This window comes from Lathyrus oleraceus, chromosome 6 (genome assembly GCF_024323335.1).
Source record: "Lathyrus oleraceus cultivar Zhongwan6 chromosome 6, CAAS_Psat_ZW6_1.0, whole genome shotgun sequence".
In the NCBI taxonomy this organism is placed as follows: domain Eukaryota; kingdom Viridiplantae; phylum Streptophyta; class Magnoliopsida; order Fabales; family Fabaceae; genus Lathyrus; species Lathyrus oleraceus.
In genome coordinates, this window is record NC_066584.1 from 18,297,670 (window position 1) to 18,369,758 (window position 72,089).

At 36.8% G+C, this 72,089-nt stretch overlaps 1 long non-coding RNA gene and 1 pseudogene across 1 annotated transcript; one reads left to right on the top strand and one right to left on the bottom strand.

The window, feature by feature from the left end:
• The first annotated feature begins 31,878 nt into the window (after nucleotides 1-31,878).
• LOC127099396 (uncharacterized) lies at nucleotides 31,879-31,978 on the top strand (annotated as a pseudogene).
• A 20,527-nt stretch (nucleotides 31,979-52,505) lies between these two features.
• On the bottom strand, nucleotides 52,506-53,039 carry LOC127093278 (uncharacterized). The gene is made up of 2 exons (XR_007792509.1): nucleotides 52,871-53,039; nucleotides 52,506-52,776 (listed from the first exon to the last, which is right to left on the bottom strand). It is a non-coding gene; the product is annotated as an uncharacterized LOC127093278 (long non-coding RNA).
• Nucleotides 53,040-72,089: the final 19,050 nt, after the last annotated feature.

Sequence of the window (72,089 nt, forward strand, 5' to 3'; positions counted from 1 at the left end):
GAATGGGAGAAAGAAACCATGACCAGACATCGACAGATGAATGGGAAGAACTCGACCAGACATCAACAGATGAATGGGAGAAAGAAACCACGACCAGACATCGATAGATGAATGGGAAGAACTCGACCAGACATCAACGGATGAAATGGAGAAAGAAGCCACGACCAGACGCCAACGGACGAATGGGAAGAACTCGACCAGACATCAATGGATGAAATGGAGAAAGAAACCACGACCAGACGCCAACAGATGAATGAGAAGAACTCGACCAGACATCAACGGATGAATGGGAGAAAGAAACCACAACCAGACATCGACAGATGAACGGGAAGAACTCGACCAGACATCAACGGATGAAAGGGAGAAAGAAGCCACGACCAGACGCCAACGGACGAATGGGAAAGACTCAACCAGACATCAACGGATGAATGGGAGAAAGAAACCACGACCAGACATCGACAGATGAATGGGAAGAACTCGACCAGACATCAACGGATGAAAGGAAGAAAGAAGCCACGACCAGACGTCGACAGATGAATGGGAAGAACTCGACCAGACATCATCGGATGAATGGGAGAAAGAAACCACGACCAGACATCGAAAAATGATGAATGGGAATAAAGAAACCACAACCAGACATCGACATATGATGAATGGGAAGAGAAACCACGACCAGACGCCAACGGACGAATGGGAAAGACTCAACCAGACATCAACGGATGAATGGGAGAAAGAAACCACGACCATACATCGAAAGATGATGAATGGGAAGAGAAACCACGACCAGACGCCAACGGACGAATGGGAAAGACTCAACCAGACATCAACGGATGAATGGGAGAAAGAAACCACGACCATACATCAAAAGATGATGAATGGGAAGGACTCAACCAGACATCAACGGATGAATGGGAGAAAGAAACCACGACCAGACGCCAACGGACGAATGGGAAAGACTCGATGTTGACGGACATCGAAAGATGATGGCTATAGACACCAAAAAGAAGGACCCACACAGGGATCAACATGACACCTACTGGTATCATAAGGATGACATCTACATACCAAGACAAGGCCAGACACTTGCCGGGGACTACTCTGGGGGAGTCAAGCTTTCCTTTTACTGACGGGTGAGGAAATAAACCTCACCAATCCTGAATACTGTCTGTCAAGAGCAACTGTAGCAAATGTGCCATACAGATGTTGAAAAATGATCCACCTCTGCTAGGGATATGATCCAATACGGTTTAACACATGTATGCATATGTTTGAGCTTCTATGGCATAATGCTCCATATTGAATAGAAATGCTACGCGATTTGAAGATGCAAATGCAAATGATTACTATATGCAAGATGCAAAGGCTATAAATCCCTGCTGGGGAAAACTGGTCACTCTGCTGAGCACACGATTCTGATTGGATCCTCAAACTCTGTGGGGAGACGCAACAACTCTGCTGCGGATACTTCGCTGATCTGACACTCTGGGGACGGCAGAGAAACCAACTCAACTGGGGAGTCACCTGTTGGGAAAACACCAACCTTCTAATCATGCTGGGGAATAGCACTGCTGTTAGGGAAACGAATAATCCTCACTGGAGACGACCTCCATTGAACCCAATCCACTCGGGGACTCCGCTAGGGAAAACAACCAATGCCAACCTCCGTTGGGGATAACTACCAACCCACGGGCATAATTAACTCTATTGGGGATAATTTTCACCGAACCTGATCCGCTTGGGGACTTCGCTGGGGAAAACCATCAACACAAACCTCCGCTGGGGATACCAACCCACGGGCTTGCTGAGGAAAAACATCCTCAACCCTGCCAGGAGAAACCATATCCAGGCCCGACTGTTGAGGAACAAATTTTCTCGACCCTGCTAGGGGAAAAGACCAACCCTGCTGGGGATCACAGCACACTCAAACCTCCCGGGGAAACAGCAACTCAAACCTGGTTGCTGAGGAACAATCTACCCACAGACACCTCTGCTGGGGATATGGCGACCTTCAGGCTCGCTGGGGAAAGAACAATCCTCAGACTTGGCTGGGGGTAAACACTCTCAACCTTACCGGGGAAGAGGCCACCTTCAGGCATGGATGTTGAGGAGACATCGATCTCGAATCCGTTGGGGAGATACAGCCTATTTAACACGGAACGCCCGTCGATTCGTCGAACACTGGTGTTCACCATCCAACCACGGTGTCACCTTTCCACTTTTGAGAGCTCCCAAACTCATCTGGTCTCTTCTGATTCATCATCTTGTATTCTCGGCTTCTCTAGGCTTCGAGACAATCGATCTCTTCAGATCCGGGCTAACTCTCTAATCTTCAGACTTTGAAGAGTCTTCTTGATTACCCTCTAGGATCGTCGACACTCTTTCGTCGTCTTTTCACCGTTCTTCTATCCATCGTCCCTGATTGGAATCTGCGGAGATCTCTTGTTAAAATGCTTCACATCACAACCTGCAAGTGAGTGAAAATAAACAACAGCATCTGCAAAAGAGATCGTTAGATAAAAGCGTGCCCCAGGCGTGCCATCATTTCAACACTTAGGTCACTCACGCTTCCGAATAAGATTTCACATTTTCAATCTTATAAACATGCATCGGAAGGGACCTCTATGTTTCAAAATGAAAAGATTCTTATCAAAATAAACAGATGTTTTTGCAATCAAAGCGGTAATGAAAAACAAAAACAAAATTATTTGACTGAACATGCATTTTATTTACTAACAAAGGTGGCTCGTAATTGAGCAACACAGGAAGCAATCCCTGAAAAGAGGCAATTGCACACAAAAGGAAAAATTTATCCTAATGGCAATGTGAAACCGTGATCTCATCGAGTTCCAACTCGGTTACATCCCATATGTCCTCAAGACTCTCCGTGCTTTCTGCCTTCTGACCAAGACGCTTCCGACCGATCTCTACCGGGGATTATCCACTTGTCGTATTCAAAGCACAAACGATCATGCTGGACGCAGTTGTTCGTTTCAATCCCTCTTTTTCCTGGACCGCCCTTTCGGGTTTTCAGTCCACCGGGATACCCTTTTTTGCCCAAGCCGCCCTTGTGGGGTTTTCGACTTGCCGGGTGTACAATTTTTTCTTTATCCCTAATTTTTGCCCGAACCTTTTTTCGTTTTTTTTTCTTGGTTCGCCGGGATGCCCTTTTTTGTCTGGACTATTTTATTCTTTTCGTCCAGCGGGTCTCTTATACGAAGTATTTTTTAACTGCGTCCGCATTCACAGGGGATGGACCTCACCATCCATGGTCGTCAACAACGAGGCTCTGTCAGAGAAAACCTTCTTGACCACGAATGGGCATTCATGACTGTGTGTCCGCTTGCCCCTACGATCTCTGAGGAGGGAGGATCCTTTTCAACACCATAACTCCCACGTGGTACACACGAGACCGCACCTCTCGGTCAAAAGTCCGCTTCACTCGCTGGGTACACCTGCCCCGGACAAATGGTTGCCAGCCTCTTTTTCTCACTTAGGATCAACTCTTCGTACCAAGTCCTTACCCACTCCGTCTCTTTCAATTTCACGTCCATCAGGTGATGGGATCTGGACCTCAATAGGTAATACCACTTCTATCCCATACACGAGCGAGAACGGCGTTGCCCTAGTAGATGTACGCACCGAAGATCGATACCCAGGATACAAGCTTCGTACTTGCCACATTATTGGTGCATTCAAGTGTTAGCCTAGCAATAAAAGGAATGTGAGATCTCTTTGGCGTAACCAAAGCATTACCAACTCCGCTTCCATTCACGTGGACGGCCCCCATCAGACATCAGAATCCGTTCGGATTCAGGGTCAGGCCCCTCCTCCGGGATCGGTTCCTCGCAATCTTTCGATTTGAGAACCTCGATGTCCTCATCAGGGAACTCAAACTTCATCGGTTGACCCTCTTCAACGGGTTGTCGGGCGATATAACCAGACAATACACTCTCCTCTATTGCCTTCTGAGAGGTATACTGTATATCAAAGTCATTTGCTCTCTCGCAACCCGTCCGGTTAATGCGGGCTTCTCATGCTGGCTTCTCGAATACATACTTGATCGGATCCATCTTGGAAATCCACAAAGTGGTATGAACCAGCATATACTGTCTCAGTCGGCGAGCAGCCTATGCCAAAGTACAGCAAGTTTTCTCGAGCAGTGAATATTTTGTTTCACAGTCGGTAAACTTTTTGCTAAGGTAAATTGCATGCTCTTTTCGACAAGACTCGTCATGCTGCCCTAGTACACACCCCATAGACCCCTCGAGGACTGTCAAGTACACAATTAATGGTCTCCCTCCACAGGGAGGCATCAGAATCAGAGGTTCCTGCAACTTATTCTTTTATCTTTCAAATGCCCCTTGGCAATCATTATTTCACCTGACCGTTTGATCTTTTCTCTCTCAACTTGAATGTGGGTTCATATGTGGCTGTTAGATGAGATATGAACTGTGGGATGCAGTTCAATCTACCTAAGAGACCACGAACCTTCTTTTCTGTTCTCGGTTCAGGCACTTCTTGTATTACCTTTTTTTTTTTAATTTTAGCAGGATCAATCTCGATTCCTCTTTTCCGCTCACAATAAGCCCCAGCAACTTACCGGACTGCACTCCTATAGTGCACTTATTCTAACTCAACCTCCGCTTGAATTGTCTCAACCAGTCGAACATTTTGCCCCGGTCTACCAGATGCCCCTCTCCTGTTTGGGACTTTGCTATCATGTCATCAACATAACATTCGATTCCACGATGAATCATATCATGAAACAAAGTCACCCTGGCTCTTTGATACGTGGCACCGCCGTTCTTGAGACCGAATGGCATCACCTCTAGCAACAAGTGCCCCACGGTGTGATGAACATTGTTTTCTCCATATCATCTGGCGACATTTGATTTGATTATAGCCAGAAAAGCCATCCACGAAAGAAAACACTAAGAATTGAGCCGTATCATCAACCAATACATCAATGTGAGGTAATGAGAAGTCATCTTTCGGACTAGCTCTGTTCAAATCTCGGTGGTCCACACACATTCTCACTTTCTCATCCTTTTTCAGTACCGGCTTCTGCTTCACTGGAGGACAGTCTTCTCTCAATGGTAGCTTGTGCACCACGATATTGGTATCCAACCCTGGCATATCTTAATAAGCCCAGGCGAAGATATCAACATACTCTTTCAACAGTGCTACCATTCTGCTTTTGACCTTTGCCTCTGAAGCGGCCCCAATTTTCACTTCCTTTCTGACCTCGTCGGTACCTAGATTAACAATCTCAACCCGCTCCTCGTGCGGTTGGATTACCTTCTCCTCTTGTTTCAACAACCTGGCTAATCTTCTAGCAGATCACAATCTTCTTCGCCTTCTTCGTCGGCATGATAGATCGGATTGTCGAAGTCATATAAAGGTGTAACAGAGTTGTTATCAATGAGATAAGGAGAATGATCGCTTTTGAGATCGGAACGAGACAAATCAAAAGGAAAGAAAAATGAAAACAAACATTGCCATTTTTATTATTTTTAAACTGCAAAAATAACTGAAAAATAGGGAACACCGCTTTTACTACAAAAACATCCATTTATTAATGATGCAAAATGTTGCAAAATGAAACACATGAGGTGGGCCTTACAATGGACCATTACGTTTCGGGCAAAACATATGGCTTTCATGCAAACAGAATTGACAAACAGAAATATTACTCTTCATGATGAGTGACAGTGATGATCTTTGAGGCCTTCCAGTTTCCTGGTACGCACGATTTTATCCACGAGTCAAGCTCGCAGTCACCGTCAATCTCTTCACCCACCGCACAGGCGTGACCTAGGTCTAGCATCCCAGCACTGATGAACGGGAACGGTTGACGACGTCCTCTGTTTTGTCCAGACGAATCTTGACCCGGCTGATAGCCAACCCCGAACATATCAGCTTTCACCACAATGTCTATGATCTTTCCCCAGCCTAGGGCTTCTCCGTTCTTCCCCACTTCCATGGCCTGTTTGTAAGAAGAAATGGACAGCTTTTTCTCTTTCTCGGCAACAATGGCATTCTCCCTCTTGACGGTTTCGACTGCCAGACATGGCGTTTTACATGGTTCACCGTTCATTTCCGCCTTCATCATTCTTTGGATCGTTTCCCTCATCATCGAACACCCATTTGTAGCGATAGCCGCACAACAATTATCACAACCAGGGAAAGCTCCACTCTTCATCAGATGCCTCTGGACCACAGACATTGGAGTTTTTAACTGATCCCTCTTCGTCACCTCCATTTTTCTCTTGTCCTCTGACATCACGTTCACTCCCATAGGACCGTGCATTGGCACGGTGTCAGCATCAACATTTGGCGTCGGTGCAAAATTGATGGCTTTAGAATCCACCAAATCTTGAACGACATGCTTAAAAGCTCTACAACCCTCAACATGATGTCCGGGTGCCCCAGAATGGAACTCGCACCTGGCGTTCGCATCGTAATTTGGAGGCCTCCGATGTAATTCTACAGGAACCAATATCCTCGGCTGAACTAACCCAAGATCCCTCAACCTCTTAAACAGAAGGGTATAAGTCACGGTTGGCTTATCAAACTGACGATCCGTCGTCCCCTTCTTCACTTGGCACCCAGCTTTCTGTGCTCTTTGTTGAGGTGGCTGCTGTTGCTGTCGTACAGATTAATTACCAGCAGGATTAGTCACTGCAGCAGCATACGGGTGGTAACGGTCTCTACCATGTTCCTTTCTGGTATGCACACCACTTGCTTCGACCTCCTTCTTGTGCTGACCATTTCCTGAGGGGCTTCTTTACTACGGATGACGGAGCCTTTCCCTGGATTTTCTCCATCCTCAGCCAATTTTCAATCCTCTCCACCCTCTCAGCAATTGCTTTCTACCCCAAGGCGAGCCCTTGCACAACATTGAACAACTCCCTCATCATCTCTTTCAATTCGAGAACGTCGGCGTTGGATGGGTCCATCAGTCTAAGTTTGTTGAGTCTAGCAGGATATCTGAGCGGAAGAGCTACGTGCACTTGGTTAGGCACTGACACCTACAAAACAGAAAACAGGTTAATATGACTCACGCATGCAATGTCTATCCGTACTAGGAACATTCGGTCCTTCGATTCTGGCTTCATCGAGACGGATAATAATTTTGACAATAACATTCTGACATCAGGATGTCTCTCAACCAGAATCTCAATCAAAAATGGATCCTAAGTACGGATAGACAGTGGTTGGATGCAGATGCATGCGAAATGGGAATGATGCAGATGCTTGAATGCAAGTCACTGTGCCATCTTCCAAGTCATCTGAACACCCATCAAGTCTCTGAACCGGTCACAGTCATCTGAGGGCCCATGTAACCATAAATCCGACTCATGAGGTTCCGAAATAAACGGAACTGGAGGTTATATCACCCTCACCACAGGAAATCCACTAAATGGATGACGACAAGATCCTCTGGACAAGTACCCTTGGATTCAACCCGGGGATCCGAAATAAACGGAACCCGCTAATAAGTACCACGGGCAGAATTCCGGCGTCTCAGAGATAAATATCCACAAATCTGACTGAACCAAAGTCGCCATCACAGAATCACTGACGGAACCTGTAATGTAAGAATCAACCCTCCCCTCATAGGTGAAGTCTAATAAGGTCATCCTAAGGCGGATAATGGTCTCGACAATCGGGCAAAGATACTCAACGGGTTTGCCCTTTCGGGTGTGCCGTTGCAGCTCTCTTAAGATCATCTAAACCAAAGATCCGAGAAAGAACGGTCACCGAAGTCAATAGCTCAAAAGAGATAATCCAACCTAAGCGGAATAACTCCACTCGGAAGGACTCTCTCAAATGAACCTCGTCCGACTGTGGTATGTCACATCTCCGCATCATGTCGTACAACATGTGAAGAGACATGAGACCATGCTAATCCTAGGTGTATACTCAGGCCTGGGTATTGGGCCCCACTCAGAACACCCACCCCAAATCAGAGGAACAACCTGTATAGGAATCCAGCACAATGATAATATGATGCATGCAAACATATATGCAAATATATACAGTCACAGCATAATAATCACAAAGGTAATAAATAAAGCAGTAAAAGCAACCAAAGTTATCCTAAAGAGCGCTAGGATTGACTCGCTTAGGGAAGATGGACCAGCAAGAGGTCAACTTCTTGATTATCCCCAGCAGAGTCGCCAGCTGTCGCATTACGCGAAAAACCGGCGGGAAAAGACACAGAGCCGCTCGAAGTAAACTTGAAGAAGGGAAAGGAATGGTCTCACAACCAGAGATTGCTAGGATCGGGAGTCGGTTATGCGAAGGGAAGGTATTAGCACCCCTACGCATCCGTCGTACTCGACGGGATCCATGCTAAAAAAGAATAGGATAAGGTTGCTGAATAACTGCTCAAAAACTGCACAAAACTGGAATGAAACACAGATGAAAGAAGACGGAGAAAGGTGACTCGGCAGGATGTCGCATCCTGGGCCTACGTAGTTTGTCAAACACAAACATCAGAGTCGACGTAGTTCGGGGATACGGGAAATGTGCTCTCTAGGATGTTGCATCCTATGCATACGTATCTTCTCTAACTAGAGTAAGAATCAGAGCACTCGTAGCTCGGCTAACGCACGCCAAACAAAGACACTGAAACGAGACGCTGAGACGTCAAAGCAAACACACAACAGTAAACGGAATGCCAATCGCTGGTCTTACATCCAACTCCACAAAAGAAACAGGAAACCAAATGCCAATCACTGGACTTACATCAGACTCTGAACAAACAAACACACACTGGAAACCGACTGCCAATCGCTGGACTTACGTCAGACTCCAAACAAACAAACACAGGAAACTGAATGCCAATCGCTGGACTTACATCAGACTCCAAACGCACACACAAAGCAGAAGGGTCTCGATTGCAACTAGGGCAAGAGAAAGGGAAGGTCTCAATCGCAACGAGGGCGAGAGAAAAGGATTAAAGTTAGTTGTTAGTCAAACTCGACAAGATATCGCATCTCGTGCCTACGTATCTCATCTGGACATGAGAATCAGAGTTGTCGTAGTTCGGCTAAACTATTTCTGTTTGTTTTGTGTTTTTTAGATGAACAACGTCACTACACAATCTACCGGATGCTCGACCTTGGGAGACTTACTCACATGTAGTAGAAGGAGTTAACGTGTCCTTAAGAGAAGGTAAAGTTGGTTTGTGTTTTAGGAAAGCTCACGCAAGAAAGGAAGTCCTAGACGAAGGAACCGTGCTACCTTAATTGACATGCAAATGAGAGACTATGCGAAGTCTAGCAATCCTATGGGGATACAACAAACGAGACTCAAGAGAGAACAAAAACTGGAAATGGAATGCCAATCGCTGGGCTTACATCCAACTCCAAAAACAGATGGGAAACAGAAAGCCAATCGCTGGTCTTACATCTAACTCCTCAAGCAAACAAACATGCTAAGCAAACAAGCAATCAAGAAACACACGCTATATGCAAACAAGCGGCTCACACAAGGCTAGGCTTTAGTCGAGGGGTCATATCAACCTCGACAAACAAGCCAACTGGAAGGGGTATCTGAAGGCTCTTAACCACTGACATTGACCGTCAGGGTGAGCAGATGAAAAGGTAATGAGGGTAAGACCTCATAGCTCTTAACCCGGCCTGGGTGAGCTTGAATCAATGAAAACGTGGGAGTCCAGAATGTGGGACTCTACTCCACTTGACTGACTCTATATACAAAGGATCTTGGGTGTTTATTCAAAATGCATCAGCACGTAGTGCGAGCAAGATGAAAGACTCAACTGAATAGCAGGGGATGGATTGCACATCCCTTCTATCTGCCAATTGCCTCTTCACTTAGGAGGACTTGAAGTACATGGCACAAAAGTAAACAATCAAAAACATTGCCTCTTAAGGAGGGCTTCACACAGGTGTCTGCCAAACATAAACGACAGGTCTTCCAGACTACATGGAGAATAGAATGGTTACCTAGGTGGTATGCCAACCACAAGCAAAGCAAAGCAACTCAAGCAATGAGTTAAAGCGGCTAAAGTACCTGTAAGAAAAGCTAACCAATCAGTACTATGTTCAGACAAACAATCAACAGTTAACAACAGTGGTTCCCAATATACACAACAAGCAAGCTTTATGTGCAAGCATTCAAATTGTTTCATCATCTCAAATGACCTACAAACAGCAAGGGTTAGTGGACAAAGTAAAGGCATCTCAAATCATGAGATCAACATCATCCCTTAGGACTATAAGCTTGAACCTGAAATGCAAAACTCAAAAGATGAGTACAAACCCCTAGGGCAAAGCCTAGGGTCAAAGGTGGAGAAAAAATTCAAAACAGAAGCTAATACTCAACATGAAGCAACTTTAAATAAGTAAGAACATGTCCTAAAAAGGACCAAGTCAAAAGCATTAAGCAAAGTCATCATTCAACCAAGAGAAGGCAAGGCAAGCAAAAGGTGCATACAATTGGTCAACAAGAATCAAAATTCCATATTAAAACAGAAATGACTCAAACAATCATGGAAATTTTTATGAGCATACAATATGTCAAACACAATCATCATGCCAAAAATTGGAAACAGAGGAGCTCATTTGATAAGGCAATGAAAATGAATAAGATCAACATCAAATTGTATGACATACATTGTCACACCATACAATCATGTGTCCCAAACAGAGGAGGAAAATGCGAAAAATGCCAAATCAAAGCTCAAACATCCTACAGCATGTTAGGAACTAGCATATAAAATTTCAAACCAATTGGATCATTATTGAGCATTTCACAACAATTTGAATGAGGCATGTCACAAAAGCATACATGTTCAATTAGTCTAACACAATTAAAATTCCAACCAGGCACAATTCCAAAAATCCACATCAAAAAATAGAAGACATTCATATGATCACGTAGAAAAAAATCTGGAATTAATTGGATCATCAAGCTATTTTCAAGGATTTTTTGAATGAGCATGCATAAAATGAAATGAAAACTGCAAAAAAAACATGAAAATAATGAAATGAATGAATAAAAATGTGGAAATGGCATCAGCAGGATTCGAAGTGAGGTCCAAAGCGCTTCCAAAACGACGTCGTTTTGGTTAATGCTGAAAAAATAACAAAAAAAAGAAAACTGGAATCGCTGGGGATCGAAGCAGGTGAGGCGCGCTACACCAAAACGACCGCGTTTTGGTCTTGGAAGCCCTAGGCGCACCAGACGGTGGCGAGCACTATTCATGCATGGCCAGGAACGGTGGTTTCCACCGTCTTCTTCATGAAGACGGTGGCGATGCAACAGTAGCTTCATACTTTTTTTTTCCAGAATTTTGCAATATATATATGGATCGACTCGTCTTTGCATGTAGAACACAAATCTAACATCATTTTGGTCTAAATCATCATGTATTTTAAGAATCGAAGCAAAACATTTTCACATTCAAAACTTTAAACACTCATATCTCACTCAATTTTCATCCATTTTTAATGAATTTTATATCAGAATTCTCATCATGAAACACTCTACAAGATTATGTACATAAAACAAAGAATTAAGAGAGTCGAATTTCTGAGCTCTTGAAGATCAATCAATGGCAGCAGTGGATTCAGGTGCCTAGCAGTGTCCAAATCTCCTCTATCAACCTGGATATGAAGTCTGATGTAGAAGTTGAAGCTTGAAACGAACCAGATCTTGATTAATTTGCCACTTCCATCTTCAAGTTCTTGAGCTAGCACACCTTAATTCTTCACCAAATTCTTCAATCAAGAGCTTGATCTACACTCAATGAGGATCAGAGAACAAGAATCTTCAATAAAATCAATGGGTTATGTGAAGAATTTTTGAATTTGGATTGGGAGAAAAAATGGAGGGAAACTTGGATCTAGATCTAGAATGATGACCATCTGAAAATTCTGTTAGGATTATCCTTATATACCATGTACTAATCACATCCTAATTAGAATTAAGCATGGTTAATGAAATTTTAGTGAGAAATAAGGTTAAAAAGCATATTATGCATGGCAATCCCACGTGAACAGTACACATGCACCATGCAATTTCACTTAAAACCATATTATGAACATGTTGGAATGGTTAAAAAGCTCACATAATGCACCAAATTTAAATTCATGATTTTCCCTCCAAAATGAGCATGAATGAGCAAATGGTCATGTAATGAAATATCATGCAATGTGATGAATGATTTGGAAAATAAGAGTCATAAGGAGAAATATGCAAAAAGAGGCACTCAATTTGGAGTTCTAGATCAAAAGTTATGGCTTGTTGAAGTTCCATGCACACTTGGCAATGATTTGATCATATCTCCTCAACCATTCATCAGATGCTCATGATCTTGGACTTTTTGGAAATGGGAGAGAAATATCTTCAACTTTCATGTTGGAAAAAAATTTCATTTGAAGCTTCTTTTATGTTGGAAAGTCAAGTTGAATTTGGTCTAAAAACTTGCCATTTTTGGAAACTTGAAATTACAGGTCACTTTCCATTTTGGGAAACTTTTGATCTGGCTTCAAATCCTTCAAGGTAGACGTTTGCCATGATGAATAAACCTCTTTTGGACATGTATGAGGTGTCTCAAACCATTTCTCCACCTCCTAGCCCTCAGTTGACTTGCAGTTGACTTTATGGGCCCTAGATGACCTGAAACTGCACTATGGACTTTGAGCCTCTAGCACTTGGTCAAATTGCTTCAAAATGAACCTTGGTTCATATAAGCTTTCTAGAACAACCATGGGGCCTTTATATCATGGAAATGCTTGGTCTCTTGCACAGATGAATTCTCTTGATGCTAGTCTTGACTGATGAGATACAATGTGCTATGCAATGTTAATGTAATGTCAATGATCTAAAAAATGAAATGAATGCATGAATGGGGAGTGCGAATTTGAGGTGCTACACATACATAATGACGAAAAAAGTACATGTCGAAGTGTTTAAGAAGTTAAGGTATATGATGAATATAGATAGCTTAGACACAATGAATTATATGGTGTGTTGAATTGTAATTCCTTATGTCGAAACAAGTTACTCAACAGAAGTAAGAAGGTATCGAACTATATAAGTGTCGAAACGTCGAAGTAAGTGTACCTCGACAAGAATTTTGACTTAGGTCTAATTTTATAGTGTTAGCAGAATTAGGTATTTTGGGTTTTGCTTGAGGAGCAAGTAAACCAAAATTTATAAATAGGGAGTAACTCTATCATTGTAACATATTGAAGAACTTGCAGTTGCAAAGAATAAAATTCTCAGTTTGAGAACAAAGAGAAACTCTGTAGAAATTTCTTCTTCTTCTTTTTCCAAACTTTGATTTTCTTTTCTTCCCCAATTCAATTTTGTTTCTTTTCATTATCAATTGTATCGAAATCTTGCAACCAACGTTGGTTGATTCACTCGAGTGAAGAGTTAAGAACAAGAGGATTTTGATATGTATGATTGAATCTTGTTTATTAAAATTAACAGAGTTTTCCATAGATTTTGATGAATATCCAACAAAAACTGACGTGAAAATATAAAAAAAAAATCATGCAATACCCTTTTACGAATGAAATACTATATATATATATATATATATATATATATATATATATATATATATATATATATGGGCCTCTAAAATACTAATAATAATAATACTAATAATGATAATCATAATGGTGGAAATATTAGTAAGGATAAAGAAATTATTGATAAAATAAATTGTAAGAGTAAAATAATATGCGGAAGACATGGAAGACATGTTGAAAATATTAAAAGACTTGCTTTTATTTATGAAAATACTTACAAAGGATGGCAACCAAGAATTCCAAGTTTTAAGACTGAAAACTCGAATGCCTTTCACAACACACAGATGATCCTTTTATAGGCAAGGATCCACACGGACTTCAAACTAAATTAAACTAAGCATAAACTTTATAAAAAGTAATGACCCACATGGTCTGAATAATTGAAATAAAAAAAAACTTTAATAAAGTGGAGTCAATAATTCAAAAGTAATTCTGAGTGGAAGGTAATTGAGGCCAATAAAGGGGGTCGTTGTTGTCTTTAACTTCTTATCTTCACCATAATTGATTTTATCTTCAAAATAATTCTGACAAGAGGAATCTTCAAAATCTTATCTTCATCATAATTGAACTTATCTTCAACATAATTTAGAGATCTATGATTCCATAACAATCATCTTCATTATTATTTTCAGAAGTGCTAGAAGCACTATCACTTTCAGATAAAGCAGTCATAGCTTCTTTAATTCTATTCAAGAATTCTTTATGGCTGGAAGTAGCAGATAAAGAGGCAAGTAATTTTGATTTATCTAACAAGAACGGTGTATCTTCTGGAGAAATGGCCTTTTCTTTGCAAAGACCCGGATGAGACTTGAACCAAGAATCTAACTGTTTTCATCAAACTAGCAGACTTGATCAATTCTATAACCTCCTTCACTTCTACAGCCTCCGTCCCTAGCTCCCTTTCCACAACAACTCGCCTCTGTATAACGAATTTCCACTTGGCTGCACCATCTTCCAGATGGAAGGAAATGTTGTCCAAATGCACAGCTGCAACCTTAGCTGGAGATTTTCTAACATTTTGCTTTTTAGCATGAGGGATGTCTGGGACATCGTCTTCGACATCATCTTCAGAGTCAGAACTTTCTCTGACCTTTCTCTTCTTGACCTCTACTTTACTCCATGATTTAGAAGGACCTACAGCAGCAGCCTTCTTACTGGTTCTGGCTGTCATCAAATCAGCCACAGACTTGCCTTTCCTGGTCTTCATTTTATTTGCAACACTTGGTTTCATATGATGAAGCAAGGTGTCATCTTCCTCTTCTGAGCTCTCTTCCTCCAAATCAATCACCTTCTCAGCAGTTTCATGAAAAGCATCTACTGGTTTCTTATTAGGCAAGGTTTTTCCTAGAGAACACAGTCCCTCAACAGCAATATCCTTCTCTGACCTTAATGAATCATCATCTTTCTCAGTTTGAGGTTCCAGCTTAGGTGAGGGGTCCCTTCTAGACAGAGGGGTCGAAACTCCCTTGACTGAGTGTCCTTCATTTAGGATCCTAGTTACCAGGTTCCTAATGACACGATCTGTATAGTGCATGTCATCCTTAGGTGGAGGGTTTTCAGAGTTGTTACATTGATTGTTTCCTGCCGTGGAAGAAGGACCAGGGCGTCGCCTGGGATTACAGAAAGAGGAATAACCTCCAAAACGTCTTCATCCAGAAACTCCATGGAGGGAGTCCTTGTTTTGTGAGTGGGTTTTGAACCAGAAGATGAGGGATGTTATGACATTTTGTTGAACTTTTGAGAAAATTTTTGTTGCCCTAGCAGAGATGGTCTGAGAAGTTTGATGAAGATGGAAGTGGTTGTGTTGAGGTAGCGTGTGAAAATGGTATAGATACTAGTTCCAATACTAGGTAATGATTTAGCATAAATGAGGCACTTTCTTTTAAGTGGGCAGACAATATTTTTATTACCTTTTCCACTCCACTTTAATTGCTATAAATTCTCATGAATATAAATCCCCAATTTCCCTCTTAAACATTCAAACTGATTAGCATCCAAAGCTTTTGTAAATATGTCAGCTAATTGCATTTCAGTAGTAACATGCTCCAATGCTATGATTTTCTCTTCCACAAGTTCTCTAATGAAGTGATGACGAATATCAATGTGCTTTGTCCTACTGTGCTGAATAGGATTTTTGGAAATATTTATAGCAATCAGGTTGTCACAGTACAATATCATGACATCTTGTGTGACATTGTATTCAGTCAACATTTGTTTCATCCAAACCAGTTGAGAACAACTACTTCCAGCTGCTATGTATTCAGCTTGATATCTAGCACAAACACCTACAACACAGGCAATGTCAGGTCTACTTGCTGTGAGATATAGCAGACTTCTTATCATGCTTTTATATAAACTTTGATCTACACTAACACCATTTTCATCTTTGGAGACTTTCAAATGTGTAGGAGCAGGTGTCCTTTTATGATTTGCATTCTCCATGCCAACCTTCTTAACACTGTTCTTGGCGTATTTGCTTTGAGATGGAAAATAGAATCTTCTATCTGCTTGACTTGTAGCCCAAGGAAATAGGCCAGTTCTCCAACAAGGCTCATCTCAAACTCAGATTGGATTTGTCTAACAACATGTTCTACCATCTGATCTGACATCCCACCAAACACAATATCATCCACATATATTTGAGCCACCATGAGCTTTCCTCCTTCATTTTTCATAGATAGGGTTTTGTCAATACCTCCCCTCCTGTAGCCATTGTTAGTGAGGAACACTATGAGTCTCTCATACCAAGCCCTAGGAGCTTGCTTCAAACCATGGAGGGATTTCTTCAATCTATACACATGTTTTGGAAGATTTGGATTTGTGAAACCTTTAGGCTGTTCAACATATACTTCCTCATTTAAGTAGCCATTCAAGAAGGCACTTTTTACATTCATTTGGAACAGTTTGAACTTCAGAATATCTGCCACTCCAGGAAAAAGTCTAACGGACTCAAGGCGAGCTACAGGAGAAAACGTTCCATCAAAATCCACTCCTTGTTCACCAGATTTATTCTTATACACCCACTTTGTACCTATGACATTTATTCTTTCAGGTCTAGGTACTAGTTCCCATACTTCATTCCTCTTGAATTGACCTAACTCCTCCTGCATGGCATTGATCCAGAACTCATCAGTCAAGGATTCCTTGACATTCCTAGGCTCAACCTTGGACACAAAGCAGCCATGTGAGATCACTTCCCTTGATCTAGATGTGACCCCTTTATTTGGGTCTCCTATAATGAGATCTTTGGGATGATCCTTCTGAATTCTGATGGAGGGTTCCTTGTTGATTTTGTCATCTGCAGGTTCAGCTTGAGGAGGTTTAATCTCATTATTTCTGTATGAAAAATCAGCCGGGGAATCATTTGGAGATGTCTCAACATCGTCTGTGACATCAGTCTGTTGATCATCAACCATAATATTGATAGATTCCATCATTACTTTTGTTCTGGAATTAAAGACTCTATATGCTCTGCTGTTTGTTGAGTAGCCCAGAAATATTCCTTCATTACTTTTAGGATCCATCTTCCTTCTTTGTTCACTTCTAATTTTGATAACTTGACTTTCCTTTTCTCCTTGAAGTTTTAGACAAAGATCTTTGAAGATTTCAAACACATCAGATTTGTCTCTTATAAAATTGATTCAGGTGTATCTGGAGAAGTCATCCACCACTACATACACATACTTCTTCCCACCAAGGCTTTCCACCTGCATGGGTCCCATCAAATCCATATGAAGGAGTTCCAAAACTTTGGAAGTGGTGTCATGTCTGAGCTTCTGGTGTGACATCCTTGTCTGTTTTCCAATCTGACATTCTCCACAGACTTTTCCTTCATCAATCTTCAAGTTGGGAATTCCTCTAACATCTTCAACAGATATAATCCTCTTCATACCTTTAAGATGCAGATGGCCCAATCTTTGATGCCATATCTTCACTTCTTCTTTGGATAAAGTACACATTGAAGAAGAATCAGTTTCTTGAGGACTCCACATGTAACAGTTGTCTTTAGACCTGACTCCTTTCATGATCACTTCACTTTCTTTGTTAGTAATCAGACATTCAGTTTTAGTGAAGTTAACATTTAGACCTTGGTCACACAGTTGACTGATGCTTATTAAATTTGCAGCTAATCCCTTAACAAGTAGGATATTGTCAAGGTCAGGAACTCTAGGGCAGTCAAGCTTACTAATCCCCTTGATTTCACCCTTTGCTCCATCACCAAAGGTTACATAACTGTGCGCCATGAGGATGTAGACCAGTTAGAAGGTTTTTGTTTCCAGTCATGTGTCTAGAGCACCCACTGTTAAAATACCAATCTTCTTTGGCTAAAACTCTGAAGGAAGTGTGAGCTATCAGACTTGTAACATTAGTCCTAGGAACCCATTGCTTTTTGTTGACAGGTCTGTGATGTTTGGGTCTAGGTTGATGATGAGCAGGACTAGGATAACCATACAACTTATAACAGAAAGGCTTTATGTGGCCAAATTTTCCACAGTAATGACATCTCCATCTTTGGTGTTTTCCTTTCTATTGTCTTTCTTTCTGATGTTGTGACATATGATGTGACATCGCATGTTTGTTATCAGTATGGCTGCACTTAGGTTTGGATTTAGGTTTGCCACCAGTGTAACTGCACTCAGGCTTAGATTCACTGAACCCAATGCCAGACTTGTCTCCTGTTATTTGTCAAGATTGGAGAATTTTGTCTAAGGTGTCAGATCCATTGTTTAGCATTCTTACATACTTGGTCATCTCATCCAGTTTAGAATTCAAGAATACAACTTCAGTTTTTAAATTGGAGATGGTTTCCACATCTTCTGCCTTCTCATTCTCCAGTTGTGCTATCACTTTCTTCTGGCTTTCAACTTGTCTACACACTTCTGCACTTCTGTGACACAACTCTCTGTAGGTAATGGCCAACTCTTCAAAGGTTACTTCATCATCACTTGAACCTTCATCAGAACCCCATCTTCCAGTTAAGCCAGTCACAAGATTTGCAGACTCTTCTGTTTCACTTTCATCAAACCAAGTGGCAACAAGACTCCTCTTCTGTTTCTTGAGGTAGGTCCCACATTTAGTTCTAATGTGTCCATACCCATCACATTCATGGCACTGAACTCCTTTACCTTCTTTGGGCTTTTCATCTGACCTTGTTCTTCTTCCAAAATTGTTGGATTTACTGATGTTAGATGCGATGTTCTTGACATTAGCCTTAGATCTTACATCCATCTTTTTCATAAGCCTGTTGAATTGTCTTCCCAGCATTGCTACATAATTTTCCAGATCTTCATCAATATCTTGACCACCTTCCTCCTCTTCCTCCTCAGTGTTTGACATGAAGGCTATGTTTTTGGCTTTCTTTTCAGATCCATCACACATTCCCATCTCAAATGTTTGGAGGGATCCAATTAGCTCATCAACTCTCATATTGGAGATGTCTTGAGACTATTTATGGCTGCCACCTTCATAGCAACTATCTTAGGGAGTTACCTGAGTATTTTCCTTACTAATTTTTCATCTGACATCTTCTCTCCCAGGGCTCCTGAGGCATTATCAATTTCAAGGATATTCATATGGAATTCATGAATTTTTTCATCTTCTTTCATCCTTAAATTTTCAAACTTGGTAGTGAGCAGCTGCAATCTAGACATCTTCACTCTAGAGGTGCCTTCATGAGTGATCTTGAGAATCTCCCAAGCATCTTTAGCCACCTCACAGTTGTTTACCAATCTGAAGATATTCTTGTCTACTCCATTGAATATAGCATTCAATGCTTTAGAATTTCCAAGGGATAAATCATCCTCCTCCTTGGACCATTGTTCTTTAGGCTTCTTATCAGTTGTAGTTTCTCCTTCCTTAGTAACTACTGGATGTTCTCAGCCTGTTAACACAACCTTCCAAGCCTTATTATCCAGGGATTTTAGGAAGGCTACCATTTGAGGTTTCCAGTAGTCATAGTTAGATCCATCCAAAATAGGTGGTCTGTGAACAGATCCTCCATCTCTCTCCATAGTACCAGAAAGTATCGTCCCTAGATCTCACCCAGAACCAGAGCAGGATGCCTGCTCTGATACCAATTGAAATTCTGGTATCAGATATGAGATGTCGAAGGTAATGTCACGACACTAATATCTGAACAACACAAACAGGATAAAAGATAAAGAATAGTAATGCAAGAGACACAAGCAATTGTTAACCCAGTTCGGTGAAACTCACCTATGTCTGAGGGCTACCAAGCCAGGAAGGAAATCCACTAAATAGAATCAGTTCAAAGACTCTCAGTAAACAACACAAGTTATAGTCTTTTTCACCTAATCTCTACCCGTGTGACTTCTACCTAAGAACTCTTAGATATGAGAACACACTCACTCCCCCTCAATCACACCAGTGATATTAAACAAGAATTACAATGAAAAGAAGACACTCCTCAAAGACACACACTTGATCTTACTTAGCAGCTTCAATCAAGTAGACACACACTCATGCTTAAAAGCTTTGAGTGACAAATTACAACTCAAAAATCAGACCAATTCAATCATCTATGGATGAATTGAATGGCTTACAAGTCACACGACCACACAAGACTTAAACCCTTATTCTCTCTCAATATTTCGCTCTGTATTTCTTGTGTATCAAATCAGGTTTTCCATGTCCTTTTTATAGAAGCATTTGGCTGGGCTTGGACATCATAAAACCCTAAAACTATTTTCCATTCAAATCTTCTCATGACAGCTGATTAGATCTCTTTGGAAAATAAGTAAATCTGGTTGTAATTAATGATTGAATGCGTGTGTAAATCATATCTTCAATCATACATAGATTTGCATTAAAAATGCAATCACACAATACATAACATTCAGACTGAATGTTCTGTATACAGATGTCATGACATCGGGTCTGACATCCTAGAACAATCCTGCATAATTCCATTTTAAATATCCAGCAGGTACATGATATCAGATGTCATGACATTGAGTATGACATCCTGAAACAATCCTGCATAATTATATTTTAAACATCCAGCAGATACAAGATATCTTATGTTAAGACATCACATATGACAACTTGTGAACACTCTTGGTTTTACCAAAATTGCTGCCAACACTTAGAACCAACAGTAGCCTTCTCAGTATCGGGGTCAACTGGTCGCGACTTTATGAGTCTATTGGGGTATTAACTGCAAGTGCACAGTCTAATCGCGTAGTTTTAAAAGATATCGATCCCACAGGGACTTAATGAATCGATATACCGTTTTTCTAAGGTTACTTCGTAAAGCTAAGGCGGATGATACTTAGTTGATTAGGGGGAAAAGTAAAACTAAAATCGGATCTAGATTAAATATCAAATACGCGGATATCGGTATGTAGTTCGTCGTAATTAGGGAATCAAATCTTCGTTGGTTTCTTAGTTTTAAAATAAGTCTTTTCAGTAGACACTATTGATTAAAAATCTTTTCTCAAACTCTCGCTCTGTTGAATCAAACTATGACTTTATATTAACGTACGCTCTCACTATTTAGTTAAGTCTAAAATCACTTTTTGAAAACAATAGAATCTATAGAAACTCTTTTTATTAAAATACTAACCGTTTAAACACCCTCGTCTCAAACTCTCGCTCTGTTGACTTAGATTATATGATTAAACTTAAATGCTTAACTCTCGTCCTCACATTTAACCTTTAAAAATACTTTTTGAAAATGATTAGAATTTAATTAACTCTAAAAATTTCTTTCGCCCTGATTTAAAGTTAATGTCCAATTTACACTGTCCAGTTAAAAGCTCAAACCGTCGTTCTATTGATTTTAACTTCTTTATGTTTTTTACTCTCGTACAAAAACTTTGGTATTAACTCTGTAAATTGAGACCATAAAAAGAGTGACTATATTTTTTTAAATAAAATTAAAACAACTTAGTTTTGATTCCTTTATTCCGCTTACTTTACATACCGATATCTAAGTTTATTTAGCCGGACATGCTAAACAAGCCTAAACAATAATTATGCTTAAATACAGCCATATCAGACAAACAGTATAGATAAATAGCAGTACAGAGCATATATAAATTAAAATAATAAATTAATGAACCTGTAAAATTAATAGAAATCTTGGTTGTTCCCTAGCTTCGATGCTTGAACACTCCACCACAAACCGGTTGGATTTGTTCTTCACAATCTTCGTTCGGACAGGAAAATAAAGGCGAAGGAATAAAATACTATGACCTAACGTAAGGTTAGATCCAGTAAAAACTACACAATAGTTTCCGGTGTAGAAACTAGTGTGAAAGAAAATAAATTCAATGCTTTGGAAATTAACTAGAAAAGAAAAGGAAATAAAAATGCTAAGAAAGTAGAATGCTGTAAAATATATTGTTGTAAAAGCTTGCACGGCGGAAAAGAGGAGAGAGGCGACAGGGCACCACTTAAGATCTATTTATATTCATCCCTCATGTAACCGTTTCCCAAAAGTTCCTTCAGTAGGTTTCCTAGTGTATCAACGAGTCAAGCGAAGAAAAAGGGCGAACGTGCTTCTGTTACGCGCGTCAAAGCAGAAAAATAGGAGTGGGGGTGTGACGTTCGTCACACCATGTGTTACGCTCGTAACACTGAGCAGAGGGGCGTGGCGCTCGTCACGCCTTGTGTGGCGGTCGTCACAGCATCACAGCGCTTCTCCTTTGTAGTTGTGGGTTGGGCTTTAGTGGAATACTTCTTTTTGCACCCCCTTTTCTTTCTTTTTCACGTATGCTTCAAATAATGTTACCTGAAATAAATAGAAAGAAAATACCAAGTAATATCGAATAATATAAAATAAATCGGATCAAATAATAATATAATTTAATTAAATCAAGTCCAAAAATGTGATATTATTTCATGTTATCAAACTCCCCCACACTTAGACTTTTGCTTGTCCTCAAGCAAGATACAATGTAGAAATCCGTTTAAAATATTAGCCAGATGAAATTTCCAAACACACATCAATTCGTAGTAGGTTGCAAGTAAATCTCGTTTAAAAATAACTTGAGCTTAATCTTAACATCACAAATTACTGTAACAACACTAGATAACCCCACCTTATGCAAACCAGTTCGAGTCATGCTATTATAGCTAGCCTAGTTCTTTTACTCTTATTTCACCCGTTTTCGTTCTAGCGAAATCACATTAAGCCCTTTATCTTTTCACGCACATATTGGAGTAACCGGTTAGCGATTCTGATCCCCTTTTAGCTAGAAGTTCTGGTACATAACTTGGATAACTTCGTTATTTAGTCCATTGCAAATTGCGGGGGATCGGATCGTAGTCCGCCCTACCAAGTTCAGCACCAGAAACCGCTGAACCAACTCACAATGGATCGTTCATACAATGTTTTTGTAGGGTCCGCAACCTTTGGATTAAATGATCGGGTAAGGATCACCTAACTTAATTAGTGCATTACCTGATTTTTAATATATTGTTTTTGGGAATCATTCACTTATATTCATCGGCTCTCCATGTAGTTTGCTATTAAGATGGTGTCGACTTCTCATATAAACTACTCGGGGTTACTATAAAACTAAAAGTTCAAGAAATTGGTATAATAGGTACTTAGCCCGATCTAACATGTTGAGGTTTTTAGAGTGTTAGGGCGGTAATAATTTTTGTCTTAATTTTACTCAAGTTTGATAAAATAAGCATCCTTTATACTTATTGAGTGTGTTGAATTTTTGTTATGGCTCGAGAAAATTGAGGGGAATAGATAATAAAAATTTTCACACTAGGACTCGACTTGAAATAAATATATTATAATTTTTATTTTTATTTTTATAAAAGGGAAATAACAATGAAAGGGAAAATAACATACTTGAAAGAGGAATGTTGAAAGAGAAGTAATCATAACTGAAACAAAGTTTTCCCCCCCACACTTAAATGAAACATTGTCCCCAATGTTTCAAAGAAAACAAAAGAAAAGGAAAAGAAAAGGGAACCCAAACTCAATTCTGCCTTCCGCCTCTTGTTCTCGGACCCGGTGGTCGTTGACGAACTTCCAAGTCATCAAACCTGTTGAGCAAGTCAGTGAACCGCTGGTCGGTTATTGCATTCCTCGCTTCCTGTTGATGTTGCATCTGGCGCATCAGTTGCATCACTTCGTTATTCTGCGCCTGCATGGCATCAAGCCGTTGGGATTGATGTTAAATAGCGTCCATGATGTCATCATTAGTTGTTGGCCTTCTTCTTCGACGACATCCGGAGGATGGACCAGTTGCATTATCGGAAGGGTTAAGCGGGGTTGACTGTTGTTCAAGACCTTGATCACCTTGCTCCATTTCCTCAAACTCGTCCTGGAGCGGGTTTGCTTGTGTAGGGTCGGTAGCTTCGGGAGCATTCAGATCGTAGATGAATCGGTCGGGGTTGGTGACATCTGTGAGGACAATGTTGGGAAAAACAACGCTTGGGACTTCTTGGTTATTCACCATAAGATAATACCTTCCGCCTACCCTATTTTTGATTAAGCGACTGGAGCGACAATAGCTTATATCCATAAATAGGGGTGGCAGAGATTGCAAATTTTGAAGTCGGTCCCCTAGATTCAGACCAAGTGCTATGGTGGTTATTAATCCTCCAATCACAAAAGGTTGGCGGCCTCTAGCACATAGGGTGCGGATATGGTGAAATAAGAAAGAAGCGGCGTTTACCTTTATATCCATTTCAAAGACGCAGTGGAGGAAGAATAATTCCTTCGCGTTGACTTTGCTGTTGTTGGGTCGACCAAAAATGGTGTTTTGCAGAATACGGATAAAATACCGGATAGTGGGGTTATGTATGTGCGAAGCAAGTAGTGCATCCCAGTTATTGGTTTCCACACCGGATATTTTTCTAAAGAGGTCGAAGGCGTTTATGTGCCACTGTGAGTTCGGAGGGATTCTTGGGTGGACTTGGCCTCCTACAGGAAAGTGTAGCATGGCACTCAATTGGTCCTGGGATAGTGAGTACTCGGTGTTGAACATGCGGAAAGTTGCGGTACCGGTTAAGTACTCGTCTTCACCGGTTGGAGTGGTGTATGAATAAGAACTTAAAAATTCTAAGGTGAGTGATGGGTAGGTAGGGTGATTTTGTATGCAAAGAAAGGTTAAATCAGAAAGCCTAAGTAGCCATTGCACACCTTGAAGTAATCCTAATTCTTGTAAACAATTTAAATTAGGATACCTGGTAGAGACGACACCTCGTTGTTGGAACCGATCGAACTGCTCTCGTTGATTGTTATCATCTTCAGATCGGAAGATGATATTTCCGAATTGTTGGTTCTTTGCCATAGTGATAGGTAGGTTGAAAGAAGGAAAGGGGATGAAAATGTATTTGTATAGAGTGGTTTGTTGGAATGATGTGGTGTAGGAAGAAAGGTGTTGTAGGTATTTATAGGGAAAGTTTTGGAATTGGGAAGGTGAGTGGGTGAGAGAAAAATAAATATGGATGAATGTGAGTGGGATGGAGTAAAGGTGAGTTGAATGGAAAAATGAAAAGATGGGGAGCAACGGTCATGTCCCCAACGGTCACCAACGTTCACCTATTCTGAAGCTGTCACGCTCGTGACAGAAGGTGTTACGGGCGTCATGTGCATTTGCGTGACGACCGTGATGGCTTGTGTGACGCTCGTCACACCAGTTAGCTTGCAACGGTCACTGGCGCTCGTGACTGCTGACGTGGGTGCTTCATAAATTATTTTTATTAATATTTTTTTTTTGTTTATTATATTTGCTATTGTTATATTTTTGAATTGCCATGTATACTATTCTACTACACACCATAGTGTATATATATATTTTCTCTAATAGGCTATGTAAGTAGTAGCATATAGTGAATATCATTACTGGTAATTATAGATATTGCATAAATCAAAATAAAATAAAATAAACCAATAATGCCAATAGCTTCAATAAAGATAATGTAACATTTGAAGACAAAAGAAAACATGGAAAAGCAAATACTAAGATTAAAAGCAATGTTAAACGAAACTATAAATTGCCTAAAACTAAAACTAATTAACTACAATTCTTCTAGCCACTTGTAGGATCTCTGGTCGGAGGAGCAAAGGAATTTACACGGTTTAGCAACTCGTGGAATTGATTTGTCATACTACTCATGTATCCCAGAAATTCATGTCCCATATTAGTTAACTCTTCTCTAATGGCATCTTGTTCTGACATCAAGGCTTGAATGGCGGTGTTATAATCAGTTCCGGGCATATGATGTCTATGATCAGGTATTGTCGATTCTGCGGGCGGGATAGGATGAGGTGGAGAGGCAACATCATGGTAACCAATTGGTGTCTGTGGATCAGACTCAGCATAAGGAATCTGGTCGTCACAAATCTCATAGTCTTGGATGGATTCAATAGATCTAACAGGAGAAGGTATTCCATTCAGGTTGTAGAGCCAATTATTTCAGTTATGGACACTAGTCATCGGACTAGGCATGGTGAATAGGTAAAAAGCTTGGTTATTAATTATTAGTTCAAACTCTTCAGGTCCAAGGTTTCCTATAAACATAGTGTTGAAGAGGAAAGGTATAGTCATAGGCTCAATGCCACAAAAAGGGTTCAAGTTAAGCATGGGTTGGCGCAATCCAATAGCATTAGCAATCATAGTTATCAATCCTCCTATTAGGATCGGTGCACAGTCATCTTGAATAAGGCGGTCAAAACTCGCCAACATATAAGTGGCACCATTCACTGGACGGTTCTGGGAAGCACAAAATATTATGAAGAGTTCATCACGTGATACTGTGGTAATGTTTGATTTCTTCCCAAAAAGGGTGTGTGTTAGGATCTTGTGGAAATAAAGAAAAGCCGGGTTATGTATGTTTCCAGAAAGAAACTCATGTTCCTCTGGGTCGTCATTACCCGTCAAACTTCCCCAAAAATGCTCAAGCTCTCTATATTCAAAAAGGTCTTCTTGGCTCATGGTGAATGTATCAAAAGAAGTAGGGAACCCTAAAAGGTTAGTAAATTATTGAATGTTATACTGATACTCCATGTTGAACATCCTGAACTGAATGAAGCCTCGGCTTATTCCTTTTCCATGGTTTGGTAGATACATCAGGGAGCTAAGGAATTCTAGAGTTAGCCTCCGGTAAGTGACAAATTGTCTTCGAATAGGAGTGGTTTCCCACCCTATTTGACTCAGCAGATACAGGACACTCTCTCTTAGTCCAAGGGCAGTCATTACCCAATCATCAGCATAAAAACGTGGGTGCATCTCTCTCTTAGCTAGTTCTTCAAATTTTTGTCTCTGAGCTCTCCCTCTGAATTTGATACCCATATGATCAATATGTCCCATCAGGTTAATGTTAACTAAAGAAAAGAAAAACAAGAATTTAGTCAGGATTTGGCCAGATGCCGAAAGAAGAAAAGAAGAAAAGTTTTATAGAATAAAATAAATGAAGAATGGATACTGAATAAAATCATAAAGAATAATCAAAGAAAAAAAATAAAATAAAAATAGAAAATAAAATAGAAAGTTGTGGGTTGTCTCCCACGAAGCGCTTTGTTTAATGTCGCAAGCTCGACATAAAAGTATTAAATGTTAATTTATAAATTTTGGAGATAATACGTCTAAGTGCAGGACTTGCGAGTCTTCATTGTTCTCATCATAGTGATAATGTTTCAGACGCTGCCCGTTTACGATAAATGCTTCAATAGATTTTCCTTTAATTTCCACAGCCCCACTAGGAAAGACATTAGTGACTTGGAAAGGGCCTGACCATCTAGAGCGTAGTTTTCCTGGGAATAACTTAAGTCTAGAGTTGAACAAAAGGACTACATCGCCTTGTTTGAAAGTTTTTCTTGATATACGTTTATCATGCCATTTTTTCGTTCTTTCCTTGTAGATTCTGGCATTTTCGTATGCGTCTTGTCTAAGTTCCTCTAATTCGTTTATATCAAGAATTCGCTTTTCACCGGCGGTCTTATAGTTTAAATTTAAATTTTTAATAGCCCAATAGGCTTTATGTTCTAACTCCACTGGGAGGTGGCAAGATTTACCATAAATAAGCCTAAATGGGGTTGTTCCTATGGGAGTTTTGTAAGCGGTTCGATATGCCCATAAAGCTTCGGGTAATTTTGATGACCAGTCTTTCCTTGATGTAGCGACTGTTTTTTCCAATATCTGTTTAATTTCTCTGTTAGATACTTCCATTTCTCCACTAGTTTAAGGATGGTAAGGTGTTGCTACTCGATGTTTTACGCCATACTTAAACAATAATTTTTCGAGTATCTTAGATATGAAATGTGATCCACCATCACTGACGACTATTCTTGGAACACCAAATCTTGGAAAGATTATATTCTTAAAGAGTCTAGTTACTACTTGTGTGTTGTTTGTTGGAGAAGCTATAGCCTCAATCCATTTTGATACGTAGTCAACCGCTACGAGTATGTACTTGTTACCGAAAGAAGGTGGAAAAGGTCCCATGAAATCTATTCCCCACACGTCGAAAATTTCTACTTCCAAAATGCCCTTTTGTGGCATCTCGTCACGTCTAGATATGTTTCCTGTGCGTTGACACCTATCACATTTCTTGACAGCAGTATGCACATCCTTCCATATGTTTGGCCAATAAAGACCGACTTGTAGGATTTTAGAGCAGGTCTTGGATGTACTTGCGTGTCCACCATAAGGAGCGGAATGACAATGTTGGATTATACTTTCTACCTCTTCTTCAGGTATACACCGACAGAAAATACCATCGGGGCCTCATTTGAAAAGTAAAGGGCCGTCCCAGTAATAATGTTTTATGTCATGGAAGAATCGTTTCTTTTGTTGGTAGGATAAATCAAGTGGAACCACTCCGGCGGCTAAATAATTGACAAAATCAGCGTACCATGGTGTAACGCATACAGCCAAGGTGGTCTCTACCTGTTCATCAACTCTATTTTCTTCCAAATTAGCTATAAGTTTATCGTACGAGAAATCATCATTGATCGATGTTCTTTCCGGTTCTAGGTTTTCAAGTATAGAGAGGTGATCTGCTACTACATTTTCAGTTCCTTTTTTATCTTTGATTTCCAAATCAAATTCTTGTAACAACAAGATCCACATTAGGAGTCTAGGTTTAGCGTCTTTTTTTGTTAAGAGGTACTTAATGGCAGCGTGGTCAGTGTAAACGATTATTTTAGCTCCGACTAAGTAGGAACGAAATTTATCTAGTGCAAACACTACTGCTAAAAGTTCTTTCTCGGTCGTGGCGTAATTCATTTGTGCTTCATCTAGAGTTTTACTCGCATAATATATGACGTGAAGTTTTTTATCCTTTCGTTGTCCTAAAACAGCGCCTACGGCGTAGTCACTTGCGTCACACATTATTTCGAATAGTTCATTCCAATCCGGAGTCTGCATTATGGGTGCGGAGATCAATGCTTGTTTAAGTGTTTGAAATGCTTCTAAACATTTATTGTCGAAGATGAATTCAGCATCTTTCATTAATAATTCGGTTAAAGGTTTAGTTATTTTAGAGAAATCTTTAATGAATCGTCGGTAGAAACCGGCATGTCCTAAGAAGCTTCGTACTTCTCTCACAGTTTTCGGAGGTTGAAGGTTTTCGATTACTTCTATTTTGACTTTGTCTACTTCAATTCCTCTATTTGATATGATGTGTCCTAAAACAATCCCTTCTTGTACCATAAAGTGACATTTTTCCCAATTAAGTACTAGGTTTACTTTTACACATCGTTCTAGAACTCTTTCTAGGTTTTCAAGACATTCTTCGAAACTTTGCCCGCATACGGAAAAGTCATCCATAAAGACTTCCATGATGTTTTCGAGAAAATCGGCGAATATGACCATCATGCACCTTTGGAAGGTTGCAGGAGCATTGCACAATCCAAACGGCATTCGTCGATAAGCGAAGGTACCAAAAGGACATGTGAACGTTGTCTTTTCTTGGTCATCAGGATGAATTGGTATTTGAAAGAAGCCTGAGTAACCGTCTAGATAGCAGAAATGAGAATGCTTGACTAGTCGTTCTAACATCTGGTCTATGAATGGTAAAGGAAAATGATCTTTTCGGGTTGCTTTGTTTAGCTTCCTATAGTCAATGCACATTCTCCATCCCGATTCGATTCGTTTGGTTATAGTTTCTCCTTTTTCGTTTTCGATCACGGTTATACCCCATTTCTTTGGTACTACGTGTACAGGGCTAACCCATTTGCTATCGGATATAGGATATATAATACCTGCCTCTAATAACTTCGTTACTTCCTTCTTCACTACCTCACTCAGGATCGGGTTTAGTCTCCTCTGATGTTCCCTAGAAGTTTTACAGTCTTCTTCTAGCATGATGCGGTGCATACAAATAGAAGGACTTATCCCTTTAAGATCGGTGATGTTGTATCCTAGTGCGGTTGGATATTTTCTTAAGATATGTAGGAGTTTTTCGGTTTCGAGTTTTCCTAGGTCTGCATTGACTATCACTGGTCGTTCAAGTTCTAAGTCTAGGAATTCATATCTCAGATTTTTGGGAAGTGTTTTCAGGTCGAGGGTTGGTTTCTTAAGGCATTGCGTAGGATCCGATGTTATTGCTAAACATTGGTTCAGTCTGTCTTCTCACGACAGTCAGACAATTCTTCATTTTCTAATTTTGTTTCTTTTATGCATTCATCGATGATATCCATGAAGTAACATGTGCTTCTATTGCAGGTGCTTTCAAAATTTTGGAAAGAATGAACTCAATTTTCTCTTCTCCTACTTCGAAAGTGAGTCGTCCTCGTTTTACGTCTATGATGGCACCGGCGGTTGCTAAGAATGGTCTTCCCAATATAATGGGGGTAACTTCATCTTCTCTTATGTCCATAATTATAAAATCGGTTGGGATGTAGAATTGACCTATGCACAAGGGAATGTTTTCAAGAATTCCTACGGGATATCTAACGGAACGATCTGCTAATTGCACAGACATTTTAGTTGGTCTTAATTCTCCCATTTCAAGTCTCTTGCATATGGACAAGGGCATAACACTGATACCGTCTCCTAAATCGCATAGAGCTTTGTCTATGACAAATTTTCCGATGTGACAGGGTATTGAGAAACTACCAGGATCTTTAAGTTTAGGAGGCATATTTTGGATTATCGCGCTGCACTCAGCAGTGAGTGTAACAGTTTCGCTATCTTCAAGTTTCCTTTTATTAGAAAGAATTTCTTTTAAGAACTTAGCATATGAGGGCATCTGTGTAATAGCTTCTGTAAAAGGAATGGTGACGTTTAATTGTTTCAGTAGGTCAACAAATTTTTTAAATTGGCCCGCGTCTTTGGTTTTAATTTGCCTTTGAGGATAAGGGATAGGTGGTTTGTAAGGCGGTGGAGGTACATAAGGTTCTTTCTTTTCTATGGTTTCCTTGTTACACTCTTCCTTTTCCTTAGGTTTACTTTCTTCCTCAGTTGACTTTTTAGAGTTTTGGTTCTCAATCCTTGGGTCAGACGGTCCTTCTACCTCTGTTCCACTTCTTAATATAATTGCATGAGCGTGGCTTTTCGGGTTAGGTTGGGGCTGTCCAGGAAATGTACCAGTTGGGGCAGCAGTAGGTGCTTGTTATTGAGCTACTTGTGAGATTTGTGTTTCCAGCATTTTGTTATGGGTAGCCAGGGCATCTACTTTACTTGCTAGTTGTTTAATTTGTTCGCTAGTGTGTACATTCTGGTTTAAGAACTCTTTATTCGTTTGCTGTTGAGAAGCTATGAAGTTCTCCATCATGATTTCCAAGTTGGATTTCCTAGGAACGTTATTGTTAGGTGTAGATGGGGTCGGCTTTTGATATCCAGGAGGTATAGCTGGGGCTTGACTGGGAGCTTGACCTAGTGCGTATAAAGCATTATTACTCTTATATGAAAAATTAGGATGGTTCTTCCAGTTTGAGTTATAGGTATGCGAGTAGGGATTTCCTTGAGCATAGTTCACTTGCTCTGCTTGGATTCCTGTTAGGAGTTGACAATCTGTAGGAGTGTGACCTTGAATTCCACAGACTTCGCAATTTTGAGTTACGACAACCACGATGGCTGGAGGTGATACATTTAAACTTTCAATTTTCTGGGCAAGAGCATCCACTTTTGCATTAACATGATCAAGGCTACTTATCTCGTACATGACTCCTTTTGTTTGAGGTTTTTCTACCATTGTTCGGTCGCTTCCCCACTGATAATGATTTTGGGCCATGCTCTCGATAAGTTGATAAGCGTCAGCGTAGGATTTATCCATAAGCACACCACCTGCGGCGGCGTCTATTGTTAACCTTGTGTTGTATAAGAGACCATTATAGAAGGTATGAATTACTAACCAGTCCTCTAAACCATGGTGTGGACAAAGTCTCATCATGTCTTTGTATCTTTCCCATGCTTCGAAAAGAGACTCGTTATCTTTCTGTTTAAATCCATTTCACTACGCCAAATAAGGGAAAAGAGGGCGCTTATTTTGGCCTATAACAGCGCTTTTAAGCGCCCTCTAATCTGGCGCTGGCATAGGTAAAGACAGCGCTTTGTTTTCCTGGAGAAAGCGCTGTCTAAAGGCCCACATTATAGTGCGCTTTATGAAAAAAGCGCCCTCTGGAGTGGTCTATAAAGGGACACCTTAGAGGGCGCTTTCTGGAAAAAGCGCCCTCTAAAGTTGTCAATGTAAAGTGTTTAGAGGGCGCTTTCTGGAAAAAGCGCCCTCTAAAGTTGTCAATGTAAAGTGTTTAGAGGGCGCTTATTTTTTTAAAATAACTAACACTTTAGAGGGCGCTTTCTGCAGAAAGCGCCCTCTAAAGTTGTCAATGTAAAGTGTTTAGAGGGCGCTTTCTGGACAAAGCGCCCTCTAAAGTTCTCAATGTAAAGTGTTTAGAGGGCGCTTCCTACAGAAAGCGCCCTCTAAAGTGTTAGTTATTTTAAAAAAAATTGTTTGAAAAACAGTGGATATTTAATTGGTAACCTGTTCGCATGCTGCAAAAGTGTAAAATTCATATTGATTTCATCCTTTAATCCAATGTTATACACCATTAATCCATTGATATATACAACATGAATCCATTTATATACAACATTAATCCTCCATATATACAACATTAATATATGATTCTTTGATCAACAATATACAACAACATATTCATGATTTAGTAAAAGTACAACAACAATATACAACATATATACAACAACAGCATACAACAACAACATTCCATACATATATGTACAACAATATACAACCTAGCTATATGATTCTTTGATCAACAATGAATTGACACAATTCATCCTTCATTTCATCCAAATAAGCTCTTGAGTAAGATTTGTATTCCTCAAAGTACTACAATTAAGAGAATAAAACATATTCATGATTTAGTAACAAATTAGATTAGTTATCCGATAATATTAAAATAAACCCTAAGTTATTATTCCATACCATTTTTGGGATGTCTATACGATTCAATGCAATGATATCTCTCATAAATCTCAATACAAAAAATCCGCAATCGACCGAATTATTTTGCTGAGGACACTACACAGAAAAACAAACAATATATATATAGTTAATTTCTTACAAACACTATTATAAGCAAAAAAACAAACACTATTATAAGCAAAAATAAGATACTTAATATATACCTGAACTCTGACCCAGGTAATGTCCTTCCTAATGCGGTAATTCTTTTTCGATCTAAATTTTAGTATTGCCCTAACAAAATAAAAACGTATATTGAGATCAATCTGACAGACATAATTAAATATAGAAATACACACGAATATTTAGGGGAATTTCACTTACGTGTCAACCGTCTTCTTCAAACCCGGATATTTACTCCAATCACCCGATAACGAATCGAGATAATACACTATTAGTCTCGAAAGATCCATAGCAACCAACACCCAGTGGCCACTGTAAAATAAAACAAAAATTTAGATGAATGAAAATTTTCTACGTAAAAGATATACATAGATTAGAATGAAATTATTAGAAAGAAAATCTAACCCGTTGCCAGAATTAAACGGTAAAAAATACAAACTGCGTGTAGTATTATCGCCGGCCGCCATGAATCTATCGACTAGATCATTCTTTATGGATGTTGGATTTTTCGATATTAACGTTGCGTTGACACGGGAAGCAGCAATAAAATTGAAACGGTTACACAATTCAGTTCCCCGCATCAATTTGTCATACATATACCTTAAATAGAAACATAATAAATATTAGACTACTCATTGAAATGTGTAAATAAATTGTTCAACTAAGTAAATTATAGATTGATCGGAGTACCATATGTATGTATGAATGATAGCGATGCCCAATTCGTCGTGCTCAAAAAGTTGTTGCATGTCCTCCTTTCCAATTATTTCGAAATGAGCTTTTCCGAAAACACCTTCATCAAAATCTATACTACGAATGGACCCGTCCATAATATCGGACTCTTCCACCATTTTCTCAAGACGCATCATAATTTGAGATTTTGTCCCGGCCGTCGTTGGAATATCCTTCGTTGGAATATCCTTCGTTGGAATATCCTTACCATCGCTTTTCAACTTTCGACCGGGAACCTAAAAATTCATATAAAATAAATCATTACTTTTTGTGATGCAAAAGAATCGTTGTGTATATAATTCAATGGGTATATATATTTGTACCTCTTTTTGAGATGCAACCGACTCGATGCGTCTTGAAATCCCTTTACCAGCTTTAGGGGTGGGTCTTGTAGGAGTCTAACATTACCATGTAATAAGGATTGATTAAATATCATAATTGTAGCTGAATTGAAATGTGAATTCTAAATATTCATAATCATTTAGAACATATATACCTCGGCATCAGGGAAAATTAGATCTGACGGCCAACCAACAAAGGATCCGACTGCATCTCGCATCAACGTTGTCTCTGAAACAACGTCGGGTAATGGTAGACGGGCGTCCGTATCTAATACGAGGTCAACCGAAACTTTCATAAATCCCACCGGGAGGGGATTATGGTGAAGTAATTCACCCGAAGTATTGTGCACTTTTCCCTTGCCAACCATGCGATAAGTTGGTGACGATAGATACAGCTGACAAGGTGAAATGCCCTAAACCAATAATAAATGTTATTGTTAACTTGTATATGTGTCAAGTAAAAAAGTGCTATTTTAATTTCATAATAACATATATAATTACCTCGGGAAATTTCGGTTGATGATTGATACTAGCTCGGTCACTAGTATCTTTTGCCTCGGAAGCGCACCTTTCCTCTCTATACCTTGCATTCTCGTTTTGCAGTTGGAGTACTTGTGCCCTTAACTCCGCCAAGGTCTCCATCACCTCTTTGTTGGTAGGATTTTTTGTTTTTGTTTTTTTATAAAATGACGACGGAGTCACACCAAAACCCTTACCCCTCACACGACCGGAATACTCAGGAACATTTAGTACTCGACTAAGTACGCTCCTGCAATCCTGGACCTCGGTTGAAGGTACGGTTTGGGATAAAGTCTCCTGGAATATTATTAGAGGAGATTAAAAATGAATTATATGTCTAACAAAATTTTCGATATAATTAAAGAAATAATGTTACATATACTTACACATTCGTCATAAACATTTTGGACCGCTTCAACGACAGCCCCATCCTTCCCAACCCGAGCAGCCTTCCATAATACGTGGTCCGGAAGAGATGTTGCGTCACTTTTCTCCTCGGCTAGCTACACATTGAATTAGATTATAAGATCATCAATTATAACATATTGTGACAATGTATAAGCTCATAGCATTTGAATATACTCACAATTTTTTGTTGTAACCGTGCATAACCCGTACGCCCTTTTTTGTACGGATACGCGGGTTTTGATGCCCTTTTCCTATTTATGTCGCTTACTTCCTGGATAAAAAAGTTTAAGTCATATTAGAACCAAGTAACTTAACAATTGTATAATACCATAATTAATAGACATTACATGGAATTTTTCGTTTCTTCGTTTGGCGACAAAGTTATCCCATTCATCGGCTGAAATAATCTCGGCATACTTCATTGGCCGTTCTCCTTCAACAAATTTTCCTTCCTCATCCTTGAGAAATTTGTTGCACAAAAAGGATCGAAATCCTCGGAGTCTTTTTCCGGCCAATTGAATACAATATTTTTGCCGACTTTCATCGATGTGAAAGGATCTCTAAAAAACATACAAATGGAGTGTGTTATTATAAAGTAATATTATAACAATATATGGTTAACAAATAGTCAACAAAAAAAACATATAACAATATATGGTAAGTACCTGTATCTCCGACCATATTTTTTCCTTGCCAACCTTCAAGTCCGGACTTCTCCAATTATCACATGTAATCGGAATATGTTGGCGAACAAGGAAACCAATGTAACTTGCCAACATTGAACCGTTAAGCTCAATTAGTTGGTCTTCAGCACTCCAATGTACTTCAAATTTTACACCCTTGTCTCTTGCACGAATGATTGACTTCATAACAGTCAATCCTCGTTTGATTTCTTTTTCAACATTATTACGTGATTCATTCGCGGCATGGGTATCGTCTTGGTTAGCCATTTTATCTGTAATATAGAAATGATTCAATAAGACCCAAGTAAGACAATGATTCAATACGTGAACACATTTACTGCATGCACAAACTTACTGCATACACATTTACTCACACACACCTACTGCATGCAAAAGACCAATGCAAACTTATGGTGTTTGGAACATGAACAAACTTGCATCCATAATCATCAAACTTCCAAGCACAAGCTCAAACACACTTCAAATATATCAGTTTTCAATCAGAAATAAAAAACTCAGTTTGCCCTAAACAACATTAATCAACATAATGCACAAAATGAAAAACTAAGTTTAGAAAATGCCCTAATCAAACACATGAAGAAAGTGAACGGTAACGATGGAGAAGAGAAATACCTTAAAGGTGACGGTAACGATGGAGAAGAAAGTGAACAGTGACGGTGGAAGAGGTTAACGCAGTGAACGTGAACGGTGAGGGAGGGAGAACGAACGGCGACGATGACGGTGAGGGAGGGAGAACGAACGGAGGACGAGAGTAATCGCAGTAGAGAGTAATCGTAGTTGAGAGAAAACCCAGTTACATAAACGAAATAGCTTATAGAGAGGGAAAATAAAGAGACATGCAGTATATGTTATAATTTTAATGTTTACTAAAGGGGACCTTAGAGGGCGCTTTTTTTAAAAAAGCGCCCTCTAAAGGGGGCCTAAGAGGGCGCTTCTGAAAGCGCTCTCTAAGGCTTTCCAAAAGCGTCTTCTAAACTGGAAATGTACATGGACTTAGAGAGCGCTTTTTCAAAAGCGCCCTCTAAGGGTAACCTTAGAGGGCGCTTTCACAAAAGCGCCCTCTATTGTTGTCCCTCCATTTTTTTTTTGGCTTCACTTTAGAGGGCGCTTAGTTACATAAGCGCCCTCTAAAGGGGGCCTAAGAGGGCGCTTCTAAAAGCGCTCTCTAAGGCTTTCCAAAAGCGCCTTATAAACTGGAAATGTACATGGACATAGAGAGCGCTTTTTTAGAAGCGCCCTCTAAGGTTACCCTTAGAGGGCGCTTTCAATAAAGCGTCCTCTATTGGTGTCCCTCCATTTCCTCATTATTTTTTCGCTTCACTTTAGAGTGCGCTTTGTTACAAAAGCGCCCTCTAAAGTGAGTTGTCTATTCCAATAGTATGCTCCTTATTTTTTCTCTTTACTTTAGAGTGCGCTTTTGTAATAAAGCGCCCTCTAAGGGGCGCTGTCTATTCCAGTTTTTGGCGTAGTGTTTATCTGGGCTCTCAACATAGCTGTTTTGCTAGGAGGAAAATATCGGGCAAGAAAGACTTTCTTCAACTCATTCCATGTGGTGACTGAGTTGGAAGGAAGAGACTGAAGCCATCTTCTAGCTTTATCTCTTAACGAGAAAGGAAAGAGACGAAGTCGAATTGCCTCTGAAGTGACACCATTAGCTTTAACAGTATCAGCGTATTGGACGAATACGGATAAATGAAGGTTTGGATCCTCGGTAGGATTTCCAGAAAATTGGTTCTGTTGCACTGCCTGCAACAGCGAAGGTTTAAGTTCGAAGTTGTTTGCTTCGATTGCGGGTGGAGCAATACTCGAATGCGGATCATCTTGTGATGGAGCGGCGTAATCTCGAAGAGCACGAGCTGGTTCTGCCATCTCGGGTATCGGCGAAGGAAGAAGATTTTTGAGGTCAGGAATTTCGATTGGAGGAAGATTGTTTGCAGCACGATACTCCCGAATTCGTCGTAAGACTCAGAGATATCGTTCAACGTCGTTGATTCGTAAGTAGTACGGTTCACCTTGTGAGCGAGTGTGTGGCATACAAATCAACGAAAGACAAGGGAAAAATAAAAATTTCCTTAGTCTCTACAGCGTAACAGAAGAGTTACGATATCGACTAAATAAAAGTCCCCGGCAACGGCGCCAAAAACTTGGTCGCGACTTTATGAGTCTATTGGGGTATTAACTGCAAGTACACAGTCTAATCGCGTAGTTTTAAAAGATATCGATCCCACAGGGACTTAATGAATTGATATACCGTTTTTCTAAGGTTACTTCGTAAAGCTAAGGCGGATGATACTTAGTTGATTAGGGGGAAAAGTAAAACTAAAATCGGATCTAGATTAAATATCAAATACGCGGATATCGGTATGTAGTTCGTCGTAATTAGGGAATCAAATCTTCGTTGGATTCTTAGTTTTAAAATAAGTCTTTTCAGTAGACACTATTTATTAAAAATCTTTTCTCAAACTCTCGCTCTGTTGAATCAGACTATTAGTTTATATTAACGTACGCTCTCACTATTTAGTTAAGTCTAAAATCACTTTTTAAAACCAATAGAATCTATAGAAACTCTTTTTATTAAAATACTAACCGTTTAAACACCCTCGTCTCAAACTCTCGCTCTGTTGACTTAGATTATATGATTAAACTTAAATGCTTAACTCTCGTCCTCACATTTAACCTTTAAAAATACTTTTTGAAAATGATTAGAATTTAATTAACTCTAAAAATTGTTTTCGCCCTGATTTAAAGTTAATGTCCAATTTACACTGTCCAGTTAAAAGCTCAAACCGTCGTTCTATTGATTTTAACTTCTTTATGTTTTTTACTCTTGTACAAAAAATTTGGTATTAACTCTGTAAATTGAGACCATAAAAAGAGTGACTATATTTTTTTAAATAAATTTAAACCAACTTAGTTTTGATTCCTTTATTCCGCTTACTTTACATACCGATATCTAAGTTTATTTAGCCGGACATGCTAAACAAGCCTAAACAATAATTATGCTTAAATACAGCCATATCAGATAAACAGTATAGATAAACAGCAGTACAGAGCATATATAAATTAAAACAATAAATTAATGAACCTGTAAAATTAATAGAAATCTTGGTTGTTCCCTAGCTTCGATGCTTGAACACTCCACCACAAACCGGTTGGATTTGTTCTTCACAATCTTCGTTCGGACAGGAAAATAAAGGCGAAGGAATAAAATACTATGACCTAACGTAAGGTTAGATCCAGTAAAAACTACACAATAGTTTCCGGTGTAGAAACTAGTGTGAAAGAAAATAAATTCAATGCTTTGGAAATTAACTAGAAAAGAAAAGGAAATAAAAATGCTAAGAAAGTAGAATGCTGTAAAATATATTGCTGTAAAAGCTTGCACGGTGGAAAAGCGGAGAGAGGCGACAGGGCACCACTTAAGATCTATTTATATTCATCCCTCATGTAACCGTTTCCCAAAAGTTCCTTCAGTAGGTTTCCTAGTGTGTCAACGAGTCAAGCGAAGAAAAAGGGCGAACGTGCTTCTGTTACGCGCGTCAAAGCAGAAAAATAGGAGTGGGGGTGTGACGTTCGTCACACCATGTGTTACGCTCGTAACACTGAGCAGAGGGGCGTGACGCTCGTCACGCCTTGTGTGGCGGTCGTCACAGCATCACAGCGCTTCTCCTTTGTAGTTGTGGGCTGGGCTTTAGTGGAATGCTTCTTTTTGCACCCCCTTTTCTTTCTTTTTCACGTATGCTTCAAATAATGTTACCTGAAATAAATAGAAGGAAAATACCAAGTAATATCGAATAATATAAAATAAATCGGATCAAATAATAATATAATTTAATTAAATCAAGTCCAAAAATATGATATTATTTCATGTTATCATCAACACTCACATATAATCAATTTTCACAGTCTGTAATACTTACTTTGTTCGGATCAGGAAGTGAAATAACAAATCTCTTATGAATGAGAACAGAATAGTAAGTTGGTGCAACGGAAATTATACCTTGTTGTATCAGAGCAGCCATATCTATTTTGGTCTTACCGGCCACCGAGGTGTCCTCAAGCTAAATCGCATGATACTCAAAATGCTTTGCGATCTGGGTAATCATGCCTCCAATGGAGATACCCCCGAATTACGCCCGATCAACTCTGCCCAAATAACCAGCTGCGAAGGCGGCAACATTGATGGTCTGGTTTTGCACCATCGAGTACATGAAAAACAACTCTCGTTGAGTTGCCAGACCTGTGTTATCACCCTATTTGAATAGGGTGTATGCCAAACCTTTATGGGTATAGAGAAAATACAGGTTCTGGATGTCGGAGGCATTATCACCCTTTGAGGTGTAATTCGTCCTCCCAGTGATGGAAATCCAGAACTCTTTTGGCGAAAACCCATCAGGGACCGCCCCCCGTCCGTATAGCGGGAGTCGGAGAATCCCGACCAATTCCTCCACAGACAGTTCATGATAATTATTGAAAAGACGAAAGCGTAAAGTACCAAAATAATACCTTGTTGTGCTAATCCACCTCTTTTCTAGTTAGAATTCCAGTGTGCTTAAAAATTCGAGCGTGATGCACTCATAATTCGGCGCTTCAAGGCTCATAAATTCCAGCATCCCTAGTACGTGTAACATCCAGTCCACTTCAATTTTCAGACCTAAAGCATTAAGGGTTTGCTCGCACATATACCTGGTAAGTGTGAGCTTTCGTTTCCTATGAACTTGATACTGCTTCTTCTGCTCTAGATTATCAAAGACAATGTTATGCAGATTCGGGTTCCAGATGGCTCTCTTTTGTGACCTCGATGTCTCGGTCAAATGTTGCTTCCTGTTAAAATCCTTCACGGGGGCATTTTGGACCTGCAAAAAAATCGAAAATTTTGGAATTGGAATTAGAAAAATATTAAACCGTGGTTAGGACGAGGCCAGAAAATGGAGCAAGAGTCGTGAATAGAGTTTTGGCTTTTGAGTTATGAAGGTGGTAAAGATGGAAGCTTTAGTTGAAGGGTTTTAATGGAGGATGAAGAAATTTGAGAGAAAAAGTGTGGGGAAGATGAAAACATGAGAGAGAATGAGTGACGAGTGGTGAAAATCTGAGTTTTAGGAAGGGATATGGGTGGGTAATGAGTGGTTAGTGGATAATTAAGATGTGTGGGCCCACACAAATCTAAAAAGAATAAAAAATTTCAACTCCGCATGACTGACACGGGCAGCCGTGTCAGGCCACTATCCAAGGTGTGGGGTTTCAGGATTCCTGACACGGGGCGTGTCAACTGACATGGATGGTCGTGTCAGGCCACTGCCAAATGCAAATATTTTTCATTCCTTCAGTGCTCCTGACATGGGTCGTGTCAGGCTACTGCTTTTCTCATTTTCAAATTTTTTCCATGACCCTGACACGGGCCGTGTCAGGCTACTATTTTTCCCGATTTTCAAACTTTTCATTCTTTTTTCCTCAGGTATGGTTCTTCTATCCACTATGACTCCTGTATGTATTTGAGTGTTTTTCCCTTCTAGTGCAGAGCACTATGTAAATCTACAATAAAAACACAAAACATGCATACTTATTAGAATTAAAATTCCGTGAGTTGCCTCCCACGAAGTGCTTCGTTTAACGTCGCATGACTCGACGGTCGTCCATCTTCTTAGGTAAGACGGACCTTCTCTATTAGACCACCCTCCTGCCCTTTGATGTATGGCTTTACTCTCTGTCTATTTACTTTAAAATTGTGTTTGTTTGCTGGGTTTTTAAGCTCAATGGCTCCATGTGGGAATACCTTGTGTATCATACAAGGTCCCGACCATCTCGACCTTAGTTTTCCAGGGAACAACATCAACCTGGAATTAAATAACAACACTAGTTGTCCTTCCTAGAGTTCTTTCTTCTGAATGCGTAGGTCATTCCATGTTTTTGTTTGTTCTTTGTATATCTTTGCATTTTCATATGTTCGATTCCTGAATTCTTCTAGCTCATGTAGTTGAAGAATCCTGGATTTCCCCACTTTGGAAAGGTCATAGTTCTGGAATTTGGGAGCCCAGAATGCCTTGTGCTCGAGTTCGAGCGGCAAATGACATGTTTTACCGTAAACCAGTTGGTAAGGGGACATACCTATGGGGGTTTTGAATGTTGTTATGTATGCCCATAGTGCATCCTCCAATTTGATCGACCAATCCTTTCGCGAAGCATTGACAATCTTTTCCAGAATCTATTTTATCTGCCAATTCGATACTTCAACCTGTTCACTTGTCTGAGGATGATACGATGTGGCAGTTTTATGCTTGACATTGTATTTCCTTAACAGATTCTCCATCAACTTGTTCAGAAAATGGGTACCTTTGTCACTGATGAGTGCCCTTGGTACCCCAAACCGAGCGAAGATGTAATTTTTTAGGGAACCGGCCACCACTTTAGCATCATTTGTGGGCAATGCCACGACTTCCACCCATTTTGACACATAGTTAACAATGACCAGAATGTAATGCTTTCCAAAGGACGGTGGAAAGGGTCCCATAAAGTGTATTCCCCAAACATCGAACAGTTATACCTCTAACATGGAATTCTGATGCATCTGATTTCTCTTTAATATGTTACCTGTCCTTTGACATATGTCGTATTCTTTCACTATCCCTTGGGCATCCTTGAACAGTGTAGGCCAGTACAACCCAGACTGGAGGACTTTTGCTGTTGTTCTATCTCCACTAAAGTGTCCTCCATATTCTGAGTTATGAAAAGTTCTGAGGATGTCCCTTTGTTCTTCCTCTAGGACACATCTCCGAACCAACCCATCTATTCCTTCTTTGTACAAGAACAGATCATACCACACATAAAACCTGCAAACATGCAAAAAAATAATTCTTTCTATTAGAATCAAAATCATCAGGTATTAGTCCACCTACCAAATACTTCACGTAATCAGCGAACCAAGAGACACTAGTAACGGCTAGGATATGTTCGTCGGTGAACTCATCTTTGATTGGGTGTTTTTCTTTTGTTTCTTGGATCAAAGACATCCAAGATAAGTGATCAGCAACAGTGTTTTCACTCCCCTTTTTGTCTCTGATTTCCCAGTCAAACTCATGCAGAAGTAGAATCCATCGCAGCAACCATGGTTTTAATTCCTGTTTAGCAAAAAGATATTTTAAAGTTGCATGATCAGTATAAACGATTACCTTTGATCCTAACAAATAGGATCTGAATTTGTCAAAAGCATAAAAACCCGCGAGTAGCTCTTTTTCAGTGGTTGCATAATTCATTTGAGCGGGGTTCAACACGTGGCTCGCATAGTAGATCACATGCAAGAGCTTCACCTTTTGTTGTCCTAGTACTGCACCCACTGCATTATCACTTGCATCACACATCATCTCAAAAGGGAGAGACTAATCAGGGGCAATAACTATGGGAGGGGACACTAGTTCCTTCTTCAGGGTCTCAAAACCATCACTGCACTTCTTGTCAAAAATGAAAGGTATGTCTTTCATCAGTAGGCTTGTTAATGGTTTGGCTATTTTGGAAAAGTCTCTTATGAACCTGCGGTAGAACCCCGTATGTCCCAAGAAGCTTTAAATGCCTTTTCATTCACCAGTGGTGGTAAGTTAGCTATCACCTCCACTTTTGCTACGTCTACTTCGATGCCTCGTTTGGAAATCTTGTGTCCCATAATTATCCCTTCACGTACCATAAAATGGCACTTCTCCCAATTTAAGATCAAATTTGTTTGTTGGCATCTTTCTAACACAAAGGACAAGTTAGTTAAACATTTATCAAAAGAAGAACCGAACATAGAAAACTCATCCATAAATACTTCCATATGCTTTTCGAGCATGTCGGTAAATATGAATGTCATACACCTCTAAAAAGTGATAGGTTCGTTGCACAACCCAAATGGCATTCTCCTGTAAGCGAAAATATCATAGGGGCATGTGAAGGTGGTATTCTCTTGATCTTCAAGAGCCACAACAATCTGATTGTATCCCAAGTACCCATCAAGGAAACAATAGTCATGACCGGATAACCTTTCCAAGATTTGATCAATGAATGGTAAATGGAAGTGGTCTTTTCTTGTTACAATATTCAGTCCCCAGCAACGGCGCAAAAAACTTGATCGGAAAAATAGAAAGTGTATTATTTTGCCTTTATTATATTAATTAAATTTACTTATATACTAAACATATCCACAACCGTCTTCAACAGTTAATTCTTCAGTGTCCGACACTGATCGGAAAAATAGCAAGTGTACTATTTTGTCTGTTATAGTAATAAAGGGGAAATTCCCCGAATGTCGATCTCAAGGATTGCAAGTCAATATCAAGTTCAAATTATCATTCAATTAAACAAAAACTATGGTTTGGGGTTTTTAGATTCAGATATAAAAATAAGGCAAAAGAAAATAATACTGTAAAAATAAGGGTTTACAAGGTATGAGGAACAATGTCAGGGAATGTGTATGATTTGTCCCTGTAACAACACTGAGTCACTATTGCATCAACAAATATCAATTACTACCAATTCTCAAGGGTATTTTCTCCCAAGTCCTTGGTGAGAAAACCTTTAATCATTCTACCCTAATTTCTATGTCCATAGGAAATTAGGGTGAGGTTAAGCTTTATTATATCAAGAATGCTCTGATTCATAAAGGATACCCATAGTCCTAGATGATATCTACTGCAGAGTAATCTTATGAAAACCTTACCATTGGCGGTCCAGCCTAATTGATAACCATACAACAATCTCGATTGGTCCGAAAGAGAAAGCATTAAACACATCAAAAGGTTATCGTAAAACTAATATTATAAATGCAATCGTAAAATCATAGTCATTACAATTCTAAATCAAAGACACCCCTAGCATTGGGGGTTTAGCCACTCATATTGTTCGAAACAAATTAAGGATAAAAAAATACACATTACAAGTAATTGGATGATTTGGATCTTCAATCGCTTCCGCTCTTCGAATTCCTTGATCTCTGCAATCCTTGCTCGTCTGACAATGCTGTGTTCGCCTCGTTTCAAGATGATATTTTATCATGTATAAAATCTCCTAGTATAGTGAAAGATCCCTAAACAAAAGGTGGAAATGTCCAAAACGTCCCTGCAACTCAAGCCCGGTGAAAGGCCAAAAAATAGGAAAAATTTGCGCTTGGGCTGACACGTTTCATGTCAGCTCCCTATCCATCCTGACACACCCAAGATGCTTCAACACGACCTCCAACTGACCTGACACGGGCCTTATCAGGCTTCTGCCTTTGGTTCCTTCTGACTTGTTCTGCCTTATGCCTGACACGACCCGTGTCAGGTGACACGGGTGGCCGTGTCAGGTGACACGGGTGGTCGTGTCAGGTAACACGGGTGGCCATGTCAAGCTTCATGTATTGAGTCTTTTCTTTTCCTTGCTTGTCGAAAATTCCCATTGTCTTGCATTTAATTCCCCGACTCTTCTACTTGGACCTGGAGAACAAAAACATAGACAACCCACGCATAAAATCGCGAAAACATAAAATAAAAATGACAATTAATAAAAATGCTAAAATAACTTACTGAAATTAAAATTAAGTTTAAAGTTACCATAATGCATGCATAGTGTCTTAAAATCCTTGGTTTCTTGTCGGCTAAGCAACGAAAACATAATGAAAATGGTGACCGATCAGACACGTACACCATTAAGTACCCTTTTATCCTCTACCTTGCTTCCACGTGTCTTCAATTATTGAATTGTTGTGAACTGCTACCTATGTCGACAACTGCCTTAAATCTCCTGACTGCTTATGTTGAAAAATATCTTCAAGTCTTCTAACTGCTACCACACCTCAAAAATACGATCCTTCGCGATGGTCGCAGAAAAAATGATTCGAACAGAGTCGCCACCAAAATTTATTTATTCCAATGAAGAAATAAGAAAATATCGATAAAACTTTTGAAAAGAAAATGGTCGTCGCAACCATATTTGGGGTTGGGAGTCGATTACGCAAGGGGGAAGTATTAGTAGCCCTAACGTATGTTGTACTCAACGGGAACCTTTTTGTTAAATTTTGCTACAAGAGAGAAATTGTCGAAGTAATCAACACCTTCCATTTGAGTGTATCCCTTGGCAACTAATCTAACTTTGTACATGTCAATGTTATCGTTAGTAAGATATTTAATTTTATAGGCCCATTTACATCCAATAGGTGTTTTATTAGGAGGAAGATCGACTATGGTATGGGTATTGATGTGTTCAAGGGAGGCTAGTTCCGTTTGTATAACTTAAATCCAACAAACATGTTGGAAGGCTTAGGAATAGGATGAGGGTTCAAAAGAGGATGAAACAAATAGGAAAAACTATTTGTAGATTGTGTTACATAGGTTATAATTGAGTACGGAGGAAAGGGGAAACTTTGGGGTAGAAAAGGTGGATGAAGTGGATGAATTGTTGTTGATGAGATTGCAATGGTAATCATTGATATATGATGGTTGTTTTATTTGTCTAGTAGCTTGCTTACGAGTAGGGGAATTAGGGTGAGGGGTAGGAGTGGGTAGGTTAAGGTTAGGAATGGTAGGAGTAATGGAGGTGGGAGAAGGGGGTGTATGGTTGAATGATAGGGTTAAGAGGAATGAGAATATGAGGTACCAGGAGGAGAGTTTGGTTGGGATGGGATATGGTTCATGTCAGTATTGGTTAAATTAAGGGTGGGTATAGGAGGTAAGGGTCAAATATCATAAGTTATGGTGAAAGGAACACAAGTTTCATAAAAAACGACATTACGAGAAATAATAAAATTGTTAGAAGTGAAATCATAAAAGAGATAATCTTTGGTGCATGCGGATTAAACTTAGTGCGATTAAGAGAGAGTATCTCTGTGTGTGTGTGTGAGAGAGAGAGAGAGGGAGGGAGAGAGAGAGAGAGAGAGAGAGAGAGAGAGGGAGTAAAAACATATGCAAGGTAACCAAAGCATTTTAGAGAGTTATAATCAGGCAGTTTGTTATAAAAAAAGAAAATAAGGTGTATTAAAATTAATAATAGGAAAAGGTAAGCGATTAATAAATTGAACAACATGAGAAATAGAAAGATGCCATAACTTTTCAGGGAATTGTTGTTCTTTGGAGAGAGGAGAGAGAAATATTGAAGAAAGAAAGAGAAAGAAAAAATGTAATTGGGGAAAGAATCGATTATTTGGTTACCTTCAGAGTTGAGGAAAGAGAGAGAGAGAGAGAGAGAGAGATGTATGCAACCAATGAGGAAAATCCATGTATGGAGGATAGAAAAGAAAAGGATAAGGATCAGATGGTGATTTGGGAGAAGAAATATAAAGGTGACGAAAAGGATGAAGAAAGAGAATTCTTGGAAAATGTTGCATGAGGGACGCGTGGAGAAGAAATGAGTATGTCAGGATGATACCATATTGGAACTTCCAAACCAATGATTAAACATACTTTATTATTCTTAATCAATGAATATCCCACAAGGGAGTCATGTATTTATATACAATAAAAGCCCATTAGTATCTAATAGAATCCTATAAAGAAGGTAACTAAAATTAAAAGTAATAAACTATTATGAATTATTATCTAAGATGATCATGTGTTATACTATTTTATCTATTCTAGGATCAAAACTGTAATTTGAGTGAGTTACTCTATATATACTAAAGTCACACAACATACACACACACACACAAAACTTATTTTTCAAAACTTCATCTCTTTTCAAAAAACTTCTTTGAAATCACTTTTTATTAAGCCAAACATTTTTAAAAATCGATCATAACCTATTAACAAGTGTTTATAAGATGTAGCAAAAATCTGCCTATAATTGGATCATCAACATCATACTATCACTCTATGAGACTACAATTTTGCGAACGAGCATACAACCAGGATTATGCATTATGACATGCCCATTTTCTATGTGAATCCTAACCAATTATCTAAACATTTATATGAATTCATCGCTCCATGCTGTCACTCGACGAGTCTACATCATTTTGTTATCCATAACATAATTATATAAAGTAATCTTTGATATGAATCAATAGTCTAACAATAGAGTTTCCATGACAATTAAACATCTAAGTATTATTTTATCAAAACTTAGACAAAAGGGAAACCCCTAACCAATTGGGACTTCTTAATGTTTACCATGGTTAACAAGATACTCACAATTCATAAACTACTATCTTCACTCGTGTACTGCCTCATGAATAGTCATCTCCCTTGTCTACTAACTTCAATGATACTTTATCTTCATTCATGTTTTGTTATTTGGGTTGATTCCACATTCATTGAGTTTTTTTTCTTTTTGAAATACCATGTCTAGAAATAGGATGAAGATAAATACCACAAAAATATGATGAAGGAAAAAGAGCATAAGGTTCAAATAGAGGATGATAGGAAGTTGGAATAGAGCATCCACAAGCTTCATATTCCTAAGGATTATTAATAAATTAAGGATTTGAGAATAATATAATATAATAAATTAAAGGCTATTAAATTTTTAAATAGTTTAAATTTAATTTAATAAATATAATAAAATAATAAAATGATATTACACATCAACATATTTTTTTTACCAAAAATGAAGAAGCGGGATCAAAACTGTTACAAACAAAATGGAGAGATTGATTTTGTAACATCCCGAATAAAGAATTTCTATATTCAAAATGTTATACATTAGTACAAATACATTCAACAATGTCTAGATGACATAATACATGAAAAGGAATATAGTGCATACATATGTAAGTAATATGACTGATACAAAACACTAAGATTAGAGATATAAGATTAAAATGCACAGCAGAACTAAATACAACAAGATAATCTTCAATGCTCTTCAAGAAATATTTCCATTTCCCTTGCTTGGAAACTGCTCGTATGAAAAATATAACAATAATATGGGGTGAGATATTTATATCTCAATGGAGCCCCTGCTAAACCATAAGTCCACTCGGCTAATGGATTACCCGCAAATATTAGACAATATGAGTCCTAGCTCTTATAAGACAAAACATAAATCAAGGGGATTGAGGTATACAAACCTCACTAGGGGCGGAAAATAGATAGGCCTACCCCGCAAAAGCCCGAAAAAAATGGTGCAGGAAGAGGCATGCATAGTTGAGGTTGTGGGCCTAAAAACCTTGGCTTGCCTCTCACTAAATATGAGGGCGGGCCGGATGGCCCCACGGTAACTGCACATTTTAATCCTAAAAATACAAAAAATATATTAATGTGTGTTCCCGAAAAACCCTGTAAAAAAATGAAGGAATGGACAGACACATTACACGGTGAAGGCCTAAACCCTTGGCCCTCCCCGTACTAAAGTGTGGGCAAAACAGATATGTCCAACGGACTGGGTGCATTTTTCCATCCTAAATCTCACGCTATTGGAGAATGCTAAGATACTCCCACCTTATGGCTGATGTACGCCTACAAGACACGAAAAAATGATGGCCTAACAACTAGCGCTTTATGCATCAAGCCTGGCTTACGAGATAAGTGAAATTCCAATTGAACTCTCCCGGTTACGAACTACACTTACAGGCAAGGCATCTGGTTGGTCATTCTTTCACACATAGCTCAAATCGTCTTCTTCGAGACTAATCTCGTCGCATACTCTCCACTTAGGAGTGAGATTATGTATATAATCATGATTCTTAACTGACTGGACCCTGAGTCAATCTAGGGTTTCCTCATAGGATTCAATTATTCCATTTGATTAGTAAAAAATAATGACACAAAATCCACAAAATCCTTTACTTAAGCATTATTAATAATTTCCTAGACACACTTACTTGTTATCTAAATTTTATTAACAATAAATCAATGCATATAAGAATGATCAAAAAACACATAAGTAAATTCATTGATTAGGGTTGGAAAGTGCAAAACCTTGTTTTGAAGGTAATATGCTTTTAACAAGAACATCACATTGTTATGATGACAACTAATAGCTTCTAACAAGTCAAACATGAACGATTGGTTAAGTGGATAAAGATACAAACCTAAGTATTAGGGTTTGAAGGACTTGACTATCTGATGATGACAATCAAATGGAATATAACAAAAACCTCATCTAAAGCTACTCAAGCAAGTGTCTACAAAAGAGAAAGCATTTGTAAATGTCTAGAGGTCCCTCCCCTTATTTCATTTCATCCAGAGTTATGTTTTGACACAACTCTCTCTCTCTCTCTCTCTCTCTCTCTCTCTCTCTCTCTCTCTCAACATCTTTTTTACTTTCTCTTACTAACATTTTAGCCATAGAGCTTTTGTGAAAAAAATTATTTTTGTGAGTGAGAATAAGTTGTAATTATGGAAGTGTAGAATTGTAAGATTTACCATGGATTTGTTTTATATCTTGGTTGAATATAATATCCATTTAGGGATTTTTTTTTTGTTTGGATTAGAAGTTAAACCAATTAAAAGCTTTGGTTGGGGATTGTGTGATCAAACCCTAGTTTAGGTTTGAGAGTAGCCCGTATTAAAATTGATCCCTGTATTTTAATACATCATATTTTATTATATGCTAAGAAAATTCTATTACTTCTCGCGTAATTTTCTTTGATTTTAATATGTTTTTAATTTTGAGTTTGAATTCTCTTTGATTTTGTGTCTATTGCTTATTTCAGAATAAACTATAGTTTGATACATTCTTACTGTATAGATCATAACTTTGGTTAAAAAATTTGGATTGATACGTTTTAATATGCGTTGAAAATCTAAGAGGAAAAACTACATGTTTAATATTGACGCTAGAAGTTAATTCTAAGTGAAAAAGATTTAAATTATCAGATTTTGTTCCATACTTAAATAAAATAAATTAGTTAGTTTTAGGCCTGCTTATGTTTTTCGGGTCAATGCTCTTAAAGCCCAATTTTCGTTATTATTTAAGTTAAAACCAACATTAGCAAAAGGGAGACCGTTTTGAGGAATTAGAGAGAGCATTAAGATTACATGGTCGGCTAATCTCCAATGTTAATCTATTATTTCAGAATTTCATCAAGACTTTTAGGTTATTATATTATCAGTTTTTATTCAATTCCTTTCCATCTTGTTTCGTGCATTCTTGTTTGCTTAATTCGAGTTGCATATAGTAGTGTTGACTAAATTTAATCGATGCATGTTCCTTAACTTCGCGTGTTAACTTAGCTTATTCGTTAACTTCGCCAGATCTTCAGCTGCCATGCTTAATGCGGCAAATAAGAATAGAATTCATGTAGTGTTGATCACGCTTGTTAATCGATACATAATTAAATAGGAATTTAATTCACTTAGATAATTGGTGATATAATAATCGATGATAAGTATAAAATTACCGAACCAGTAGATCAACCTGTTAATCATAAATGTAATCATTCTCTATATTTTCCATTGTTCGAAAACATAAAACCCCTTTTTCGTTTATTTCCTTTGGTAAAATTAACTTAGATTCTTTGCGATACCAATCGAGTATCTCTTCCTTATTCTACATTTTATTTACTCGTTTTTTACCCGTGTGCGATTGCGGATGAAATTGGCACTGTTGTCGGAGATCAAATCCGGGTCACCCGCGTGACAGGCAGGAATACTTACCACTATACTAAAATCAAGATTAGGTTAAAGCTTAGCTCGTGGTAAAAGCTTGGATAAGGTTCGAGATTAATTTGGTATTAAAATATCACATGTAATTGGTCAACCCATATAAAACCAAAGCTTAAGGTTTATAAGCTCACCCCACGTAAAAGCATGCAAGGTTTAAGGAACTTGAAGACTAACTGTTCTAAGAATTTTGTTTGTGGAAGGAAGACTAACCACTACAATCTACCGTGTGGAAAGAAGACTAAGCACTTCAATCAACCGCTTGGAAAAGAAGACTCAAACTGCTATATTCTGAAGTCTTGTATTATTTGGTTGGAGGTCAACCATCATTCTTGGTATAAAGGGGTTCGTATGTCTTTAATATGTTTTGGAAATTAAATATTTAAGAGACGGTCTTGATTCATATATGTGCCTCTTTAAATGTAATATTTGAGTTTATCTATTAACATAACTTTTGCGATACTCTTTGAAAGACCTTACCAAAATAATTTATGATATTTTTCATAAGTGTTTTTTATGAGCGGCTTCTTCTCAACTTCACAGTTTTAGATTTTTTATTTACAACGAGTTTTAGTTCACGGGTTTGTACTTGAATCTAGATCTTTTTCTAGGCATGTTCCTTCGATCTAGATCTTATTGTTGGTCCCAATTATGGCCAGTTATAATTGATTGTCACCAAATTGTTAGCGGGAAATGATCATTGTTATTGTGTTTCGATTTAATGAGTTATTGTCGTGTAGATCAATTTTCGTGTTGGATGTTGGGTTTGTTCGTTGTTCTCAAAGATTTGGATTCAATGCTCATCAGTTTACAAACTCTTTTTTTTTTCTATTTGGATTCACGCTCGTACGCAAGTGCTCTGGATCGTGGTCACGATGCACTTATGTTTGCTCAATATTTAGATCTAGATTTAATTTATTAATCCTTTGAATTACTCTGTAGTTTATATCACCATGGATTATTTATGATCTTACTGGTCCAATTTTTGTGTCCTTCAAACAATTCTTTAATGTGTTTTTAATATTAAAATCTTACGTACCTTCTACACTAGTAATACTCAACATAAACACACAAAAACTAGGAATCACGAAAAATTTGGAAGAAGGGAAATATGCAATGGTAGCAAAAAAAATATTTTGATCTAGAGCAATGGGTGCATTTTATTAATTTATTTATTATTAGCTAACAATTCACATAGTGAATATTCCATAGTCACAAATAACATTTTATTCACAACAATGACAATGACAAACTCTGTCTTTGGTACAAACTCCTTTCGCAGTAAATGATGGACAATTCATCATGCAAAATTCTTGGCAAAAGAAACCCCTCCACGGGTCACAATAGTCACGTTCAACAAATTCACACCTTTTTGGTTTCGGGATTTTCAATGCCACAGGCTTTCCTGCACAAATAAATTCATAGTATAGTTAATTTAATAAACAAGAAATTCGTGAAAATTCACAACAACAAAAAAAATCAAGTATCATAATTCATACCAAAAGCAAATGAGAAAATAAGCAAAATGATCAAGAGGTTTTTCATATTCATGATTTTGAGGAAAAAATGTTCTTTTCTAATGGTGATATTTCACTAGGTAGGTGGGTATATGTAATAGGTATGTGGGTATATATAATGTGAACCTCTTAAAAGTTGTTTAATTGTATGTGTTATTCTATGCAAAAGTATAGGAAAAAGTATATAAAAAGTTAAGTAAAAAAGTATTATATAATTGAATGAATGAATAAAATAGTATTATAGAGTTTAACTGATATGCATTTTAAGTATAAAATAGTTTTACATTTTCATCCAATAGAAAACCAACGGTCTGTCATATCATTAGTCTTTTTTAAATATAAGTGTGATATGGCAGGATACATGATCGTTATTGATTGACAGTGTAAAATTAATTTACACGGTCAATACATCATCCATTTTCTCTAAAAACTACTATAAAATCTCTTTAAATTCAAAGAGTTGTGACTGCTCTCATATTTTTACACTTAAAATTCATTATGTATCCATTTTTAAATAATATATTATTTATGAAACTTGACAAATCTATCATTGATTTTTTTTGAAACTAGAGAGATACAAAATATATGTGACACATTATTAAAATATTTCACGTCAACAATTTTTTAATGTAAAAAAAAAAGATAAAATAGGGAGATAAGTTTTTTTAATAGAGTAAAATATGAGACCAAAACTAGATTTTTCTATACAACAACAACAACAATAATAATAATAATAATAATAATAATAATAATAATAATAATAATATGGAATTTATATAAAAAATGAAGAACATTTTCAACATAATGAATTGATAAAATGATGAATGTATATAAAAATAATGATATGATAAAAGGGAAAATTATGAGAAAAAAGGAATAACATTATGAGGATCCTAGATTTGGAAAAAACATTTTTAAAAAATAAATAAATAAATAATTTTATCATCCAATAGAAAACCAACGGTCTGTCATGTCATTAATTCTTTTTTAAAATATAAGTGTGATGTGGCGGAATACATGATCCTTAGTGATTGACGGTGTAAAATTAATTTACACGGTCAATACATCATCCATTTTCTCTAAAAAATAATATAAAATCTCTTTAAATTCAAAGAGTTGTGACTGCTCTCATATTTTTACACTTAAAATTCATTATGTATCCATTTTTAAATAATATATTATTTATGAAACTTGACAAATCTATCATTGTTTTTTTTTTGAAACTAGAGAGATACAAAATATATGTGACACAGTATTAAAATATTTCACGTCAACAATTTTTTAATGTAAAAATAAGAAAAAAGAGATAAAATAGGGAGATAAGTTTTTTTAATAGAGTAAAATATGAGACCAAAACTAGATTTTTCTAAACAACAACAACAATAATAATAATAATAATAATAATAATAATAATAATAATAATAATAATAATAATAAGAATAATAAGAATAATAATATGGAATTTATATAAAAAATGAAGAACATTTTCAACATAATGAATAGATAAAATGATGAATGTATATAAAAATAATGATAAGATAAAAGGAAAAATTATGAGAAAAAAGGAATAACATTATGAGGATCCTAGATTTGGAAAAAAAAATTAAAAATAAATAAATAAATACTCCCTCCGTTTCTTTTTAAGTGTCGTTTTAGCATAAAGCTCTCCAACCAAGATAAATGAATTGTTATAATTTTTTTCCCATTGTACCCTCATTTTAATCTAATTTTTGATCTCATTTATAATTTTTATCATCATAAATTAAAATAAAATAATAAATTATATAATATATATTGAAAAAAGAATTGTATAGACAAATAGTCTAAATTATTGAACTTTTATTTTCGTAACTTATTTGACTAAATGAAGTCCTTACTATAAAATTAGTTAATGATTGTAATTTTGTTATTAAAGAAGTACTTAAAAACTGAGAGTACATATCACCTAATTATTATTCTCATACGTGGTATTTTGGATTGAACTCTGGTGTCGATAATGATAGCTTCATGGTTCGATAGGAATTATGCATGTTGTAGTCGAAGTCTGTTCAAACATGCTGCCGAAAAATAGGTTTTGTTTAAAAGCATGTCGAATTGGGCCTTCCTTGGAAAGCTTAATTGTTAAGTTAGCTTATAGCCTAAATTAGCTTAGTAGTATAAAAACAAACTAGTTCTCTCAAGTTGTTGAGAGAGGTTAATTGTTGCTAATCACTTGTAATCTTTGAACCCTTATTAAGAAACTGAATAGTAAAACAATTTTAACCAATTCTTATTATTCTTGTTCCCTCTTCTCTCCCTTGGTAAAACCTAACAGGGTTTCTTGTATTTGTTCAAGAAGCTCAATCTTTTTCTCATAGTTTGGTTTGTTTTTGACGACATCAATTCACAACAAATTAGTGCGGTGAGCATGGATGATAAGATGTTGTCAACAAAGTATAAGATTGAAAAATTCACCAGTGTGAATGATTTCGGTTAGTGGCGCTTGAAGATGAAAGCACTACTGGTTCAGTAGGGTTGTTTAGAAGTGTTGAAGGGAGTCGAGGCCATGGACGCACGTTAACGGTCAAAGAAAAAATGACTATGTTAGAGAAAGCCCACAACACCATCTTATTGAGCTTTGGTGATAAGGTTCTTCGACAGGTTTCGAAAGAGACGATGACGTCGAGGTAATGGGTGAAACTCGAAAGTTTTTACATAACCAAATCGTTGGTCAATCGTCTCTACCTGAAGCAAGCCCTGTATTCATTCAAGATGAGTGAAGACGAAGTTCTGGCTGAGCAACTGGATATGTTCAACAAGCTGATTCTTGATCTTAAAAATATCGATGTCAAGATCGAGAATGAAGATCAAGCATTATTATTGTTGTGTGCTTTTCCCAGATCAAATGCACACTTCGAAGAAACTCTCTTGTATGGAAGAGAGTCTCTAACCTTTGAAGAATTTCAATCAACCTTGTATTCTAAGAATTTGGATGGATGGAATGAGCACAAGCCATCTTCAATTGGTAAAGGCCTATCGGTTAAGACGAAATTCATAAAAAAAGATGGCAAGTTCGACAAGAAGAAGGGTAAAAGTCAACATAAGCCTTATAGTGGTGATACATCTGGTATTCGATGTTATCACTGTAAGAAAGAGGATCATACAAGAAAAGTGTTCCCTAAACGCCTAAAATATCATGGAGGTAAGTATAATGGAAACACAACCATAGTTCAAGATGATTTCGACTCATATGATGTTCTTGTGGTCTCAAACAGCGACTCAAGTAAAGAGTGGATTATGGATTAAGGTTGCACTTAGCATATGACTCCAAACAAAGACTTGTTCAAAGAACTATGTGATCAAGATGGTGGATCTGTATTGCTTAGAAACAATAAAGTTTGCAATATTGCAGGTGTTGGATCTGTGAGATTCAAACGCCATGATGAGTTAATAAGGTTGTTGACTCAAGTTAGGCATGTACCCGATTTAAAGAGAAATTTGATTTCTCTTGGTGAATTCGACAAGAAAGGATATATTTTTCAAGGATAGAAAAGTATTCTAAAAGTCATTAAGGGGTTGACGGAAGTCTTAAGAGGCGTGAAGAAACAAGGCTTGTATACCCTTGAGGCCAAAGTTGTCAGTAGTTATGCATATGTCGCATCCACGAAACTTATGTCGAAGACATAAATTTGGAACATGAGATTGGGCCATGCCAATGAAAGGGGTCTGGTCGAATTGGGGAAATAAAATCTACTTGGTAAAGACAAAGTCGAAAAACTAAAGTTATGTAAACCATGTGTACTTGGAAACTCTTGCATAGTGGAGTTCAATAAAGGCAAACAAAGAACACATGGATCCCTTAATTACATACATGCTGATCTTTGGGGGCCTACAAGGTGTCTATCATATTCAGGAGCAAGGTATTTCCTATCCATAGTTGATGATTATTCTAGAATGTTATGGGTATTCATACAAAAGACTAAGGATGAAACCTTTGAGAATTTCAAAAGTTAGAAGACTCTGGTCGAAAATCAGACTGGTAGAAAGGCCAAGAGGTTGAGAACTGATAATAGCCTTGAATTTTACAATGAGTTATTCGACAATTTTTGTGCATCCTCTGGTATTGCAAGGCACAAAACTGATGTAGGTACTCCCCAACAAAATGGTTGGGCTGAAAGGTTTAATCTAACCATTTTGGAAAGAGTTAGATGCATGTGTGACTAGTGATGGGTTAAAGGTGTTTTGGGTAGAGGCTATTTCGATAACAACATATATGATAAGCAGATGTCCTTCGATTGTGTTAGATATGAAGACAACTGAAGAAGTTTGGTCGGGATATCCACTCGATCTCGACAAACTTAGAGTATTTGGCTATATAGCCTATGCTCATATTAGGCAAGAGAAGGTCGAACCTAGAGCTATGAGATACATGTTCATGGGATACCCTGAAGGAGTCAAAGCTTATAGGCTATGGTGTCTAGAGCCATGTCATATGAGGTGTATCACCATTCGAAATGTAGTTTTCAATGAAGATGATATGGCTTTCAAGAAAACTGATTTTGTTAGTCGAAGTGCACAAATATCTGAAGAAGAGCTGGAACAGGAAGAAATTCATGTTTATGTAGAGCATGTCGATGCTGAATTGCGTATCCCAGATCAAGTCGAAGAAGAAGCACAAGATGCTGAAGATACTGAGAAAGTTGAGAAAAGTGTCGATGACTACATGTTGGGAAGAGATGGGTTGGGAAGATTCATCAAGCCACCTCAAAGACCTGGGTATGCATATCTCATAGCTTATGCCTTAATCTCTTCAAGTGAGGTTCTAGATGAAGAACCTAGAAACTATAAGGAAGTTATGAGGAGTCGGAATAAGAATGAATCACGGAAACCCATGGAAGATGAGATGAAGTCTCTTCATGATAACTAAACTTGGGAACTGATCAAGAAATCTGCTAGAGTCAGGTTAGTCAGTTGTAAGTGTATTTTCAAAGTTAAGGAAGGAATCAAAGGAGTGACGTCGAAGAGATACAAGGCAAGATTGATCATAATGGGTTTAACTCAGAAAGAAGGTGTCGACTTCAAAGATGTGTTCTTCCCTGTTATGAAGCACATGTCCATTCGAATGTTACTGTCCATGGTGGCACAGTTCGACCTAGAACTGGAACAAATAGATGTGAATACTGCTTTCTTGTATGAAGATCTAGATGAGACAATCTTGATGAGGAAACCTTAATGATGTGCAGAAAAGGGAAAGGAAGAGTATGTGTTCAAGTCGAATATATCTTTATATGGACCAAAACAATCTCATTGATAGCGGAATATGATATTCGACAAGTTCATGACACACATAGATTTCATTAGAAGTTAGTTTGGCCACTGTGTTTACTTCAGATTTTAGAATAGAAACTCATTTGTTATTTTGTTACTTTATATGGATGATATTCTCATAGCAAGCAACAATGTTGAGGATGTAATGAAGGTGAAGGTTGAACTTAATAAGGAGTTTGATATGAAGGATCTAGGAGCTGCATCCAGGATTCTCAGGATTGACATCCGAAGAGACATAAAGCCTTCAAAATTATGCTTATCTCAAGAAACATACCTACGGAAGATTCTCGACAAGTTTGGTATGTCAAATTCAAAGTCTGTTGTGACTCCGACAAACCCTAAATTCAAGCTGAGTATAGATTAGTGTCCCAATACTGAGGTCGAAATAGATTATATGAATAGAATCTCATATGCTAACAAAGTAGGTTCTTTGATGTATGATATGGTATGTACTAGACCCAACATATCATATGCAGTAAATCTTGTAAGCATGTACGTGGCGTATCCTGGAAAGACTCACTGGAAAGCATCGAAGTGGATTCTAAGGTACATAAATGGGTCTCTGATCAAAGTCCTGATTTATGGCGGAGCATGTGGTGAAAATAGTAAATCAGAAATCGTAGGGTATGTCGACTCTGATTATGCAGGTTGTATAGATTCCAGAAAATCTATTTTTGGATATGTGTTTATTATATTTGGAACAATAATCAGTTGGAAAACAACACTTCAGAAGGTTGTTTCCTTATCAACCACTAAAGCAGAATACATCACCCTTACTGAAGCTGTGAAAGAAGCATTATGGCTAGAAGGTTTTGCTAAGGAGATGAAACTTCAAGGTTGAGTTATCACTGTTAAATGTGATAGTCAAAGTGTTATACACCTGTCAAAGAATTCAGTATATCATGAGAAAACCAAGCTCGTCAATGTAAGGTTGTACTTCGTCAGAGAGATAATCGAGCATGGAGAAGTCTAAGTACTAAAGGTTTCAACTGATGACAATGTTATTGATATTATCATCAAGACATTGTCAAGTATCAAGTTTTTCCGCTGTATGCAGTTGATAAAGCTGCATGATGAAGTCTAGTTTGTTCCATTCTTAGTGGAGAGTTTGTTTAAAGGTGGAGATTTATGGTATTTTGGATCTAACTCTGGTGTCGATAAGGGTAGCTTCATGGTTCAACAGGAGTTGTACATGTTGTAGTCGAAGTTTATTCAAGCATGCTGTCAAAATATGTTTTGTTTAAAAGCATGTCAAATTGAGCCTTGCTTGTAAAGCCCGATTATTAAGTTAGTTTGTAGCCTAAGTTAGCTTAGTAGTCTATAAATAGACTAGTTCTCTCAGATTATTGAGAGAGGTTAATTGTTATTATTCACTTGTAATCTTTGAACCCTTATTAAGAAAGTAATAGTAAAATAATTTTAATCAATTTTTCTTCTTCTTCTTCTTCCCTCTTCTCTCCCTTCGTAAAACCTAATAGGATTTTATGTATTTATTCAAGAAACTCAATATTTTTCTCATAGTTAGTTTGTTCCCGGTGACATCAATTCACAACAGCATAACTTACTCATTTAAACAAAATTCGTTATTAGAAAGTTAGTCAAATATTTTACTTTTCATTGGAGATATTATAATTCTAAACTACAACAAACCTTATAAAGGAAATAATCCAACTGTGTGATATAAAATCTAAATCTCCAAACTTTTAATCTTTTAACTTATTCCATTAAACATATGTCTTTACTGGAAAACTACTTGTTTATTATACTATATAGGTCTAAACACATACTCAGAAATTCCAACTCTTAAGAACCACATATGTTATAAGAAACATTTCAATGGTGTTTTAGATAATTGGAATTACCTAAATTTGATTCATGCACTACTACAAAAAGTAGATTTAAGGAAAAATACTTCTTTTGGTCTTTCATCTTTACCCCGGGATCCATTTTGCTCCCTTAATTTTTAACACCATATTAGTGCTTTCTGTTAGGTTTGTTAGTCAAAGTAAAAGTCAAATTCAGGGTCTGTTTGGCCTATATGTGATGCTGACATGGCATACCAAAACTTTTCATACACCACAAGTTCGAACATTGATCTACTTGGTTGTTGGACACAATACTTTACCACTAGCCCACTTTATCTTTTTGATTGAATTTACACATCAAATATAATTGAAATCTCAACAATTTGAATATTGTTCTTGTAACAACTTTATAGAAAAAACTAAACAGAATACAAGTAACAATAGTTACTTCATACATAAGACCTTTTCCAATCTCAACTCCAATCACTTCAAGTATTCCCTTGTTTATTATCTATAAAATACACCACACTCACATAACAACTTGATTGTGATGAATAATGCTTAGTCCTTATTTATCATATGCGAAATGCAATGTGTGATTAATATAATAACGATAAAAAATACTTACAATCTCTACAATGAAAGTTCCAATGAGTCCAATCATGCATGCTCTAGAGTTCCATATTTCTACTGTCTTTGTAAATCCAAGAAATGGTGGATTAAATTGAGGTTGCACTTTTGGAATTTCAACCTGGAAGTTTAACTTTATAAATAGAAATATTTGAAAAAATGAATCTAGAAGTTTGTCATTGTCATCTAGAAGATTGTTGTTGGGTATGCGTTTTTGGGTTCTTGGTTTCGATTTTAGGGTTTCGATTTCTGGGTTCTTGGTTTCAACTTTTGGATTTCAATTCCTGGGTTTCGATTTTTGAGATTTTGATGTAGTGAAAGTGTTAGTGGTATTCAAGAATTTCTATAACACTTCTGCAATTAAATTTATGGTGTGTTTTTGTTTAAATCATTCTGCAATGATTCAACTTCATCGAGAACATACTTCAACTTCTTCAATATTGTTATAAAACATGTTATTGCATTAAGGATATAATGCATTTAGTTTCATTGTTAGGAGACATATGGTTTGTTAATATATTAAGATTTGTAGAACATATAAACAAACATGACGTAGCCTAATGGTATAGTAACTTTGTAAGTAACCATGGTGATCTTGGTTCAATTCCTGTGGTAAAGTAGAGTTAGGTAGTAAGTATACTCAAGGTAGGTATGTTAAATTTTTGAGTTTGTTGGATTATTCTCATTGTATCTTGGTAAAGTAGAGTTAGGTAGTAAGTACACTCAAGGTAGGTATGTTAAATTTTTGAGTTTGTTGGATTATTCTCATTGTCTCTGTCTAATTTATAAAAAAATACTAGCATAATTCTTTCTTTTGCAACTGAGCAAACTTTTTTTTGGATTAATTGAAATTTTCAACTTATTGACTTATTCATTCATTCTTTTTTTTCAATTTTTATTTTACCCTTATTTATTTCTATTTGATTTTTCAAATTTTCCTTGCTTCCACGTGTCTTCAATTCTTGAATTGTTGCGAACTGCTACCTATATCGACAACTACTCTTAAATCTCCTGACTGCTTATGTTGAAAAATATCTTTAAGTCTTCTAACTGTTGTCGCACCTCGAAAAATACGATCCTTCGCGATGGTCGCAGAAAAAATGATTCGAAGAGTCGCCACAGAACTTTATTTATTACAATGAAGAAATAAAAAAATATCGATAAAACCTTTGAAAAGAACATGGTTGTCGCAACCAAGACCGGTCTTGAACAATGGCAAGACGACCCTTAGCCATGGCCTCATAATTAAAGGGCATCATTTTGTTTAAATAAATAAAAATATATATTAAATATTATATTAAATAAATTATAAAATAGAAAATAGACATGAATTTGTCATTGGCCAAGCAGTAGATGGTTGATTTTTAAACATGGCAGTGAAAGTTGTGGGTTCAATCCTCCTTGTACTTTTTTAATTATTGTTGCATAGTTGTTAACATGTCAATGTTGTGTACGATGTTTGTGTTGTGTACGATGTTGAAGACGCACATACCGTTGAAGGTCTTGCTGGTTTTATAAACATGGAAGGAGATATTTATGTGAACTGTATAGAAGATTCTTGTATGCTTTTCAAGAATCTGTAGCATAAGACCGCTCTTTCTTTGTTAATTTCACCATTTCATACACATTTTCTGCAATTACTTTCTTTTATAATTTAGGATAATGTTATGAATACTTAACAGTATAATCTAACTACCCCATGTTATTTTATTCTCATTGTATCTTGGTAAAGTAGAGTTAGGTAGTAAGTACACTCAAGGTAGGTATGTTAAATTTTTGAGTTTGTTGGATTATTCTCATTGTCTCTGTCTAATTTATAAAAAAATACTAGCATAATTCTTTCTTTTGCAACTGAGCAAACTTTTTTTTGGATTAATTGAAATTTTCAACTTATTGACTTATTCATTCATTCTTTTTTTTCAATTTTTATTTTACCCTTATTTATTTCTATTTGATTTTTCAAATTTTCCTTGCTTCCACGTGTCTTCAATTCTTGAATTGTTGCGAACTGCTACCTATATCGACAACTACTCTTAAATCTCCTGACTGCTTATGTTGAAAAATATCTTTAAGTCTTCTAACTGTTGTCGCACCTCGAAAAATACGATCCTTCGCGATGGTCGCAGAAAAAATGATTCGAAGAGTCGCCACAGAACTTTATTTATTACAATGAAGAAATAAAAAAATATCGATAAAACCTTTGAAAAGAACATGGTTGTCGCAACCAAGACCGGTCTTGAACAATGGCAAGACGACCCTTAGCCATGGCCTCATAATTAAAGGGCATCATTTTGTTTAAATAAATAAAAATATATATTAAATATTATATTAAATAAATTATAAAATAGAAAATAGACATGAATTTGTCATTGGCCAAGCAGTAGATGGTTGATTTTTAAACATGGCAGTGAAAGTTGTGGGTTCAATCCTCCTTGTACTTTTTTAATTATTGTTGCATAGTTGTTAACATGTCAATGTTGTGTACGATGTTTGTGTTGTGTACGATGTTGAAGACGCACATACCGTTGAAGGTCTTGCTGGTTTTATAAACATGGAAGGAGATATTTATGTGAACTGTATAGAAGATTCTTGTATGCTTTTCAAGAATCTGTAGCATAAGACCGCTCTTTCTTTGTTAATTTCACCATTTCATACACATTTTCTGCAATTACTTTCTTTTATAATTTAGGATAATGTTATGAATACTTAACAGTATAATCTAACTACCCCATGTTATTTTATTCTCATTGTATCTTGGTAAAGTAGAGTTAGGTAGTAAGTACACTCAAGGTAGGTATGTTAAATTTTTGAGTTTGTTGGATTATTCTCATTGTCTCTGTCTAATTTATAAAAAAATACTAGCATAATTCTTTCTTTTGCAACTGAGCAAACTTTTTTTTGGATTAATTGAAATTTTCAACTTATTGACTTATTCATTCATTCTTTTTTTTCAATTTTTATTTTACCCTTATTTATTTCTATTTGATTTTTCAAATTTTCCTTGCTTCCACGTGTCTTCAATTCTTGAATTGTTGCGAACTGCTACCTATATCGACAACTACTCTTAAATCTCCTGACTGCTTATGTTGAAAAATATCTTTAAGTCTTCTAACTGTTGTCGCACCTCGAAAAATACGATCCTTCGCGATGGTCGCAGAAAAAATGATTCGAAGAGTCGCCACAGAACTTTATTTATTACAATGAAGAAATAAAAAAATATCGATAAAACCTTTGAAAAGAACATGGTTGTCGCAACCAAGACCGGTCTTGAACAATGGCAAGACGACCCTTAGCCATGGCCTCATAATTAAAGGGCATCATTTTGTTTAAATAAATAAAAATATATATTAAATATTATATTAAATAAATTATAAAATAGAAAATAGACATGAATTTGTCATTGGCCAAGCAGTAGATGGTTGATTTTTAAACATGGCAGTGAAAGTTGTGGGTTCAATCCTCCTTGTACTTTTTTAATTATTGTTGCATAGTTGTTAACATGTCAATGTTGTGTACGATGTTTGTGTTGTGTACGATGTTGAAGACGCACATACCGTTGAAGGTCTTGCTGGTTTTATAAACATGGAAGGAGATATTTATGTGAACTGTATAGAAGATTCTTGTATGCTTTTCAAGAATCTGTAGCATAAGACCGCTCTTTCTTTGTTAATTTCACCATTTCATACACATTTTCTGCAATTACTTTCTTTTATAATTTAGGATAATGTTATGAATACTTAACAGTATAATCTAACTACCCCATGTTATTTTATTCTCATTGTATCTTGGTAAAGTAGAGTTAGGTAGTAAGTACACTCAAGGTAGGTATGTTAAATTTTTGAGTTTGTTGGATTATTCTCATTGTCTCTGTCTAATTTATAAAAAAATACTAGCATAATTCTTTCTTTTGCAACTGAGCAAACTTTTTTTTGGATTAATTGAAATTTTCAACTTATTGACTTATTCATTCATTCTTTTTTTTCAATTTTTATTTTACCCTTATTTATTTCTATTTGATTTTTCAAATTTTCCTTGCTTCCACGTGTCTTCAATTCTTGAATTGTTGCGAACTGCTACCTATATCGACAACTACTCTTAAATCTCCTGACTGCTTATGTTGAAAAATATCTTTAAGTCTTCTAACTGTTGTCGCACCTCGAAAAATACGATCCTTCGCGATGGTCGCAGAAAAAATGATTCGAAGAGTCGCCACAGAACTTTATTTATTACAATGAAGAAATAAAAAAATATCGATAAAACCTTTGAAAAGAACATGGTTGTCGCAACCAAGACCGGTCTTGAACAATGGCAAGACGACCCTTAGCCATGGCCTCATAATTAAAGGGCATCATTTTGTTTAAATAAATAAAAATATATATTAAATATTATATTAAATAAATTATAAAATAGAAAATAGACATGAATTTGTCATTGGCCAAGCAGTAGATGGTTGATTTTTAAACATGGCAGTGAAAGTTGTGGGTTCAATCCTCCTTGTACTTTTTTAATTATTGTTGCATAGTTGTTAACATGTCAATGTTGTGTACGATGTTTGTGTTGTGTACGATGTTGAAGACGCACATACCGTTGAAGGTCTTGCTGGTTTTATAAACATGGAAGGAGATATTTATGTGAACTGTATAGAAGATTCTTGTATGCTTTTCAAGAATCTGTAGCATAAGACCGCTCTTTCTTTGTTAATTTCACCATTTCATACACATTTTCTGCAATTACTTTCTTTTATAATTTAGGATAATGTTATGAATACTTAACAGTATAATCTAACTACCCCGTGTTATTTTATTCTCATTGTATCTTGGTAAAGTAGAGTTAGGTAGTAAGTACACTCAAGGTAGGTATGTTAAATTTTTGAGTTTGTTGGATTATTCTCATTGTCTCTGTCTAATTTATAAAAAAATACTAGCATAATTCTTTCTTTTGCAACTGAGCAAACTTTTTTTGGATTAATTGAAATTTTCAACTTATTGACTTATTCATTCATTCTTTTTTTTCAATTTTTATTTTACCCTTATTTATTTCTATTTGATTTTTCAAATTTTCCTTGCTTCCACGTGTCTTCAATTCTTGAATTGTTGCGAACTGCTACCTATATCGACAACTACTCTTAAATCTCCTGACTGCTTATGTTGAAAAATATCTTTAAGTCTTCTAACTGTTGTCGCACCTCGAAAAATACGATCCTTCGCGATGGTCGCAGAAAAAATGATTCGAAGAGTCGCCACAGAACTTTATTTATTACAATGAAGAAATAAAAAAATATCGATAAAACCTTTGAAAAGAACATGGTTGTCGCAACCAAGACCGGTCTTGAACAATGGCAAGACGACCCTTAGCCATGGCCTCATAATTAAAGGGCATCATTTTGTTTAAATAAATAAAAATATATATTAAATATTATATTAAATAAATTATAAAATAGAAAATAGACATGAATTTGTCATTGGCCAAGCAGTAGATGGTTGATTTTTAAACATGGCAGTGAAAGTTGTGGGTTCAATCCTCCTTGTACTTTTTTAATTATTGTTGCATAGTTGTTAACATGTCAATGTTGTGTACGATGTTTGTGTTGCGTACGATGTTGAAGACGCACATACCGTTGAAGGTCTTGCTGGTTTTATAAACATGGAAGGAGATATTTATGTGAACTGTATAGAAGATTCTTGTATGCTTTTCAAGAATCTGTAGCATAAGACCGCTCTTTCTTTGTTAATTTCACCATTTCATACACATTTTCTGCAATTACTTTCTTTTATAATTTAGGATAATGTTATGAATACTTAACAGTATAATCTAACTACCCCATGTTATTTTATTCTCATTGTATCTTGGTAAAGTAGAGTTAGGTAGTAAGTACACTCAAGGTAGGTATGTTAAATTTTTGAGTTTGTTGGATTATTCTCATTGTCTCTGTCTAATTTATAAAAAAATACTAGCATAATTCTTTCTTTTGCAACTGAGCAAACTTTTTTTTGGATTAATTGAAATTTTCAACTTATTGACTTATTCATTCATTCTTTTTTTTCAATTTTTATTTTACCCTTATTTATTTCTATTTGATTTTTCAAATTTTCCTTGCTTCCACGTGTCTTCAATTCTTGAATTGTTGCGAACTGCTACCTATATCGACAACTACTCTTAAATCTCCTGACTGCTTATGTTGAAAAATATCTTTAAGTCTTCTAACTGTTGTCGCACCTCGAAAAATACGATCCTTCGCGATGGTCGCAGAAAAAATGATTCGAAGAGTCGCCACAGAACTTTATTTATTACAATGAAGAAATAAAAAAATATCGATAAAACCTTTGAAAAGAACATGGTTGTCGCAACCAAGACCGGTCTTGAACAATGGCAAGACGACCCTTAGCCATGGCCTCATAATTAAAGGGCATCATTTTGTTTAAATAAATAAAAATATATATTAAATATTATATTAAATAAATTATAAAATAGAAAATAGACATGAATTTGTCATTGGCCAAGCAGTAGATGGTTGATTTTTAAACATGGCAGTGAAAGTTGTGGGTTCAATCCTCCTTGTACTTTTTTAATTATTGTTGCATAGTTGTTAACATGTCAATGTTGTGTACGATGTTTGTGTTGTGTGTTGAAGGTCTTGCTGGTTTTATAAACATGGAAGGAGATATTTATGTGAACTGTATAGAAGATTCTTGTATGCTTTTCAAGAATCTGTAGCATAAGACCGCTCTTTCTTTGTTAATTTCACCATTTCATACACATTTTCTGCAATTACTTTCTTTTATAATTTAGGATAATGTTATGAATACTTAACAGTATAATCTAACTACCCCATGTTATTTTATTCTCATTGTATCTTGGTAAAGTAGAGTTAGGTAGTAAGTACACTCAAGGTAGGTATGTTAAATTTTTGAGTTTGTTGGATTATTCTCACTGTCTCTGTCTAATTTATAAAAAAATACTAGCATAATTCTTTCTTTTGCAACTGAGCAAACTTTTTTTTGGATTAATTGAAATTTTCAACTTATTGACTTATTCATTCATTCTTTTTTTTCAATTTTTATTTTACCCTTATTTATTTCTATTTGATTTTTCAAATTTTCCTTGCTTCCACGTGTCTTCAATTCTTGAATTGTTGCGAACTGCTACCTATATCGACAACTACTCTTAAATCTCCTGACTGCTTATGTTGAAAAATATCTTTAAGTCTTCTAACTGTTGTCGCACCTCGAAAAATACGATCCTTCGCGATGGTCGCAGAAAAAATGATTCGAAGAGTCGCCACAGAACTTTATTTATTACAATGAAGAAATAAAAAAATATCGATAAAACCTTTGAAAAGAACATGGTTGTCGCAACCAAGACCGGTCTTGAACAATGGCAAGACGACCCTTAGCCATGGCCTCATAATTAAAGGGCATCATTTTGTTTAAATAAATAAAAATATATATTAAATATTATATTAAATAAATTATAAAATAGAAAATAGACATGAATTTGTCATTGGCCAAGCAGTAGATGGTTGATTTTTAAACATGGCAGTGAAAGTTGTGGGTTCAATCCTCCTTGTACTTTTTTAATTATTGTTGCATAGTTGTTAACATGTCAATGTTGTGTACGATGTTTGTGTTGTGTACGATGTTGAAGACGCACATACCGTTGAAGGTCTTGCTGGTTTTATAAACATGGAAGGAGATATTTATGTGAACTGTATAGAAGATTCTTGTATGCTTTTCAAGAATCTGTAGCATAAGACCGCTCTTTCTTTGTTAATTTCACCATTTCATACACATTTTCTGCAATTACTTTCTTTTATAATTTAGGATAATGTTATGAATACTTAACAGTATAATCTAACTACCCCGTGTTATTTTATTCTCATTGTATCTTGGTAAAGTAGAGTTAGGTAGTAAGTACACTCAAGGTAGGTATGTTAAATTTTTGAGTTTGTTGGATTATTCTCATTGTCTCTGTCTAATTTATAAAAAAATACTAGCATAATTCTTTCTTTTGCAACTGAGCAAACTTTTTTTTGGATTAATTGAAATTTTCAACTTATTGACTTATTCATTCATTCTTTTTTTTCAATTTTTATTTTACCCTTATTTATTTCTATTTGATTTTTCAAATTTTCCTTGCTTCCACGTGTCTTCAATTCTTGAATTGTTGCGAACTGCTACCTATATCGACAACTACTCTTAAATCTCCTGACTGCTTATGTTGAAAAATATCTTTAAGTCTTCTAACTGTTGTCGCACCTCGAAAAATACGATCCTTCGCGATGGTCGCAGAAAAAATGATTCGAAGAGTCGCCACAGAACTTTATTTATTACAATGAAGAAATAAAAAAATATCGATAAAACCTTTGAAAAGAACATGGTTGTCGCAACCAAGACCGGTCTTGAACAATGGCAAGACGACCCTTAGCCATGGCCTCATAATTAAAGGGCATCATTTTGTTTAAATAAATAAAATATATATTAAATATTATATTAAATAAATTATAAAATAGAAAATAGACATGAATTTGTCATTGGCCAAGCAGTAGATGGTTGATTTTTAAACATGGCAGTGAAAGTTGTGGGTTCAATCCTCCTTGTACTTTTTTAATTATTGTTGCATAGTTGTTAACATGTCAATGTTGTGTACGATGTTTGTGTTGCGTACGATGTTGAAGACGCACATACCGTTGAAGGTCTTGCTGGTTTTATAAACATGGAAGGAGATATTTATGTGAACTGTATAGAAGATTCTTGTATGCTTTTCAAGAATCTGTAGCATAAGACCGCTCTTTCTTTGTTAATTTCACCATTTCATACACATTTTCTGCAATTACTTTCTTTTATAATTTAGGATAATGTTATGAATACTTAACAGTATAATCTAACTACCCCATGTTATTTTATTCTCATTGTATCTTGGTAAAGTAGAGTTAGGTAGTAAGTACACTCAAGGTAGGTATGTTAAATTTTTGAGTTTGTTGGATTATTCTCATTGTCTCTGTCTAATTTATAAAAAAATACTAGCATAATTCTTTCTTTTGCAACTGAGCAAACTTTTTTTTGGATTAATTGAAATTTTCAACTTATTGACTTATTCATTCATTCTTTTTTTTCAATTTTTATTTTACCCTTATTTATTTCTATTTGATTTTTCAAATTTTCCTTGCTTCCACGTGTCTTCAATTCTTGAATTGTTGCGAACTGCTACCTATATCGACAACTACTCTTAAATCTCCTGACTGCTTATGTTGAAAAATATCTTTAAGTCTTCTAACTGTTGTCGCACCTCGAAAAATACGATCCTTCGCGATGGTCGCAGAAAAAATGATTCGAAGAGTCGCCACAGAACTTTATTTATTACAATGAAGAAATAAAAAAATATCGATAAAACCTTTGAAAAGAACATGGTTGTCGCAACCAAGACCGGTCTTGAACAATGGCAAGACGACCCTTAGCCATGGCCTCATAATTAAAGGGCATCATTTTGTTTAAATAAATAAAAATATATATTAAATATTATATTAAATAAATTATAAAATAGAAAATAGACATGAATTTGTCATTGGCCAAGCAGTAGATGGTTGATTTTTAAACATGGCAGTGAAAGTTGTGGGTTCAATCCTCCTTGTACTTTTTTAATTATTGTTGCATAGTTGTTAACATGTCAATGTTGTGTACGATGTTTGTGTTGTGTGTTGAAGGTCTTGCTGGTTTTATAAACATGGAAGGAGATATTTATGTGAACTGTATAGAAGATTCTTGTATGCTTTTCAAGAATCTGTAGCATAAGACCGCTCTTTCTTTGTTAATTTCACCATTTCATACACATTTTCTGCAATTACTTTCTTTTATAATTTAGGATAATGTTATGAATACTTAACAGTATAATCTAACTACCCCATGTTATTTTATTCTCATTGTATCTTGGTAAAGTAGAGTTAGGTAGTAAGTACACTCAAGGTAGGTATGTTAAATTTTTGAGTTTGTTGGATTATTCTCACTGTCTCTGTCTAATTTATAAAAAAATACTAGCATAATTCTTTCTTTTGCAACTGAGCAAACTTTTTTTTGGATTAATTGAAATTTTCAACTTATTGACTTATTCATTCATTCTTTTTTTTCAATTTTTATTTTACCCTTATTTATTTCTATTTGATTTTTCAAATTTTCCTTGCTTCCACGTGTCTTCAATTCTTGAATTGTTGCGAACTGCTACCTATATCGACAACTACTCTTAAATCTCCTGACTGCTTATGTTGAAAAATATCTTTAAGTCTTCTAACTGTTGTCGCACCTCGAAAAATACGATCCTTCGCGATGGTCGCAGAAAAAATGATTCGAAGAGTCGCCACAGAACTTTATTTATTACAATGAAGAAATAAAAAAATATCGATAAAACCTTTGAAAAGAACATGGTTGTCGCAACCAAGACCGGTCTTGAACAATGGCAAGACGACCCTTAGCCATGGCCTCATAATTAAAGGGCATCATTTTGTTTAAATAAATAAAAATATATATTAAATATTATATTAAATAAATTATAAAATAGAAAATAGACATGAATTTGTCATTGGCCAAGCAGTAGATGGTTGATTTTTAAACATGGCAGTGAAAGTTGTGGGTTCAATCCTCCTTGTACTTTTTTAATTATTGTTGCATAGTTGTTAACATGTCAATGTTGTGTACGATGTTTGTGTTGTGTACGATGTTGAAGACGCACATACCGTTGAAGGTCTTGCTGGTTTTATAAACATGGAAGGAGATATTTATGTGAACTGTATAGAAGATTCTTGTATGCTTTTCAAGAATCTGTAGCATAAGACCGCTCTTTCTTTGTTAATTTCACCATTTCATACACATTTTCTGCAATTACTTTCTTTTATAATTTAGGATAATGTTATGAATACTTAACAGTATAATCTAACTACCCCATGTTATTTTATTCATGTCTTATAGATTGTCACTATTATAATATATATTTCCTTGGTAGTTAGTCATCTATTATGTTCTTCATGTCATTTTGAATATTTTTAAATTTCATTCTATTAGTGTCAATATCTTATATGTTATCATTAGTATAAAATATATTGTTAATGTAGGTATCATCGTGAAAATATTTTGCATTCCATCTAGTGTGATAGCTTCCTCCCCTGATAACTTTGATAAGGTTGTTTTAGATAAAACAAAAGATGTTCTAGTGGAGTTCTATGCATCATGGTATGCATAGATTAACGTGATCTTCTGTAACTTATGACTAATTATATCAAGATTGATCCTCGTAATATTTATACTATTTATTTAGACTTATGAAAATATTTCACAATATTCAGCTTGGAGGAAGAAGTAGTTATAGCTAGGGTCGGCCCAATTATATCGGAGGCCCAATTCTAATTACAAAAATGGGCCCAATTTTTTTTTAAAACATAATTATAATAATAAAAAATATATATCAAAAATACA